The sequence below is a fragment of the Myodes glareolus genome, chromosome 2, assembly GCF_982192425.1.
Source record: "Myodes glareolus chromosome 2, mMyoGla1.1, whole genome shotgun sequence".
Taxonomy (NCBI): Eukaryota; Metazoa; Chordata; class Mammalia; order Rodentia; family Cricetidae; genus Myodes; species Myodes glareolus.
The window spans coordinates 13,028,303-13,100,391 of NC_142027.1; the positions used below are offsets into that span (position 1 = coordinate 13,028,303).

Consider the following 72,089-nt stretch of genomic DNA (forward strand, 5'->3'; position numbering starts at 1 on the left):
TCTCAGTGAGGCATTCTTATCCTGCATCCTCTGAGTCTGGCTGGTGACTGACTCTCTGTCTTTCCTTTTTTCAGAATTCTACTAGTCTGGTTGCCCCAGCTTCCTGCCTGGCTCCTAGCCTATCAGCATTTTATTTAACCAATATGAGTAAAAAACCTTTTCAGTTTTTCGAGAGCATTATCGCAAGAGTATACAAGCAAGGATGGTGTGGCATTTCGGTAGGAAAAGGAAGCTCAGTGGTTACATTTTTATTCACATAACCAGAAGCAGAGAGAGAACAGGAAGTGGGGTGGAGCTACAAACCTCACAGCCCATTCCCAGCCATGTACTTCTTCCAGTAAAGCTCTACCTCCTAAATGTCCCACAGCTTCCTGAAACAACAGTGCAAAAGACATGATGTTCTGGAATTTTCCCTACCAAAATATATATACTAGATTGATATATATATATATATACATATATATATATATGTATATATATATATATATATACTTTAAATTTAGCCTCAGGCAGGTTCTCAGGACACGAGAAGAACTCATGTAGATTGTCAAAATATCACACAAATGACCCCCAGTACCATCATTAGCAGAGACCTCTCTCCCCTTTGAAACTTCATGAGCCTGGCCTCTGCTTTCTGCATTACTCATAGCACCACCATCTTCTAGGCTTCTACTAAACTGATAAATGGGATTGATTGAAGCTGAAAAACTCTACATGGTGGTGAGGGAGACTGATCACTGGAATTAGAAACAGTACACAGACAGGAAATTGTCTTTTAAAGCTTTAAATAAGACAAGGTATTAATGGAGTCAGTTAGTGCTCTCCACGTAAGCCCGAAGACCTGAGTTCAGAACCCATAGAAAAACGAGCTACTGCAGCATCCTGTAGTTCCAGCAGTAGGGATGAAAAGACAAGAGAATCCCCATAGTTTGCTGGCCAGCTACTCTAGCCAAATTGATGGGCTCCAGGTCCAGTGAGACTTCCTTAAAAAACAATGTGGAGAACACCTGAGGAAGACAGCCAGTGTCAGCCTCTGCCCTCCATACCTACATGAGCACACATCCATGCCTCCGCACACATTGATATATATGCATATTCAACACTCAGCTGATACAGAGGAAGGGAGTTACAAAGAGTTAGCATACAACCCCCAATCACTCAATCAAAGAATTAATAGACTAAATAGAACACTCTCTAAGGAAATACAAACAAACAATAAATACTTTAAAAACTGAATACACACACACACACACACACATACACATATAAAATCATTAGCCATCAGGAAAATGCACAAACTATTTTGATATTCATTAAGAATCGCTATCATCAAGAAAACAAATGACAACAAACTGTCAGTGATTGTGTAGACAAAGAGCGACTCCTCCGTACCACTGGTGGGAATGCACTAAGGACATCAATGTGGAGACCCCTCAGAAAACACAAGGAAGTAGCACTGCTGACCAGCTACAGCACTCCTGGGAACTTACCTGAAGGACTCTCAGTCAGCCTATCTCAGAGATGCTTACACAGCCATGATTACTGCTGTAGGACAGTGTAGTGTACTAGTGTATAGTGTAGTGTAGTATTGCACTAGGAAGTGCAGCCAGCTTCCACATCCATCAGCAGGTGAATGGCTTAAAAAATGCAGACAGACACACAATGGAATTGTGTTCAACTGAAAGGAAAAATAAAATCATGATATTGGCAAGAGAATAGGCAGAACTGGAAACCATTATGTTATGTGCAAATATGCCAGGCAGAGAAAGACAAATCCCGTGTGTTGTTCCTCATAAGCAGAATCTAGATTTAAACTGTGTGTGTGCGTGAACATGCATGTGTGTGCATGCAAGCATGAGTGTGTGTGTGCTGTGTATGTGAGTGTGTGTGTGCAAGTATGTTTAGGGGTGCACAAGGGTGTGATAAAAGCATAAAGAGGGCTACGCATGGGGAGGAAGAGATCTCCAGGAGGTATTGAGTAGGCACTGGAATAAGTGTGACATGGAAGCACTGTTTGTAGGGAGAAAGAAGACCAGCAAGAGTGGGTGCACTGGAGAATGGAGGTGTAAAAAAAAAAAAACATGATTGTGTTTATATACTAAAATGTCGTGAGGAAACACCACCTTGTATGCTTACTTTAAAATAAAACAGTAAAGAGGAAGCTAAGTGTTCCTCTTAGTGTGACTGGCTCATCATTCTAACACTTAGGAGTCTGAGGCAGGATAGTATGTTTAATGCCTGGATGGGCTACAGGGTGAGTTCAAAGCCAGCCTGTGCAACTTACCTTCTCGAAAGAAAAGAAGAGGAGGGGGGCTAGAAATATCGTCAGTGGTAGAGCACTTTCCTACTTGCAGAAGGCGTGGGTCCAATCCCCACAGACTAATTAAGAATAAACCAGTCGTGAGGGTTTGGAGAGTAAAATTAAAACCTAAAGAACATTTAATCACATTATTCTTCGACATTCCATGTAGCTAGGCATAACTGTCCAACCTTCGTACCCCTAAGCGAAAGGACAAAGCGGACACATGGTCACGAGTGGTCCCAGTGAGCAGGGCCACTCTTGTTCATCTTCACGCTTCTCAAGTCTCCCCTCCCACTGCAAAGCCGCTTGCCTCATGCAACCACATAAAGGGGCACAGAGAACTCACAAAAGAGCCACTGTGTTATTTACTAGCTACGACTTGAACATGTTGACCCTTGGAACAAAAGAGCTGCAGTGTATGACAGAAATCTTGAGTCTCAAGTGAAGAGTTTGGCGCTGACTCTTCAAAGGGTGCCTAGAATGGCAAACACACACGACCACGGTTTCTCTGCTGGAGTCATTTAGCTCCAGCGTGCCACATGGATATCCAAATCAGCCCTACAGAAGGAATTTTGTTGGAATTTCAGCCAATTACTACACCTAGATCATCCTGTCCACACTTCACTGGCTTTCTCCTGGGATCCTGCCAGTGAGCCCATCCCACCAACTCCCTAAGACCACAACTCAATAGCTGTATGCTCACCCCTAGGTTCTAATAGAGTCCTGCTGTGGCACAATGGCCAGTAGCCAGGCAGGAAGTTTAAGTGGGGCGACCAGGTAGAAAGTAGAGGCAGAGCAACGAGAATTCAAAGAGGAAACAGTCAGTCTGCAGTCATGACCCAGCTGCAGAGGAAGCAAGATGTGACTGCCTCGCTGATAAAGGTCCCAATCCACATGGCTAACACAGATAAGAATTATAGGCTAATGTAAGTTATAAGAGTTAATAAGAAGCCTGAGCTAATAGGCCAAATAGTTTATAATTAATGTAGGCCTCAGTGTGTTTCTTTGGGACCGAATGACTGCAAGACCGGGTGAGACAGAAATATCAGCCAACAGAGTCCCTTGAACCTTTGCCCTTGTGAGTCACCATCTCATCACCTCACTCACTAGCAACATCCTCCACTGATACTAATTCCTTTTTTTTTTAGCCACCCTTTTTCCATAATTCAGATGTATCTCTTCCTAAATTTCATGAATCTAGACATGTTTGCAAGCCCATCTCTACTCCAGCCTACCATAGCTTTGGCTTGACCATAGTCAAGGACTCTCAGGGGTCTCCCCAATTCCACTCATGCATTGCCCAAGCCATTGTCCTCTAAATCGCCAAAAAAAAAAAATGCTCAGAAATTCAAAGCTTGTCATATCACACAGTTTAGAAGTTTCCCGCTACAATTAAAGAGATTCCAGAACCTACACAATAAAAAAGAGTTTCAAGAGGGATGCCCCTTCCTCAGTTCATGCACCCAACTCCTCCATTCTGAAACCATGAACATCTCCTCACAATCTGGCATACACAACACAACAAATAGATGTCTGCCAACAACCACAGCAAACATCTTTCACCCCCACGTTTGGTAAAACCATCTTGCCTCTCTCGGCATCTGCCTATGCCTTTGCGGAGGCTCTGAAAACCAGCCCCAACTTTCTCCTCAGCTCCCTGAATCCCACTTGCATGCATCCCCCTCAGTTCTAAACCTGAAAGTCAATCCCAGCTTCCTTCTTTCCCGGCTCCCTCACTCCCCAGAAGCCCCTGTGTAGAAACAGAATGTAGAAACAAGGAGTCCAGTTAGAAAGTTCTCAGGGCTCCGTGGGGAGATGGACAAGGCTCAGGGGAATCTTGGCATCATGTCGGGAGCCCTCAGGCAGAAGAAAGCTGTCTTGTAGTCGAGCCAACAGGCACTGTGGTGTACTGGAGATGAGAGAGGAAGTAATCCCAGAGATGACTCCAGGGCTCTGAGTCAGCAAAGGAATGAACCACTGGTACAATTTGCTAAAATGGGAATGACTCAAAGAAATGCAGGATTTACATCAGGAAATCACTTTTAAAAAGTCTGTCTTGGTTATCTTAAGTGATGTGATTATTGCACATCTAAGTGGAAAGATAGAAAAGGCAACTGGAGTTCAAAGTCTGGATGTCTTACACCTCAGACAACCATTCTGCCCCACTCCTAACTCCTAACTCCTACAACAACACGGTTAACTCGTCAATGCTCACAGACTCTGAATACCTGATGCTTCAGCTGGGAAGGCTAACATGGTGACCATGGTTAAAATTATCTGGTAGCTTTTACTGAAAGGCGAGGCTCTGAGTTTGCAGCCAGGCTCAGTGGGTATTGTCAGTGGGTGGGGTGCATACACATGGCCCTTCCACAAGGCTTTCTCACAGCGTGATGACCTCAAGACATCCCTGCTTGCTCATCATGACTCAAAGTTCCAAGAACAAGTATTCTGGAGCTGAACAAAAGCACTAATAGCCCTCTGTGCCATCTCTCCCACAGGACTGCACCCTACCGATCAAAGCGGTCATCAGACAGCCAGGCTATACAGGAGGGAAGGGCACCATTGCCTCTAAAAGAATCTCAGACATCAAGCTGGTGAGGTGCAGGCCAGAAGACCATGAGCTGAAGGCCAGCCTGGGCTACATGTGACCCTGTATCCTGCATGTGATAAAGAAAATGGAAAAGAATCCTGAGTTTAAGAGGCCTGCTTCATGGTAAACCTGGAGGTGTAGCTTACAACTCCAGCCACTTCGGATCCTGAGGCAGGAGGATCCCAAATTTGAACGTTGCTGGGCTACAGAGTGAGTTCAAGGCCAATCCAGTCCACTTAGTGAGATACTCTCTCCAAATAAAAACTAGAAGAAGGACTGGGGATAAAGTTCAGTAGAGTGTTTGCTTAGCAAGCAAAACTCAGAGTTCCATCCACAGTACTGCAAGAAATGAAAAGGGAAGGGCAGCAGAAAGAAGGGAGGCAGGGCAGGAAAGGGACGAGCAGCTCCATAGGAGAAAGATCAGGCAGGAGACACAACGCAGATTAACTCACAGTGGCCTCAGGCTAACAGCGCACACGGACACTGAAAACATTTGTTTATGCTACATACTTGGTCAGTAAGACCAACCAAATGCAGAAGATACAATGAGGTCATGTTTTTGTAGACAGTTAACTTCCTGACTCTTGGTGTGGGGGGGTGTGGCTGCAGCAAATCTCAAAACCCCAACTTTTAATACGAGTGTAAGGATAGTCTTATTTTCAATTGGTTAAAAACACAAAACAGGATGTTTAAAATCTGCGCAAGTTTTGGGAATTGGATCGCATCCCATGGAAACTCAACATTCCAGCTGCCTTTGAAACTCTATTATTTTTAACTTCAGCAGATATCAGGAGCCCAGCAACATATGGCACACCTGTTTTTCTGCCTTTGCGAACCTCATTCCCTTCTGCTTGGTCTCTGGACCCTGGGATCAGCCCAGGGACAGCGTGGGGTCATTTCTCTCTGTCCTGGCACCACACTCCCCTTCACCAGTCAGTCACATGGTCTTTCCTGCTGGTGATCTCTCCTACTGAGGCAAGCCATCAAATGACACCCTCTGCTGCAGCATGGAGAGGCATCTTCTAACCGACATCGGGCAATGGCCACTCCGCCCAGGCTCTTACCTGTACAAACACAGACTTTGTCCCTTGTCATTTAAGGCAGGTGCTTTATATGGCTTTGAACTGGCTGACCCATGAGGCACACTTACAGTTCACTTCTCTGTGGGCACCTCCAGAGTGCTATGCATGGCAATGCAGGCTGCTTCTCCACCTCCCTCCCCTCCACCTGTTCTCACAGGCAGCTCTGCCAGCCTCTCTGATATTACATTTCTCCAAGGAGATGCAGGATCTCTGGCTCGGTAGAGACCTGTGTCTCAAATTACATATCAGAGGCACTAGGGAGAAGGTTCAGCATGTTAAGAGTGCTTGCTTTACAAGCATGAGGATCTGAGTTCAAATCCCAAGCATTCACATAAAGTGCTAGGCGCAACTCTGCATGCCTGCGAGAGGAGGAAGGGTGGAGACAAGCAAATCCTGAAAGCTCATTGGCCAGACAACCAATCTGAATCCCTGCAGTTCCAGCTTAGCAAGAGATCCTGTCTCAAAGGAATAAGGTGGGGAGCCATGGGGTAGGCACCTTCTGTCCTTCCTTGGCCTCCACACAAGAGAGGAAGACTCTGTCCTCTTCTGCTCCTTGTTTATGCCTGCATGAGCATGTGTAAATGTGTGCAACACACAGACATGCACATGAGCCGACATGAACATATAGACACACACACACACACACACACACGGAATCACATATCAGCCTCACCCAAGGTTCACTCAAGTTCAAGGAGATCACACAAGTCTAACAAAGAGTAAGATGTCAGATTCCGCTGTCCCTAGACAAGGCTGTCTGTATAAGGGGCTCCCTGGAGGAGGCTCTACTATTACTCCATAATATTCTCTACTTCTAGGAACTAGGAACCCAGGTAAAACTCTCTCTTCCTCCTTCCCTCCCTCCCCTGCTCCTCTCCCCTCTCTCTCTCTCTCTCTCTCTCTCTCTCTCTCTCTCTCTCTCTCTCTCTCTCTCTGTGGATGTGTGTGTGTGTGTGCTCGCGCATGCCTGTCTGTCAGTCACTTCCCTTTCTGCCCTCTCCTTTCCTTTTTCTGTTTTAGGATAAGGTCTCACTCAGCAACCAAAGCTATTCTGAAAGTCTCTATATAGTCCAGTGTGCACTATGGACACCAGCGGAACTCAGCATAGTGACGACAGTGTTCTCAGGGTGACACCAGTGGAACTCAGCATAGTGACGACAGTGTTCTCAGTGTGCACTGTGCACACCAGCGGAACTCAGCATAGTGACGACAGTGTTCTCAGTGTGCACTGTGCACACCAGAGCCCTGTGAGCTCTTGAAAGGTAGCCAGCAACACTGAAAATTTACATCATGTTACCAATCTTAATTAATACATAATAGTCCCATGTTTATTCTTCTTAGGTAACTCTTATCATCCAATAGGTACATGTTTTATTCTTCAATTTGTTGTTCCTCTCAGTTGCAACATAAGCTAGACAAAGACACAGATTTTGTCTTTCTCTAAGGCAGTGCTTCTCAATCTCTCCAATGCTGCCGACCCCCAACCACAAAACTGTTTTCGTTGCTACTTCATAACTGTTATTTTGCTACTGTGTGAATAGTACTGTAAATATCTGAGGTGCAGGATATATGATATGTGACCCTTAAGGGGTTCACACCCACAGTTTGAAAATCACTGCTCTGTATTTTTGGAGCCCAAAGTGACTTTTGGGGGATAGACAGAGTGCTTCTGTGTGAATGAAAGAGTTATTCTCTAGATTAGGCAGGTACTCCAAGGAAGGAATGCCAAATCCTCTGAACCCTGGGTGGATCTATGAGCAAGACCTGAAGCCAACGTCAGAGGTAAAGCAATAAACAGAGGAAAAGGGGAGGTGCCAGTGTGTCAGCACACAGCTAAGGCAGCGTGAGATGGGCAGACCATGAAGCCCCTAATGCAGCAGCATTCAGTTTGAAGCTGCCTGTATTGCTGAGATGTAAACCCAGTACCGCCCACATTCTTCCTAAGTCTTATCAAATCACAGAATGACCTCTTTACTCACCTAATCTCCAAGCACGTGATGGAGAGGCAATGTTCCCACCAATGCTAAACATAGAATAAGACAACTGAGACTCTGAATGGGTTTGATGGAATCAGGAACCCAGACACTCAGGGCGACCATGCCACGCTAAGCCAGGCATAGTAATAACACCCGTACATGCCACAGAAATATCACCTGCCCTGCCACCAACACAGACAGAAAGCACGTAAGGAAACCGTGTCCTAGAAAAATGCATTTTCTTTGAGCCGTACAGCTGTCAAGCACCAGACCCAGGCTCCCGAACCCGGTGTCTCTTGAGGTCAGGACCAAGCCCTTTTATTCCTCACAGTCCCTTCAACGGGGACTTGGATTTAGGCCTGAGCCATTGCCTAAACCCTTGAGTTCTTATGCGCCTAACTTCACACTGACTCTATTTCAAGCATGCCACAGCTGTCCGCCCTATCCAACCCTGATGAACACAATCTCCTGAGTACTCTGGCTGGCCAGCATCTCCTACCTTGTTAGAGAACCGATGTGCTCCACTCCTTGTTCCTATAAAATCTGAAACTCCGTGTGCGGCTCCACCCTGAGCTCTACTCCCACATGTTACTCCTCAGCGAGGCTGAGACAGAGCAGTCTGAGCAGAGACTCCTGCACTCGAGGAAAGATGTCTTGCAGAGTAAACTTTTCCACCATTCCCTGAAAGACACCCCTCAAGTACTGAGAGCGCGTGTAGACACCAGATAAAAAAGAAAAAAAAAAAAAACCTCAAACAAGGCCCAAACAGGTTTTCCAAAAGTGCCCTTCTGCAGAAAACTTTGTGTTAAAGATACTAGTGGGTAACCCTGTGTCCACCATTTAAAGCTACTGGTTAAATCAACACAGATGAAGCCTTCTGCATTATTGCACCACAAAGCAAGATTCCAGCGGCATTTCCTTTTGCATGGTGAATATCACCATGCTACTGAGACAGCAACTAGAAAATTGTCTGGGTCCCAGTGTTCAGAAAGGAAATTAACTATTTAGGAGAGCACTGACTTTCTAAGAACAATTAAAAGTAAACAAAGCTGGAAACAGTAGACGCAGAAAGGATGGCCATGTTTAAATGATGAAGGAATGCACTCTGCTTGGTTCTCACCTTTTCATTTAGACCCGAAGAACAACATCCGTAATAGAGATGAGACAGACGGAGGTACTGTCTCAGAAGCGAATACTTCGATTTTAAACCTGGACCTGTGCCCCTTTCAGAAGATGGGAGGGCGAGTCCGGGGCTTTCATTGGGGTCTACCCCTCATGAGGGTACCTGCTGTTTCCCTCAAACTTCTCGAAGCTTCCCGATTCATGACTCCATGTAACATACCTCCCCCTGACCCTCAGTCTTCTGTACATTTCCCCTTAACCTCACTCCAGCCCTTGAGAGGTGGAGTGCCCTGGATAACTGATGAATAAGGGAAGAGAGCTGGCAGCTCTCATTTCTCTTCAGTAACTTCCCTCCTTGGAATAATGTTCCTCCCACCAGACGCGGTACAGGCCACGCTGCGTTGATGAGAGGAAACCTTCCCTCTGTAAAAAAGAATGCAGAGAAATTATTTCCATCCACCAAGAAGCAAACCACTATTTAATGTCTATTTGCCTAATTCTGGAGCCTGCCACTCGGCACCTCCTCGTTGCCAACCAGGTTTAATTTAGTCTTCCTTCTAACATCATTTTCTGTCTCTAACTTTAACTCCAGAGCAGGAATATGAAAGACATTTGAGACGCACTGCAGAGAGAAGGTGGGAGAAACAGGATCTGAAAAGAGAAACATGTATGACTACGATCTGTGAGCCATTGCGCGCTGTGCTAGCTCAGAGCAGGCGTGCACGTTGCTTTGGTAATGAAGTTGGGCTAGGTGCGCATTTTTAATCTGGAAGGTTGCCAAAGTGTAGTGTTTTAGCCAGCAAATGTGATTTCCTGTGGTAATTGCTTCCTGTCTTCCTTGGGCCTTAGAAAGGACCATTTAGAGACTTTTAAGCCTAAGCCACTGGAACCTCGGCAGAAATGTGGCCGTCACTCAGAGGAGAGTCCTTCAGGGGTTCCATCGTATTGGCCCAACACTAAGAGTCTAAAGTGACTTTTAACAATGATACACACACAAGGTGACCATAGCACTGTGCCACCTGTGGTGAAAACATGGAAGCATGCAGGAGCTAAGGGCAGGTATGCCAGGAAACGCGGTATTACCAGAATGCAGCACCAGGCAGACTCAGTACTCTGCAGAAGATACTCGGCATGCCTACAGAAGACAGTGTGCTTGAAGCAAGGAAAGTCAACAGGGAATGCCATTTTATCAGCCTTGCCCTGACTTCTGCCAGCCATTTTCTTCTCTGGGGAATCTATTACCTATGGTCTTTAAGCAATTAGTAGAAACCCTCCTCCATCTCCAACCCCGTGGACTCCAAGCCTTTGGAAAGAGTGCGCAATGCGACCCAAGTTAAAATGTGAGCAGCAGAAAAAAAAAAAAATGTGAGCAGCAGGCTTGTGGGAGTCCTCTCCAGCTCCAGCAGCTGTACAAGGCACAGCAACACCCCAGCAGCAAGCTTTGTGTGGGGGGAAGGCGCGTAGATGCTGCAGCTGCAGTCCTCAGTGAAAGAGCAATGCTCCAAGACTTCTTAGTGTAAAAGGGAAGAATGCGTACTAATTCTGCAGTACCCCCGGCAGCTGGGTTCCAACGCAGAGGACTCTTACAGGCTCTAGCTTTTGAGAGAGAATTTCAGGCCAGTGGAGCACACTAAACTTCCTATTAGTCAAGGAGTGAGCAACGGAGATTCCAGCCTTGGATACAAGGGGCTTCTCTTTAGTAAACTTTGTGTTGTTTAAACCTACTCAGAGACCAGCCAATCCAGGGCAGCCACTTTCTTAGGCCACATCCCAGCAGTACTGGCCTGATCACATCTGTGCTAAGGGAAATGGGCTCAAGCCTGAGAGAGCTTCCTCAGGCTCCCTCAGCCTGCAAACTGTCCTGCTGGAACACCAAGTGTAAATCTCGGTATCACACAATGTTGGCTCTGCCTCCCAGCATGCTTACAGTCAAAACCAAGCTGTATAAGCAGTCCTAACAGGGATTCTGAGCACAGGTCGTGAGTTCCAGAACAAATGCATCTCTCAGAAGTAGAAACCAAAACTTTTTTTTCCATATATCATTGGATTCTCTTATTACATGGGTGGTACTAGGTACTGAGTACAGGGGCTCTAGCTCTATCTGGGACAAGCGATTTACGGCTCGGGAATCAGCTTACTTCAAATAAATATGGCTGTAGAGCTACAGCTGTGATGTCATAACCCCTCATACTCTAAACCAGTGGTCCCCAACCTGTAGGTCATGACCCCTTTGGGGTCAAACAACCCTTTCATAGAGGTCACCTAAAACCACTGGAAAACATAGATATTTACATTACAGTTCATAACAGTAGCAAAATTATACTCATGGTGTCGCAATGGAATAATGTCATTGTTGGAGGACACAACATGAGGAACTGCATCTAAAGGGTCACAGCTGAGAACCACTGGTCACAACAGACACCCAGCCTTTGCCTTAACCCTTTCTAGGTTCTGGCAGGAGCTTTTACAGGGCAGCAAAGCTAAGGCTTCTATGAGAACCTCTACCCCATCCTAGGCAGGAACTGTCTGTCCCTGCTATCATTGAATAAAAATCCGGCAGGACATTTGGGATTCTATTTTTCTTAAAGTTTTTGAACTCTGAACTCAGGCGGGCACATTATTTCATTCCTCTAGACTTCAAATTTTAAACTCTGGATTTTAAGTTCCCAAGGGACTGACTAAAAGCTGAAGAGACTTTGGTTCATCTGCGGAGTATAGTCGCTGCACAGGCTTTCACGGGCATCGTTCTAACGGGCATCCTCCTGTGCCGGTATTTCACTTGCTCCCCACGCAGAATCTGATATGCCAGAGAGTGGCAGAGCTGGGAAAACACAAGGAATGTCTGGATTTATTTAGTTACCAGTGTGTTGCTGGATCCACTTCAGAGCCTTCTGAAGGACCAACTATCTACCACCCACAGCCCAGCACATGAGAGTCTGAAGCTGGAATCTGACAGAAGAGGCTTCCTCCTCCTGGGTATCAATGAGAATGCCCAGAAAGCAGCTGTGTCTGCAGACAGGCTGGCTAGTAGAAGCTGGAATGTTACAGGTTCAAATGCTAATCACCTTTCTCAAGCTAACTTCAGTCCCTCGGAAGGCCTCAACACCGGTAGCTGCTCAACGCTCAACTCAAGACCTTGTTGGAGCAACAGATTTGAGAATCTGTGTCTGTGTGTGTGTGTGTATGCACGTGCATGCCTGTATGTGTGGGTTTCGTAGATAACCTAGGATGTCATTCCTCAAGATACCACAGGGACTCTCACTGGCCTGGGATCCACTAGTAGGCCAGGTGGGTTGGAGAGCGCAGAGATCTACTAGATTGCCTCTCTTGATGTTGCCATCGTTAGACACACATGGGTCAATCACTCGTGGCTATGCCTGGCTTTTTTGTTTGTTTTTTGAGACAGGGTTTTTCTGTAGCTTTGGAGCCTGTCTCAGAACTAGCTCTTGTAGACCATGCTGGTCTTGAACTCACAGAGATCTGCCTGCCTGCACCACCATCGTCCAGCTATGCCTGGCATTTTTTAGATGGGTTCTGGGAATAGAACTCAGTCCCATGGCAAGCACTTTATCAACAAATCTCCTCAGACCCTTTGCATACCCCTAATTCACAGACTGAAATTGAGTAAATCAAATACAAGACTAAAACCTGTGTCTTCCAATACCAGGGTACCGGGAGTCTTCTTTCAGACATAAGATAATCAACCAGTCAAAACGTCTCCCTTACCAACACATAATCTGACCTCTGATGACTGATCAAAAGGTTAGCATTAGTAAGTTCACACGAGCAGGGAGACGTGGAAGGTACAACTCTGTTCATTTAAAGGCAGTATTAGAAACTTTATTGAACTGTTCATCTACCATCAGCATCTACTACTTATATCTGACACACAAACAAGCATGTTAGGAAGAAAATGTAAATTAAATACTATAAAGTGTACTTCTAATGAAACATGGGCTTAATAGGACATGAATATATAAGTTCAGTGGTTTTATTGCAGTTAGAAAAATTATATTATGAAAGATACAAAAAATCAATATTATTATTTGTTTATTTTACAATCAGTATGCCATCTTTTACCATTATGGCTTTAAATTTTCATTCTACCCAACAGGTGTCAAAGAATAGTTTAGTACATGCCTTAATAAAACAGTTAAAATATTTACAAATTCAAAATAGATGTTTTTGTAACCGAAAGGTTCACCTGAGAATTCACTGTGACATCACCGTCTGCGTCTCTTCTTTCCCAAGCTGTTAACGTGGATGCATGTCCTCATGCCATCTCCACTATCCCCGCATCATTTATGTTGAATTCCTAACTTAAAATTGGCTAAGCATCAAGCTACAGTAAATTGTTATAATGCCTGCAGGTGGACAACCAATGTTATATCCATATTTACTCTGAATATAAGAATTTAACAAATTATGTGCTTGCGGCTATAGGATTCAAATAAGGGGCAACGATTTAAGAGGACATAATTGTACTGAGTCAGACATGACAACTTAAATCACCAGGCATTGAGAAGGCTGGATCATACAACGAGGAGCAATGATTGTAGGGATATTCAAATAACAAATGAAAAACATCGTCCAAACTCTGCATGAAGGAAAAAGCATACGTGTACACATATGATCCTGTTATTTGTCTTCAGCAAAGCATACGTGTACACATATGATCCTAACATTTGTCTTCAGCATCCCCCCCAAATATTGCCTTAAAACAAATTTTCTTTAAAAAAAAAGTCTTTAAAAGTTCACGTTAAAACTGGCATAAATGTGTAATGCTATGCAATATACAGACAACTTACCCACGTCATGGCCAAAAGACAAAGGTAAAATCTTTCCGGTCCATCCAATACAACTCGAAAATCACACAGGAATGAGGTAGTGTAGTTACTTGTATTATATGCTGGCTGTTAAAAGTAATGCTAAATTTTAAGAACTATTACACTTGGCCAATTACCAAACACCATTAAAATTAACCCTTAATGCTAAACGTTCAAAGGTAGAAAGAAATTTAAACTGTCTTAAAAAGTATCTTTACCTTGAGGAGAGAACTGGGTCTTATCATAAAATGCTAAGTAACTTTTCAAAGCAAATATTTACAGTTACATTTAAAGCAAAAAAATTGGATGTGTGCACACTGATGGCAGACAGTCGAGTGTACAGTGAGGTAGGAAATCAAGGACTCCATTGGCTTGTAGAAGATTTTATACTTTGTAAACCAGAGACGTTTTCATATTATTTTACGTTGTTGAAATCTAAAATTACAAGTATCAAACAGCTGCGTGGGGACATATATATGTATATATACACAGCTCTTTGTAACATGGATGCTTTGTCACCGTGAGCATTCTCTTCCAGACAAACTGAGTGGACTTTTCAAAGTTTCTAGAAGATAATTCCAATTTCATTTTCTCTTCCGAAGATAAAATACACACTATCCTTCCTCCCTCCCTGCACCCAGGAGAGAAGGGCATCATGGCAACTAATCATACTGATGCTGGTCCCGTACCTTCTCATGGCAAGCACCAGCTAGGTACCTACTGACGTGATACCGCACGCAGGGTGGCTCTCTGGCATGCTCTCGCCCTCTCTTTCCCTCTCTAGACTCTTCACTGGACTCAGCATGCCGTGAAGATGAGTGTCTCGTCCAGCGACCTGACTTGGAGAGATGGCATCCTATCGACCGCTCCTTTAAGCGCAACTCTACAAACACTCCCAGGAGAGTCCTGAGAGACCCCTTATCACAGGTGTTTGCGACCACAGGTGCCTCACACTCCAGATTTTCCCCATTTCTACAGAATGTAGAAGCTTCTACAGTTAGCTCGAAGATAAGACCCTCCCCAAAGTCTTAATGAAGTTCCCATGTACCTTACACATGTATCCTAAAGAAGCTCTCAGAAGATTTTGAACATTTTCTTTTGCCTGTGGCCCACCTCATGAACTCAGGACTGGATTATCCCACATTTGCTATCAGCTAGGTACTCAGAACGTTTCCAATTTTAAGGCATTTCACATTCCTTGAATAGGGATATTGAACTTGTATATACGATGCTTTGTGTCTACTGCTGAGGTCTAGAGTGTGAGATTCCAGAACAACCAAGAATCACTGCAAAATGTTACGGGGTAGATGCTCAGATTATTATAAATTCATTTTCTACCAACATCAAAATAAGCACAAGATTGACTGGTCCGTGTCCAAGTCAAAGGGATGCATGTGCCTTTACACCATACCAAACCGGTGGGCGGGGATAACAGGGTTCAATCTGCTTCTCAAGTGCGAGCCCATAATGGTTTCAAAGGCCAGCAGAGCTGTGGCTCCACGCTTGCTCCAACAGGGCTCTTTACAGACCACAGCTCTTCCTCAGGATGCCAACGAGCTGCACCTCTGGTCAATGCAGACACCCCCCACATCCCAGCGCCCTCTTGGGCATTGGTGATCGGCAACAAGACTCGTGCAGTGTGGTCTCCAGATTCGTGGTAACTGTGGTTCTCTCCAGCTTGTGAACACTTAGGCCACTCAGCCTAACTCTCATTTCTTCCTCCAAGGGACAAGAAAGGAACAGGAAGTCTGTGACTGACCTAGACATGGCAGGAACTGCAGACGGGATCAAAGGAGAGAGCAGGGAAAATGACAACTACCTACTGTTTGTGCAGCCAGAAACTCTAGTCAATATTGAGGAGGGGAGACCTCCAGCTCAGGCCGCTGTGGCCCTTCACTAAGTCCTGCCGGGGCAGCCTCAGGTCACTGGGTCCAGTCCGGGCTGGACTTTGGTAGGAGCGTTAGAGTTCGAAGATGATTTCTTTTCCACATGACAGCTCTACACAAACACTCTCAGCGCTGACACGTCCCTTCTGGGTAGATGGCCACCGCACTGCTTGGGTAGAACTTTTCTTTTTGATCAGTATTCTGTCAAAAGGTAGATTACTGAGCTTCCGCAGGCCAGGAGGGCCGGGTGCAGATGCGAGCTGTTGGAGCAGACCCTGCTGTTTCCACTGTCTTAGTTATTTTGAACACTGGGAGATTATTACTCTACATTTTCACATGTGATTTTTCAGCATCCAAGAGGTAAATCCTGTGAAAATCAAGGAGAACTCAGGGTCACCTTAGAAGAGAAATTCCCTCTCCAGAAAGCTACCAGGGGAAGCAAGGTTACTGAAAGCAAGAAGAACACGGCCATGCGCGGCTCTCAAGACAACGCCAAAACTTCAGTAGGAAATCCACGACTGGAGGACGCTCGCGGTTCACTCAGTAGTGCACTTGTCAGTCATCTGCTGGCAGAAGTCTGAGATCCCGCCACTCTGCCGACAGGGTTCCAACAGTGTGGCCTGCTCCAGGGCAGCTGCGGTGGTTGGCGCGGCTGTCTGGGACTCCTGCCCCGGTTCCTGGCCTGCCTTGCTGCTTCCCGGTCCACAGCGGGGTGGGCCATCAGACACACTGAGAACTGAAGGAAAAGCAAGCTCACCATCGGGAGTACTTTTTCCTTTCTCCGAAATTAGAAAAGAAAGAGGGCAGTCTGAGGCCGAGTACTTGGCGAGGATCTGAATCTGCTCCTGACTCAGAGCGGCTTCCTTGCACACTTGCTGGCAAAGTCCCGTCAGGTTCTGCTTTGTTTCACCCAGCGTTGACAAAATGAGATCCCGTTCCTTCAGCAGGCTCTCCTTTTCACTTTGCTGTGCAGAGGGGAGAGAGAACACAAGGGCTCGTGTTTATTGGGTCCACCGACATTTCTAAGGCAATCAAACATTCTGCATCCTTCAGTAAGATCACATGGGATGCTTCCTCTCAATCAACTCAACCACACACGCGTGTCAGCTCACCACACAGACACTTGCACATCCGTGTGTCCCACAGCACTTTCACAACAGCTAAGTCACAGGACCAACCGAGGTGCCCGACCCAAGGAAGGGAGGATGTGGCATAAGCATGCCATGGTATGTTTCCCGCCGTAAAGGAAAATGAAGCCATGTGATTTGCAGGAAAATGGATGCAAACTGAAGTCTGCATTAAGCGAATTACACCAGTGTTCAAAACACAAATGTTCCCTCTCGTATGTAGGTCCTAGACTTTCAGATAAGACACATAAAAATCACATATGATAGGAAAGCAGAAACAAAACAAGTCTAGAGAAATGGGGGAAACTAAACAGGTAGGGCTGAGAAAGGGCAGTGAGAGGCATGTCCTCAATAAATAATATGTAGGGCTGAGAAAGGACAGGGAGGGGCATGTCCTCAATAGATAATGTGCACCTGTACAACAGCATCCTCAGGCTGTGGTGCTGCACTATGTACCAGGAATATGTAAAATTTAAAATTGAACACACACATGTTAAATATCAAAAGTTCATGATCCCTCATCCAAAAACTCCTAGAGACATACCTATGCTGGAACTCATAACTTTTCACACTATAGAAAAATAATACAGATGTACACACAATGCTCCATCATGTGCAGAGTTAGCACCATCGTTATACATCTTTATACTTTTAAAAAAAATACTAAAATATGAAATAAGACAGAAAGTGGGGGGAAACGACTTATAGCTGGTTATCAAATTTGGATGGGTTCTAGCCAAGATTCTAAGACAAACTCACTGCTCTGAGTGTCTGAATCTGAACTGTGGAAAAGTGTGGACAGGACCCTGTGTGGACACCAAGACGGTGTTCCTGGTTTAGCCCCCAAGACTTCCGCCACTGTAAGGTTCAGCTAATGCCTGCTTTCCTGAGATGCAGCTGGGAGCCCAAGACTATGGCCAATGTTTTAAATAATCCATACAGTACTAAGTAAACAGGAGGAAGACATTAGCACAGCACAGAAAGGATGGCTGGAAAGAGCTTCTACGGTAAGTATAAGGACTGAAGGGTTAGTCTGAGTTTATTGCTCTCACTAGTGTGATTTTTAAAATCCCTACAAGAACGTCTGCCACAAAACTTTTTCAGGTTTTCCTGGCTCTACTTCTACCCACATCAGGTACCATCACGAACAGCACATCACTTCCACCCATATTCTGCCTCCTCTTTCACACTCAACCATTTCACTTTCTAATCTGCGATGAGCCAGGCAACCTAATCATCAGGCTGCCTGTAAGGTGAAAGTGAGTGAATGGCAGAAGGCCAAAGGCTTCACCTGTGAAACCACAGGACCAGTGCCGCCTCTGCCTCCTGACTACCCACTGACAGGTGCTGGAGAATACTGAGAAGGGGACTCCACAGGGATCATTTCTAACTATAATAGTTTATGTCCCTTTGGGCACAAACATAGTTTGATATAGATATGAATAATTTTCATTGGTATGGATTTTAAGGTCAATTTTGTTTAAACAGAAAAAGGGGAAATGCAGGAGGGTCATATGTTCATGTGTTACTTTCATTGGTTAATAAAGAGACTGCCTTGGCCCTTTTGATAGACCAGCCCTTAGGTGGGTGGAGTAGACAGAACAGAATGCTGGGAAGAAGGCAATGAGGCAGTCGCCATGACTCTCCTCTCTGAGACAGACGCAGGTTAGAATCTTTCCGGTAAGCCACAACCTCGTGGTGACATATAGATTATCAGAAATGGGTTGAATCAATTATGTGAGAGCTAGCCAATAAGAGGCTACAGATAATGGGCCAGGCAGTGTTTAAATGAATACAGTTTCCGTGTAATGATTTCGGGTAAAGCTAGCCGGGTGGGCGGCGGGAAGAGGCCCGCTGTTCCTTCTACAATAGTTTCAAAGGTAGTAAGGGTTTTGCTACTATTACTGTTTTATATAAAAATATTTTTACAAAGTTATGCAAGAATTCAATTATTGGTAGTTTTTTTGAAATACTAAGATTATATAACTTTTAAAAAAGGAATTCCTTTATTATAAACACAATATAAATTTTTATATTGCAAAGTAATTCTCCAATTTGTTCAGATTTCTAGGTTTGCTTCATAATAAAAAAGCAGATCAAGAATGAAGGCACACATCGTGTGTGCACGCTAGGTCTGCATTCAGACATCTTCTCAGAAGCACATCTAATGGAAAGGAAACGAAGACCTAGGAAGAAGACGAGAGACCTCTTTACTCAGTTACAGCCATACTCATGTCTCGGTTCTTCTATCGAACATGAGATGAAGACGTTCTGAATAGCAATATACAAAATGCCAAGTGATGCTGGTCTTTGAAATTACAAAAGGTTAGCTTTAACAGTGGGCATTTGGGCTCCTCCCACAAATACAAATATCACATAATGTCTGTACCTTCATGTAAATATCTATCTATCTGACCCTCCATATTCACACTCCTCCTATCCCACTAAGAGATGACTCCATTCATTCAGAACATCCAAGAAGAGTCTGGGGAGATGGCTCAGTGGATCAAGAATGCTTGCTGCCCAAGTATAAGGGCATGAGTTTGAATCCCCAGAAACCTCACCAAAACTAAGTGTCGCCATACACTGCTCCCCAGTGCTAGGGAGAGAGGAAGGAGTCAGGAGGATTGTGGAGGTTTACTGGCCAGTCTAGAAAACAAAAGGCAAGCTGCAGGTCTGCTAAAGACCCCTATTGGAGTGGGAAGTCCTTCTGTATGTGCTGCTTTTATTGACTGGTGAATAAAGAAGCTGTTTAGGCCTGCGATAGGGCAGAATAGAGCCAGGCAGGGAAAACTAAACTGAATGCTAGGAGAAAAAGGGCAGAGTCAGTGAGAAGCCATGTTGCCCCACTGGAGACAGACCTGGGGATGGAACAGGCACAAGGTCTCAGGTTCAATACTGGGGGTGGGAGGCATGATGTCTCAGTACCCCAACCTCAAACGCAAGCTTAACTCCTTAAGATTATAGTCATGCATGATCCTCGACAGCAACATGTTCTAAGACATGTCTTATGAGGCAACTGGGCCACTGTACAAACATCTAAATGGTGCCACCTGCAACACACGTGGGCTGAGCTATCGCCTGTTAGCTCCTGGGCTACAAATGTGAACAGCGTGTTCCTTACTAAAGCCACAAGCAGCAACACACACTCCCAAGTGTTTGCATATCTGTGCTTATCTAAACACGAGACGGGCACAGTAAAGATATGGTTCAGAAGACTAAGAATGTGCACTTACACAGGCACGTGCGCAGTGGCGTTTCCAGGCCTGGACACTGCTCTGGGTGGGAAGGCAAGTAAGCGAAGGACCTGGGACAGTTCTGTGTACACCATGGCCCTTGCAACTGCATTTTCATGCTGTACTAAAGGTTTCAGCATGTTGGGGTTTTTATTCAGTAATCTACTTAGTTTATTATAAATTGTTTACATTATACCTTAAGTTTTTTTTAAAACTTTTGACTCTTGAAATAACACTTAGTTTACAACACAGAAAAAATAAAATAGTGAAAACAAAGAGTTCAGGCTTGTGCCTAAAATAAATACTAATACTGTGCAGCCGCAGCAAAGTTATTTTCTCCATCCTTAGCCTTTCTTGAATATTTTCCCCTTTCCTTTTTAAAGTGTTTCATTAAAAATTAGGACTCATCCACTGGCCCAGCCTGCAAAGGCCCAGCGACATCAGTGTCCCTGAAGACACCTGCACACTCTGCCCTTCTGGAGGGTCTTCGGCGGTGTAACACACATGGACCTGTCCCCTCTTGTAACAGTACCAGTTCTGCCGGATCTCCCCAAGGCTCGCCTTGCAGAAATGGGTGCAAGGCGGTGTGCTTGCTTTATGATCTCCATCATATCTGCAATGAGTGGATGACGAACACTCGCCTCTATTAGGGAAGCCTTCCAAGGTGGGAGCACTTTTTTCATTACATGTATTTACTTGGGGGGATGGGTCATGTGCCATGCCACATATGTGGAGATCAGAGAGCATTGTGAGAATTCTCCTGATCCACCACGTGAGTCTCATAGATTAAAGCCAGGCTGTCAGGCTTGGCACCAAGCTCTTTCCTCACCATGGCAGCTTGCTAACCTGGGAGCCAGTAGCAGCCACTGAACCCTCCAAACTTTCTCCTGCAGCTTCCCTTCCCCCACCTCATCTTCTGCCAGGTAACAGCAGCCCAGCAGCTTCTCCACTGCATGGAGGGTCAGCTTTGATGGAGCACTAACAAACCACTGTATTCTATGTGTCTGTACTTTAAGCATTATGTTTTGTTTCTTCCGGCAGTTTCCTTATTCTTATTTGCTAAGAAGCACACTTTCTGACCATCTTTTGTCTGAGAAGAACATCAGTGGCAGGGCAGACATTTATAGCATGCCCCTTGTCTCTGCAACTAGGGTTTGTGCAAATTATTAGACTGAGAGTGGTCAGGACTGAGTGGGGTGCAGGGACGGACACCCACAGCCCTGCACCACCACACACAAACCAACAGGACTCTTCAGGTTGGCTTTACGGATGAGGCCAGTGGCAGAACTGAGCTGTGGACACAGCAGCCCCATAGGCAACCTGCCTGGCCTGCTCCGAAAGGCAGGACTCTCAGCTCCCTGCTATGGTCTCTGTCCTCCAGTCATACACACGGACATCTGAGCCTCATAGGGCCGGTTCTCCTTGCTCCTCCTGGACATTTAGAGCTGACTATAAATGCTACCTGTCCTCTTGAATCCCTTCGGAGCTAGGGTTCCTGGAGACGTTCTAGTTTCTGGTTCCACGTCAGTCATGAGACCTGGCTCCTTTCTCTGGCCTCGACCACAGCAGATCATCCTGGCCACTCTGCAGAGGGTTCTGGATTTTGTAGCCAGAGTCCAAATCAATAAAACAGGTAAATAGGACACTTGCCAGTTTGGTGTCTGAGGAACTACCAGTCTTGCGCTGGAAAACAAGAATTCTTCTGTTGACCAGATGAAAGGAGCTCTTCTGGGCTGAGAGGAAAGGAGAGGAGGCCCTACCAGAGCTCACAGCTGCGCTGGGAAGTTTTTTGCCAGTTTGACACAAGCTAGGGTCATCCCAGAAGAAGGAACCTCAACTGAGAAAGTATTTCTGGCAGACTAGCTCATCGGCGAGCCTGTGAGGCACTTCCTTGATTAAAGATCACTGTGGAAGAACCCTGTCCATTGTGGGCGGTGCCACTCCTGGGCAACTGGTGCTGGACAGGTAGCTGAGCAAAGCCACGGAGAGTAAGTCAACAAGCAAGATGTCTTCCTCAATTCCTGCTTCCAGGTTCCCACCTTGTGAGTCTGCCCTGACGTCTCCTGCTAAAAGACTGTGGTGTGGAAGTGTGAGCCAATTAAACCCTTCCCTCGCCAGTTGCTGCTGGCTGTGGTGTTTATCACAGCAGCAGAAAGTGAACTAAGATGATGGTTGAAGACAGCAGGAAGGAAGCCAGCAGAGGCTAAGGAAACTAAGTATGAGTTAATGCTGATATGGCCGTAACAAGAAACACTAGCATTTATTGAGGGCTATACAGTGGGTACTTGTTGGGACTTCTGACCCATTAATCCAGTTGCTCTTCACGAGCGAGCATTGTAACTGAAAAGTGGTCAGTAACATTATCCCGCCCACACTGCCTATCGGCTGCATCTCCTGCCCTCCTCATCACCCTGGATATAAGCTCCTGCAACCCAGCTTCTGCATCAGTCTCCAAACACGGGACCTTAGAGCCAAGCAATGGCGAACTGTCAAGCTACTCTCAAACACGCAGCACAGTCCCTGTGTATAAAACAGAGTAAATCTTCATCAGTCTTGTTTATTCTTAGGAAAGTGAGAAAACTGGGTAATGCTACAGATGACTATAATTCTGGCCAGCTGAGGGGAGAGAGCAATGCGGGAAGCAGAAAAAGCACTCTAGTACAATCCTACGCCAGCTTCAAATAGCTCCCTGGAGCCCAAGCATCTAGCACAGCACCTAACAACGAGCAACACTCTACAAACTCATCCATCCAAAAGTGGCTGGGCACTAGAGCTGGCTAATACGAAAGATTACAGTTCATAAAGGGATACGTAGGCCTGGCTGGCTATGAGAATCTGTTGTGATCCCAGGAAATCTAGTTACTCTGCAATGTCATCCAATTTCTCCTTCATCTTTTTAGTTACACTATACCCTTTCCCTAAAGTATGTGCTCAGTATATATATAATAAAATTTTGCGTTTCAACTACTCTTAAAACCATCAAGACAACTTTTCCATTATACTGTTTCTAGTCTCACCCAGATCTACAATGTTCATGCCTGAAAATCAGTTGCAAACACAACTGGTCTTTTTTTCACCCATGATTAGCAAGGACACAAAAGTGAGTATTGAGGACTTTTTTTATTGCCTCTAGGCTGCTGCCCTGGTGGCCTGGCCCATATGGAGCCCTCAGCTGGTCTGGGACTGAAGCTTCCTCTCACACAATACCTCCACCAGCCACAAGAGAAAACTAGAAATTGGAGCAAATTAATATATCTTCCAATTAATTTATGTTGTGAAGTTGGAAGAGATAGGGCTGATAAGCAAGCACCCATCGCACGGAGGATCTTGCTGCATCTCATAAGTTTCTATTCAAACCACAACTTCACATCAGGATTTTTCCCTTGGCAGGGAGACACTGCTTGGTTTTGGTATCAACCCAAACAGGTAATTCAGGTCCACAGTTCTACTCAACTGGAAAACAAGTTTTTATAGACATCAAACATCATAAAGAACTGTATAATTACTTTAATCTTTATTCAACCACTAAAGATTAGCTAGAAGAGTCATTAAATTGGAAAATCATTTTAATAAACCAACCCAGAAATGGTTCCCCTCTACACATTTCCGTATCTCATGCTAAAAATGTACATAATCAAAGCAGTCAATGAAAACCTTGTTTCACATCTTCTGATCTTTCTGCACATTTTAATTTCTCTTAAAATGGTATTTGGACTCTGAACCTTCCTCAGAATTTAAATAACTATCTATAAAATGAAAGAGTGGGGCTTTAATAACATCAAGAAGTCCACCCACTTACCAGCTTCTCGATTTCTGATTCAAGGTTCTGAATACAGTCCAGTTTCCTCTTGCGACAGCGCTGCGCGGCAATTCTGTTCTTACTCCTCCTGCGGATGTCGTGGATACAGTCCAGCTGCTCTGGGGTCAGTTTGTGCATCTTCAACAAGGACTGGAAGTCATTCCGTGAGAGCGAGATTATTCGCTGAGCATTAAATGGCAGTTTTACCTGGGATGTGAAAGAAACATCAGGAACTATGATTATTGTGAAAGCACACACTGCACATCAGCTACAGACGAAGACACGCACTGCACATCAGCTACAGACGAAGACACGCATTGCACATCAGCTATAGATGAAGACACGCACTGCACATCAGCTATAGATGAAGACACGCACTGCACATCGGCTATAGATGAAGACACGCACTGCACATTAGCTATAGATGAAGACACACACTGCACATCAGCTACAGACGAAGACACGCACTGCACATCAGCTATAGATGAAGACACGCACTGCACATCAGCTATAGATGAAGACACGCACTGCACATTAGCTATAGATGAAGACACACACTGCACATCAGCTACAGACGAAGACACGCACTGCACATCAGCTATAGATGAAGACACGCACTGCACATCAGCTATAGATGAAGACACGCACTGCACATTAGCTATAGATGAAGACACACTGCACATTAACTACAGATGAAGACACGCACTGCACACTAACTACAGATGAAGACACGCACTGCACATTAGCTATAGATGAAGACACGCACTGCACATCGGCTGCAGATCACGCACTGCACATCAGCTACAGATGAAGACACGCACTGCACATTAGCTATAGATGAAGACACGCACTGCACATTAGCTACAGATGAAGACACGCACTGCACATCGGCTGCAGATCACGCACTGCACATCAGCTACAGATGAAGACACGCACTGCACATTAGCTACAGATGAAGACACGTACTGCACATTAGCTATAGATGAAGACACGTACTGCACATTAACTACAGATGAAGACACGCACTGCACATCAACTACAGATGAAGACACGCACTGCACATCAGCTACAGATGAAGACACGCACTGCACATCAGTTACAGATGAAGACACGCACTGCACATCAGCTACAGATGAAGACACGCACTGCACATCAGCTACAGATGAAGACACGCACTGCACATCAGCTACAGATGAAGACACGCACTGCACATTAGCTATAGATGAAGACACACTGCACATTAACTACAGATGAAGACACGCACTGCACACTAACTACAGATGAAGACACGCACTGCACATTAGCTATAGATAAAGACCCGCACTGCACATCGGCTGCAGATGAAGACACGCACTGCACACTAACTACAGATGAAGACATGCACTGTACATCGACTACAGATGAAGACACGCACTGCACATCAGCTACAGACGAAGACACGCACTGCACACTAACTACAGATGAAGACACGCACTGCACATCAGCTACAGATGAAGACACGCACTGCACATCAGCTACAGATGAAGACACACACTGCACACTAACTACAGATGAAGACACGCACTGCACACTAACTACAGATGAAGACACGCACTGCACACTAACTACAGATGAAGACACGCACTGCACATCAGCTACAGATGAAGACACACACTGCACATTTGTTACAGATGAAGACACGCACTGCACATCGGCTGCAGATGAAGACACGCGTCCCATTTCTCAGAGTTTAACGTGTTATGAAAAGACCTTGGGGTGGAGCGATCCAGAGCTTCAGAGGGCTCCCTGCCCTTGCAGAGGAGCTGAGTTCTATGCCAGGCAGCTGACTACTGCCTCTGACTCCAGCTCCAGGGGGACCCCACCCTCTGTTCTCTGCTGACTACTGGCTCTGACTCCAGCTCCGGGGGACCCCACCCTCTGCTCTCTGCAGGCACCAGCACACCTATGCACATGCCCACACAGCCAAACACATATGCACCTAAGTAAGATAAATCCTTAAAAATAGGCCGCTGTTTCCCAGTTTCTACAGACTCCACCCCAGTCAGAACGGGCAGTTCAGCTGACGACTCCTGGCCTGGGAGAGCACTCAGAAGTCAGACACATCAGCGAACCAGACACAGCCGTCACACAGCACTGCATTCAAACTGGAATTCGTCTACTACTACTACGTTAACAACTTTAAGAAGCTTCTCCCTAACGCATTTTTAATATGTAATAAAATCCACTTTATCTTTGACTATTACCACACAGCAATGGCACTGTGCAGTTCTGGAATAATTATGCCAGCCATCTCTATAGTACTTCAGAAAACTTCTCTGTCGAACACGTAGCTTCATACGACTTATTTAAAAAGCCATACATCTCACTTGCCAATGGAGACACGGTGACAACAAGTCAGGAATACTTTCCTAGACTATTTTCTCATCTGTTTTGGAGGCTCCAGCGACTGCACCCTGTGGCCTTGCAATCCACCTCCTCCCAAAGCCAGGGAAAGGCAGCCTCTTCAGACCAACACCCTCGACTTGCGGCAAAGCAAAAGACCACGATGAAGACTGGGGCATGGAAAATGGCCCTCTGTACACGGCTGGAGGCGATCAGCAAGCTGCTACAAAAGCCACCATCAAGTTCTCATGGAAATGAAAACTGTGTGCATGCCATGTGGCCCAGAGTCCCCGCCCAGGTATTTGTGCACGTGACCTGAAATCAGATCTCCAAGCGACATCTGTCTTTCTGCATTCACTGACAACGGCCAAGACAGACAGACTGAGCTGAGCGGACAAAGACAATGTGGCATACAGGCACACTGTGACCTATTATTACTCAGCCTTATAAGAAAAAAACACTATACTAAGTAAAATAAAGCAAATTCCGGAGAGCAAGCCCTACTTATCTCACCTAAAATGGCAAGGGCAGAACGGAGAGCCACAGGCTGGGAGGAGGGAAATGGGACAAAGGTTTTGGTGACTTTTCATTGCAAAAACAAGTTCCAGAGAAACGCTGTTAATATAGCAATGAATGCTAATACCATTCTGTGCTCTAGGACCCTTCCGAGGACACACCTCCTGCCACCACAGACTAAAGAGCAAGTAAGGCACTCACAAAAAGAAAAGTGTGATTAAGAACTACTTATGAAAGCAAGGTGAGAATGGCCACTGGAAAGAGAACACTGACTTTTGCAAACTAAAGAAACCTAATTTCTAATGCACAGGTCCCTACTTACTATTAATGAAGCAGAATATTACACAAATCAGGTATTAAGTAGTAAATATAAAGTTATACACACCGAATGCATGGGGTAAGCTTGATGTGGCTAATTAAAGTCAGTAGCTACATGTAACCAAGCTGAATTATTAAGATATTCATTAAACTAATAGCTAAAATGGCTAAATAAAAATAAAACAAAATAAGTAAAAGCAATATATATGAAAAATTAGGTCTAAGAAAACGTCCCTACATGCCAGAACCCTGCAGCTCCTCAGAGCCAACCATGGCTCACATACCACAGACTGTTGTCAGGTTTGATGAGCTGGGGCTATGAACATGATGTTTTCTTCCAAAAGTTACCATTAAACAAAGACAACATTGCTATCCTTTCTTCCTATTGGGGCATCTGATTACAAAAGTTACACGGCCCATGTGGGGTTCTCCCCCATGATTTATACACATACCAACGTGAAAACACGCACACTGCAGTCTTTCAAACTCCATACATCCGTCTCACCACGCCGCATCTGTCGCGTGGCCTCCCCCTCCCTCACTCCGCCAGGCACAGGTGCACCTCTTAAGGAAGGCCATCTGCGCAGTGAGCGTCTGCGCAGTGAGCGTCTGCGCAGTGAGAGCTCGCGCGTCCACTCACCTCACACTCCTGCTCCCGGGCAGAACAGGACTCACTGTCACCTTCTGTGTCGGTCTCAGAGTCATCGCCCAGGCTGATCACACAAGTGTAGGGACAAGGCTCCTGCGGCGGCTCCGTCACGTAATCGTAGTTTCCGATTTCCAAACTGCTCGAGCAGCCTTCGGAACTCAGAGTACTTATAAAGGGGCAGTTGACGGAACTGAGAGTTGTGAAAGTCCGCTGGCCTGGCTCTGGGCTCTCGCTGATCCTGATGCCCAACCAAGGACACTCGGACCGCCTTTGCGAGAAGCCCTGTTCTGAGCCCTCTTTGGCCGCAGCAGGTGACAACTGCATTTGGCAAGTGGAGTCCGTGCTGCAGATGTCACTCCAGAAGCCTTTGGCCAGGTGCTCGGCCACCTCCCTCTCCACGCTACTCCGATCACCAGAAGCAAGGCTGCTGCTGTCTTCTTTGGGGCCCGTCTCAGATTTCAGGTATAAATCCTGATTTTCACCGAACGGTTTCTCTTCCTGGGCATCTGGAGCTGACAAAGGCTTCTCTGCTTTCACTGTTTTGCTTTGCACTCCAGCAAAGGCCACGTCGCCCGACTGGTCGTACGCGTGTAAGAGTGGCAGGGAATAGAGCCCGTGAGGGTCTGAGGAACTGTGAGGGACAGGAGCCGCTTCTGTCTGTGCCACGGGACACTGAGGGGAGGGGTCTCTGCGCTTTGTCTCTTCACTCTCCATGGCTGGCTTCGCTCCTTCACATTTTAAAATCACTTGTAACTCTGCACAGCCTTGTGCCCCCCCTAAACACTCAAGTTCAGACGTCTCGTTCGGTTGGACAGAAGCAGCATTGACATCTTTGATGCCACATTCTAGAGTACGGATCTTGTCAGTTCCAAACGCTTTCTGGAATTTTCTGTACTTGGGACACAAAGATGGCAATGCCAGGGCTCCATCCTTCTCCAAGTACATGGCCTGGCACGTCTGACTGGCACTGTCTTGAAGGGAGGGCAATGCTTTCACATTGCCCTGACACCATTGGGGGTCACACTGAGGGGCCTGAATATTTTTCTTTTCCAAGTACTCCTCTGCTTCAACAATTTCTAGATCTTTCTGGTCTGAAAGTGAGATTTTAAAGTCTGCTTTCTGACAGTGGGGGGAGAAGCATTTTTTCCTTGCACATTCTTGCTGCTCCGCGGTAGAGTCCAGAAACTTAAACTTGAGAAAGTGGAAGCAGGACTCCTCGATATTGTGCACACTCAGGAACTCTGCACACCTGCACACATCATCAACGTTGTCTTTGCTTAGAATGAGCTTGGCAGTGTAGGCAAACTGAATCAGAGGTTCAAATCCTTTAACGGTCACCTGTTAACACGCAAGACAAAAATAAACGGGTCGTTCACAGCCGACTAGCAGGTCTAACAGTTGTCTAGCCAGGACAACAGGAGAAGAGCTACAGAGACATGCAAACTTACTTGTGGTGGCTGGATAGGTACTTTAATTTGTAAGAAAAGATAACCCTCTATGAAATGCAAAAGTAAGGAAGATGGGCAACGTAGGGTCCCACCCCTATTCAACAGGACTGAACCTCCACTTTAGGAATTCCACATCAATACAGTCTACTCCTTATGACAAAACCGTGATTCTGCACTTGGAAAGAGGTCATCTGTGAAATAAAGCAGGGCAGATCCACTCATAGGGGAAAACAGCAATGGCTTTGCCAGGTGCTGGTGCAGTTCCCAAAGGCCAAACAATACGAACTAATAAACTATAGAGTGGAATTTTTAAAAATGAGAAGTACTTATAAAATACTTATAGAAATATCTTAACTATCAAAACCAGCACAATAAGCCAAAGTATTGGCTGGAGAGAGGTCAGTGATCGTGGCTCTGGCTGCGCTTGCAGAGGAGCCTGAGTCTGGTTCTCTGCACCCACATGGGGAAGTCTCACAACTGCCTAGAACTCCAGCTCTGGGGATTGGATGCCTCTGCTGGCATCTGAATTCACACACACACACAAATAAAAATAAAACAAATCTTTTTTTTTTTTTAAAAAAAAAAGGTAAGTACCGCCTTGTGCCAAATATTTCTAATAATATTTTAATGATCCAGATGCAGAGGTTCTAATCCCTGCTTCTGAATGGCTTTAAAGCTCCGAACAGACCCCTGTGCCCTATGCATTTACCCCGAGGCTGTGTTTGCATGGCTGGGGTGGAAAGAGCCCACAAATGTGCACAGAGCGTTCACCCTGGGTTCAAAATACAAACTACACTTAGAACTCTGCATCACTACCAGACTGACCAAAGCACTTCGGCTCTCCTAAAACAGGCTACTTTTACAGCCCTTAGCTCGAAACTGCTAAAATAAACACCACCACATTCTTCAAGAACAGTGAAACTGAGTCATTCCCAATGCTGGTAGGGAGGTCAAGAGGACAGACACTTTTAAAAGTCACTAGGTAGTTTAATATTAAATATGCAAAACTACCTTAGGACCAGAAAAACATTCTGATTTTTTATCCCTAATTAATGAACTTATTTTCACAAAAGAACCTAAAGCGACTTTTATCTGTAACAGGTAAAAATCGAAACTAATCTCAGTTCCTTCAATGGGTAAAACGGAAAATTAAGACGTAACTATTATACAATATTTATCAGCAACACGGAATAAACTATTGGTACAAGAAGTTTGGATAATATCAAGGAGATTATCCTAAGTGTGAAAAGGGCAACCCAACACAGTCACATAGCACTGCATTGTCCCACTTCCATGGCTGTTTTGAAATGACAAAACTTCACAGAAAGTGGCTGCCAGCATCTAGAGACAGAAGAGGGGAAGGGAGAATGGGGCCCAAGCGCAAGAAAGAATTAGCGTAAGCAGCATGCAGGATCCTCAGGTTCCAGATTGTAACTACAAAGAATACAGGAACCTTTATAGAACTAACAGAAACTAATTAATGCACGTAACACTACAGCCATCCCATCAATATTCCTGTTGGAACATTATTAATTTTTCAGAACATTACTGATGGAACACTGAGCACTATTCCTTAAGACCGTACTAAATTTATAATAATCTGAATAAAAATTTCAATTAAACTTTTCCAAAATATGCTAAAACAACCAAATAATATATGCAATGTCTTCAATTGTCACTGTGATGGAACAGTTCAAATATTTGAAAACTTGTGATTTAGACGTCATCAGAATGAACATAAAACATACAAATATACACACTATACATATACTTGTGTATTAATACATACATCTTCTCTTAAAAATCCATTAAACATACTTTGTTCTACCCCTAAAGACACATTAAATAGCTTAAATATGAACTGTAGAAAGCATGCCACTATTGGGATTCAGGTTCTTTTGTAGGGTACCCTTGAGCCACCCCCCAATAATACAGACACAGACACAGACAAGATGCAGCACCAGCCACAGGCTCCACTAGGGGTTAGTTTTCAGATTATCCAATTACACCAACAGGGAACATCACACACTATGATACACAGTAAGTTCTACAGTCTCCTAGTCGCCTTAAAACCCTTTGGGTCCAATGTGAAAATATACTAAGAGCAATAACTGCCCAACCACAGGCCAATAAACAGAGCCAGGAGAATCAGTACAAGCTAGGAAGGTGGCAGAGACCCTAGTATTCACAAGCTGAAGTTACACAGACTAGGGATGGGAGGGTGTATGTAAACAGGGCTCTACCAGGAAGACACTAAACCATTTTGTTCTTTAATATTAACTTGTTTGTTTACTGGGTGGGGGATGGGGGAGGGTGTGCCAGCAAGCATGTGGAGGTCAGAGGATAACCTGCAGGCTTCTGGTCTCTCCTTCCACTATGTGAGTCGGGGAATTAAACTGAGGCCAACAAGATGCCTTTACCTGCTGAGCCATCTCACCGGCCAAAAAAAAAAAAAAATAAAACAGATCATTTCTTTCCTCCCAAAGAACAAAGATAATCTCAAGAAAAAAAAAAAAGAAACCAGGGAGAAATACACGTACAGAGTGCCTGCTTTTCATGGGAGATGTCTTGAGAGAGAACGCACACACCCTGAACCTGTCATGGCTGTCCCGCCATGGGACAGTCACACAGCCAGCACTCTCTAAGTGACATAATCTATTGGAGGGACTGGATCTACATATTCCACTGTCCAACAACTATGAACATCCAAAGGGAGAACCTTACACGTCAATATTGCTACAAGCCGGAGGAGGGCTGCTACAGAAAGGCTCCCCGAGACGCTCATCTCAGGGAGACTAGAGCTCGTTCCTGGTTCATAATCAGAAGGTAGCCAGGTAAGGGCTGGTTGTGACTGCCAGCGCTGTGGCCCCTCACCTCTTCAGGCAGTGTGATGGTGAGCCCAGCATCGGCCTGGCCTACGATTCTCGAGTGGAAGTAGCTGCTGCAGGCAGCCAGCACCGAGCGGTGGGCTCGGAACCGCTGGCCCTCCACCACGACAGTGACGTCGCACAGCACATCCTTCTTCCGCTGGTCATTGAGGCTGAGCAGGACGTTGGTGCTGTGCACGGAAGACTCATAGGCAAACACTGCGCTCTCGCTCACAGACATCCTGGGTGGCAGACGGGGTCAGGGAGAGCAGTGGAAAGCATGCTTCTAACTGTCACCGACCTGCAAACACACAGGGAAGATGTCACTTAACATATTCGGGGGGTGAGGGGTTTTAAACAACAAACTGTCAGCATGAAGTAAAACATGTACTTGTTACTAACACAAAAATGAAGGCAAAAGTCTCCGGAGGGACAATCTAGATTCATTCAACAAACTTCAAGCAAAGCAGGTTGATGACAGTAATTTTAACTTTAAGGCAAGGCTCTTAAAGAGTAAGAACTTCCTAAGCCCAGAACTTCCTAGATGTCTGAAAAATATTGAGATAAGAGCCAAGGGATGGCCAGAACTTTCAGTCTAAATCCCACCCTCTACTTGGAGACAGTTCATGGGTATGGCCAGGTCACACATTGGGATGGGCACCCCGTTCACCCACAATGAGGAGCAACGATTAGGCACATGCATAGCTTCTCATCCAGAGACTCCGATCAACACAAGGTCAAGTGTACTCCACAGCACAGGAAAAGAGGTCCCATGTGTCAGGACACATTTTAGAACTCACTTTCTACAAGCTGCGCTCTGGGAGGTCAAAGTCAGACAAAGCCACAGTTATCACCAAAAGTATGGTTTAGCCTGCACAGAAAGCCTTCCCCTCCTCAAATGTTACAATGTAAGACAAAGTATCACCATTTGAACATAAAGTGGTTTTCAAACATTTTTTTTTAGTATGTGCACAATACCGGCACTCAAAGAAAGGAGGTACCCCAAATACATGTATGCTTATTATATCTGGCATGACTATTCTGATATATACACCCTGAGACACACAAGAAACTACAATTAAGAGTCTAAGAGATAGCATTTTCCTACAGTCCCCATGGCCTGTGTGCACCCCCACTAGTGTGCACCCCACAGATGATACCCGTAAGCCCCTCTGCATCATTCATTTCTTCTGACACGCAATTCACTGTCTGACCCCCAGAGGGTTAGAAGGAGAACTGTCATACAAGACAAGGAAGGAGAAATCAGCACCACACAAGTTCATTCCTCCTCAAAGCCCTGGTGTTCTAGTTGCAAATACAAATCAATCCATAAATCCTTTTCTACTCTGTGTTTGCTGTCACACAGGTAAAAGGTAAGCTCCGCAGAAGTGTAGTATGTGGCTGCTCCGCCTTGGGTGAAGGACGCAGCCTTCCTTTAGCTCACCCAGCAGACCACACATCACTGTGACGTCAACACTAAACACGAACGTGAACGGAACTTTGGGATTGTACCCTTACAGAAGGAGCGGTCAGATTCTTCTTAAAATGGTTCTTCATGATTCCGTTAGCAACAAGGAATTACTAAGAACTGCTAGGCATAGTAGAGATTAGCTTCCCACAATCCTGTTGTCCCCTGTGGTGGGAGTTCAGGAGCCACAGGTGTCCTCCTTCAAGGCAGCTGCCCACACTGGCCTGCCAGCCAAGGCAAACGTCATAACTGCCACCCGCCCCAGGATGCTCTCACGCTTTCCAGCCACCCAGGTTAGAAACCTTCAAAGTGTGTCAGTCTTACGCTTAGCACAATCATTCTAGTGAACACCACACAGCCAAGTGAAATGTGAAAGCCGAGAGACTGATGCTGTCATCAGTGTGTGATGTCAGGAGCTCGACTCCACACCGCCCATCCAAGTTCTATGCGTGCCCTTGTCTCACCTCACAATGGCTTTCTGACTTGCCATGTTTCTTTTCTCCTTGGAAAGACAAATGGCACAGCAAAACCTAAAGGTTCTATGGATCCTAAGGTGACCCCATCAAAGCCACCCCCATCACTGGCCTCATGGCCCATTGCTTCTCTGAGATACAGTGGATCACAGCTTACTTCAGACTCGGAGAGAATCATATCTGGTTTATCACCCCTGCTCGGGCATCTTTCAGTCACAGATTACACATCACAGGTTCACATCCCTCAGGTGGGACATGAGCATTCACACAGGTAGGATGCCAGCCCCAAGTGCTAGCAATCACAGATTACACATCACGGGTTCACATCCCTCAGGTGGGACATGAACATTCACATAGGTAGGATGCCAGCCCCAAGTGCTAGCAATCACAGCTGAGAGCAGCAAGCATCAGGAGCTGGAATAAACATGAGGACCCACTAAGGCCAGGTTCTCTATGGGTGGAGTAAGCACAGCTCACATTAGGAATTTCACTGCTCCCGTGGAACTCCATGACCCACTCCTCACACCCCTCCCTGCCAGGCGCACATATACAATTCTATGCTGAGTCCTGGCGCCTCGGCCTTACCATTGAAGCCTATGCTTCTCTCTAGCTCTAATCAGAGCACTCAAGTCCTGTTTCTACAAATGCTTATCCTTCTACACACCTCCCAAGTTTAGATGTGTGCCAATGTAGTTACAAAAAATTAAAATATGAAAACCTTCATATATTAGCATTTAATCCTTACACCCATACAAAGTACTCTGAAATAATCTCAGGGCCTGGAGAAATGGTTCAGAGGTTAAGTTTGCTCTTACTATTTCTTGCAGAAGGCAAGACTTGAGATTCCACCATTCACTCTGGGCAGCTCACAACTGCCCGTAACTCCATCTTCAGGGTATACTGCCTTTTTCTGGCCTCTGAGATCACCTATACACTTACACAGATGCTCACACACACAAATGAAAATCTAAAAAAAACAAAAAACAACAACAAAAAAAAAAACCAGTTGTGATTGACTCAGTTTAAAGATTCCTGAATGAATGTCTTAGCACTAACAGCTTGGGACTGAGAATCTTAGAGTAACTGGGATCAAATCCCAGCTCTGCCACAGCTGCGTGGCGGCTTGGACAAGCTGATTACCCTGCTGTGGCTCAGCCCCTCCCTGAGAGGTCGTGATGTTTCTCTGGGATGATAAGGGAAAGGGACTGAGCACCAGGCCTGTCTCACAGCAAGCTTTTTATGAAGGGCTGACATTAACAAAGCTCACACCACTCAAGTGATTCTGTCTCTGCCTCATCCGCCTTGCTGAAACCCTTAGAAATCTTCAAGTTTTTAAAAGTCATACCCAGTTCCTTAGCATGTTCTTAAAAGTCACATGGCTGGTGGGCTCTGGGGCACTCGCCAGCCCTCTGCTCTCTCAGATCACTTCCCCCTGCCCATGCTACTCTCCAGCCACAGCCCTTCCCGCCTGCCGCTCACCCGCAGAGCCCAGAGCCTCCACTCTCCACATGCTGGCCACTTGGATGACTGCGGGCGGCTGACTCTTCACCTATTAGGCCTCAGCCTTAATGTCACAACTCTGTCTAGACTGCACTCTGCCACAATCCAAGTACAGAAGATGGCACTTTGTCCGGCTACAGGTACTCGCTGCTGAATGACTTGACATTTTTAATACAACCCAAACCCAGACCATGGATACCTTCTGAACGTTCCATCCGTGACTGGAGGTGCACTGATCAGACCTCACAGAATGAAGCACTTAGATGACTTTTCCAGAACCACAACAGGCCAAAAGGATCCCAGCTCAGGCCTCTGGGATCTACAACACTACACAAGTGGCCGAGTTAGAGGAAGGGCCACCGACTGTAAACACCCTCACTACAGTGACTGTCAGCAACGAAGCCACCTTGACCTCTGTCCTCCTTACAGCGGGACAGTACCCAGAGGTGTCCCGAACTAAGCAGTCAGAAATCCTTTCACCCAACACCTTAACTACGCAATGACTGTGCGTTCCTACTAACATTCACTAGGCACCGGCCAACACTTCTCAAACCTAAAGCAAACGACCACACTTCAGCCACTCACATCTCTAACTGTTATTAAACCAAGCTTGGACTCACTGCCCTTGAAGAGTTCTGCACTCCGGACAGGCACCTTTGTCTCTGTTGGAGCGAAGGTGTGCTGGCCTTGACAAACTGCTGACTCATTCCCTCAACTGACAAAGGATGAGCAAGCATTTCAGAGCTTCCTGGACTTCAGCTTGGAGATGTTCTGTTCTCTACCCATGATGGACGAGTTACACTGTAATACAGTTGCTGTTTGGCTGGTGTTTTCACTTTCAAAACAACAGCGAGACTAAGACAAAAGGCTGAGAGTCATCATCTCTTAATAAATCTTCAGATAATGTACAAACCAGAAAACTCAACCTGCCTAAAACGGCAGGGTCAGGTCTGCAAAGCCTCGTAGAGCACAGGTCTAGGGTGTGGCTTTATGGGGCCAGAAAGCTGCAAATGTACAAAGAACAGTTTGCCACAGCCTCACGACAATGATGTGTGTTAGGTCTCGGTACAGGGGGCACAGGAAACAAGACCGCCATCCAAACATTCGGACTTCACTGAACAATGACACAAGTTCTGTCTGTGATGGTCACCTGTGCCACTCTGTGCACGGGGTGCCACGAGAACACAAACGAAAGAAAGGCCCATTCAAGAGTGTGACTTAGGTGCTCAAAATGACCACGAGGACCAGGGTAAATAAGGCAGCAATTCAAGATACCCAAAGGTATTTATGGTAAGTACGGACAAAGGACATCAGAAATCATATTTAAAACCCTCATCATGGCTCTTCTTCATAAATGACACTCTGGGTCTGCAGCTGATCCAGTCTCCGGGATGTGTCTTCTTCTCCCCCTAGGGGCATCCCCTGCTGGGACTTCATGGCCACCTAATTGAAAGGCAGAGTGTTTGATGGCAAACTCCTGGACCTGGTATCTATCTTGACCTTTGATAAGCTTCTAACTCCCCAAGTTAGTTCCTGTATCCCACACCAAGCTACCCACAATGGGAGTGTCCTGAAATCTGGGAGTCGGCCTTATGTCCATCTTTCAAGGAGGTGACAGACAGCTGACAGACACACTATGGTATGGACACATTTAGTCCTTTGGCCTTGAGGGCTTTCTTTTTTCTTTAAAATGTTAAAAATTAAGGTGAGGCTGCCCGTAGAAAAGAATCCTCAAAAACTTGTTTTTATTATTACTTTTAAGTTTTCAAAAAAAACTTATTATCAAAAGCTTGGTGGAAATTTAATCCAGCACTGTCTTCCTGAGACTTGGCTCACAGGCCAGGAGAAAGCCAGAAGGAGGAATAAACCAGTAACAGAGAGGTGCTAGTTCCTTTAACCTCCTGGAGACTTAAATACCAGTCGCCCACACCTGATAGCACATCTCTGGGGTTAGCTCCCTTAGCCTTAAGGGAACCTAAAGTGGGACTGACAGGGAACACTGATAAAGTTATTTATTTATTTATTTATTTATTTATTTATTTATTTATTTAGATCAGAGGAAGAAGACTAAAGCAAAGGTGCCTGCCAACAGCACCATTCAAAGGGGCAAGTTTCAAAGGCTGGTGCTCAGGAAGACTCCGGAGAGCGGGATTCAAATATTCTGCAGTTAAAGAGGCAGGAACTTCTTAAAATTCAAATTTTAAGTCAGCATAGAAAGCAGCAGGTTTCAGCACACTGGTCCTCCTTGCCCCCTCTGTCCTCTCCCACACCTCTCCTCTCCCTACTTCCCCTCCCCTCCCCTGTAGTGTCTTCCTGCCCCCCTTCTGCTTTTGTAGCACATGGACTTTCTAAAAGTAGAAAACGTCACTAAGAACCTTGCACTGGGGTACAGCTTGATTCAGGCTGGGTCTCTCTTTTCCCAATCTCAACAGTTACAGATTTAAGTAATGGCCAGTCTTGTTGATTTTGTTTTCTTCGTTTTCGTTTTGTTTGAGTTGTTGGGTTTTTGAAACAGGGTCTCTATATATAGCCCTGACTGACCTGGAACTCACTCTGTAGACCAGGCTGGCCTTGAACTCAAGAGATCTCCTTGCCTCTGCCTCCCAGGTGCTGGGATCAAACGTGCGTGCCACCATGCCTGGCCTGTCATACATTTACTGGATTAAATGTTGTATATGAAATTTTAAGACAGAGTTGGGCTTAAAGGCGAGTAGCTGGAGAGCAGTTAGTCTGGAGAGAGAGTTAAGTCTCCCACCGGGACATCGGCAACAGAAGGGTTCTCACATCCCAAATCTGCAGATTCATCTTTGCCCACTCAGGGTCTTAAGTTCAGAAAAGCAGGGAAGACAGTTCAGGAAAGAAAACAACAAACTGAAGAAACAGAGGTCCAAGCTGCAGAACTGAAAACCAAAGACACCCTATCACTACCTGCTGCGTTCTTCTCTCAGAGAACTTAGGAAACAACCGGGTCTTTTGTTTGCCCAGCGCGCTGGCCAACTTCTTAAAGTTTTACAAGGACTGTTGCATCTTTTATGAAAATACGCACAAGCCGCTAGGACTGGTCCACAGCAACAAAGTATCCTTCCTGCATCCAGACTTTTCAGCAGGCATCAGTCACCGTTATCAAGCGTGGCCTTCACATTACACACGATGAGCTACCTGCGTCTGAGCTGCACACTTCAATGAGCTTTTATTTTGCTAAGATGTGTTTGTTAGGACACAGCTCATTAGGTAGTCAGGCTAGCCTCAAACTATAGTTCTTCTGCCTCGGCACTCCAAGTTTCAACAGGCTTTGAAAACTGTATATACACAAGACCAGCAACGAGGCGTATGGGTTTCTGTGGCCCTCGAATCCACGGCTCTCCCAGTCGTCTCCCCCATGCGCCTGGCTATGGGAAGCCGCTGGCCCGGGGCCTGTCACCATCACTGTACACAAGGCTCCCTTTCGACGTGCAAATGGATTCTGTCCTGTGCTCTTTTTCAAGTGTTTTCACTCAGCGGAGTGCTTTCCGCACACACGGATGCTAAGGACATCTGATGTTTCTTTCTGTTGCTGCTGTTGGCAAATATTCCATTATGCAAATATTCCACCATTTGTTCACCCACTTAACTGGTAACAGAGAGAGATAAGTGACCTGGTCTCAGCTGGGGATGAGACTAAACTTTTAATAAAACTGCGTGTGCCTGGACACACGCTCGCCCCGCATTCCCAGGGCACGGCCTAGAAGACAAGAGCTGAGTGACCGGGAGGAGGATGCTCCGTAGCAGTCACACAATAGTCCCCTGATGGACTAATCGCTGCCAGCGGTGAGCGGCAGTTCCAGCGGCTCACACCAGCACGACCCCTTCGCGGTGCCGTCCTCTGGATCTCAGCTACTGTGGTGTGTGCAGAGTATTTCACTGCGGTTTTTGTTTGTGTTCCTGGTGGCTAATGATGCTGGGTACCCTTGCATGTGCTTGTGCTGGCCATTTTTTATATTCTTGCATGAAACAGGTTTAATTCTTCCTAGACTTTTTTTTTTATTATCTTTGAGTCAGAAGAGCTAGTAGAATTATGATTAGGGTTGCAATAAAACTATTTACTTAGAGAGAACAGTTAACAAATCGAGCTCTCCAGCTTAGAAATAGGGCTTCCCTCTCCACATTCCAAGGACTTCTTTAATATTTCTTAATGTTATAATGATGACGTCTGGAGCAAAGGAGGTTTGTGCATCTTCTGCTAAATTTATTCCTATTCATTTTGTGGTTTCTGTAGCACTGTAAATAAATTTGAGCTCTTATACTTTATTTTCTAGGTTTTCTATGTAATTGCAAATGTATTTCTGAGACATGAACCAAAATTCAACAACCTGAGCTAATTCATTAATTCTGGCGGCTTCTTTGTAATTCTTTACTTGTTTTTCTGTGCACAATCACGCCATCTGAAAACAAGCGATTTCACTTCTTCCCCTTTCTTATGCCTCCTCCTTTTGTTTCCTCATGGCAATGACCACGAGTGGTGACAGGAGTGTCCTGACTCACACATCTATTAGGAAGTGTGCACTGCCCAATGGGGTAGCTATAGATTTCTTTTTTAGATGAATAGCAAGTAATGGACAGAAAATGACCACCCCAGTTAATTTAAGCCTCCCACAAAAAGCTCAAGAGGGGGGAACCGAAAATCACCCAAATTGTGAAATTCTGGGTCACTTTGCCTCCCCAAAGCCTGTATCATGTCTAAGTACACACTTCAGACATCCCAAGATCCACAACCAGATGCCACTAAAGAGAAGGCAAGAGAATTCCTAGAATGGAGTAAGGACTCTATCAGAGTCTCAGATGTGAGGCAGCGGCCACTTGAGGGACAAAGTAGCACTTGGTGTCTTCCCAGCCAGCTGAGCACATTACTTCCTGTCTCTTTCTCGTAGAAACAGAAGAAGTTATTTTTCTCAGGAAAAAGAGATGGTATACATAATATGTTTAGGATAATTACTGACATATGATTTGATTTTTATGCCATGAATGTGTGTTGTTGTTCTTTAATCTCAGGTTCACACCGAAACAATGAGAAAAGAAATGCATTACCACATAGTTTAGTTCACACCCAATGCAACACAGTTAAAATCATAAAAAACACTGTTAACTGGTTCTCATAGAATGGCATTAGTCCACACCCAATACTAACACAGGTAAAATAATACAAATACTATTAACTGGTTCTCCTAGAATAGCATCACGCTAGAGGACAGAATGAAAACATTACCGGCCTTGACAAAACTGCAGGCGAGGGGACAGAATCCAAGAGCGCAGAGAGTAGTAGGATGTCTATATAACGCAAGGTTCAGCTTAAATTAATGAGACCAAGAAAACAATAAAAAGAGAAAACATTCAGAGTTGAGTGGGACAGGCTCTCAATAGCAGAAACAAAACTAACAAGATAAGGAGGGGGAGGGGCACAGGAAATGAACACAAAGTGTCAGGTTGGCACATAAACATCTTTCAGACACAGAAGTGGTCACCAAAAAGTTCAACACCAGAAGTGAGTAGATACTGCATCTCAGCAGAATCACAACACTGCAAACCAGGCTGTTCCCTCTAACTTTTTAATACTTCAAACAACATTGTATCAATTTCACTAAAAACAAACTTGAAAGGTTTTCACAGAAATAGTAGCAAAACCAAGTCAGGTTCAGTTAAACAGAAATTGCTGGTAAATTGGCTGTAAGAACGGATAAAATGTCTAAAGATTTTTCAAATAGGAAAGGTGTCTAAAAGAGAAATCAATCTTAAACAACGAATTTAGATTTTAACAAAAAGGAGGAGTAAGAGAAAGTGGTGAGATACAGTAAGGGGATGAATGTCAGGATCCTCTCGAAATTTCTTGATGTCCCCATTCCCTTTGTGACAGCTAACTTGGACAACCTGGCAAGATCTGGAATCACCTGAGGCAAGCCTCTTCACTCTTGGGAAGGCTCTTCTCGATCAGACGGCCTGTAATGGGACTATCCATTTGTGTAGGAGGTCCTTCTGTCTATGTGTTGCTTTCATTGGTTAATAAAGAAACTGCCTTGACCTGTTGATAGGGCAGAACAGAGCTAGGCGGGGAAACTGGACTGAATGCTGGGAGGAAGAAGCCATGGAGTCACAGGAGACAGACACTGGGAATTTTACCCGGAAGCCACAGCCATGTGGCGATATACAGATTAACAGAAATGGGTTAAATTAATATAAAAGTTAGCCAATAAGAAGTTAGAGCTAATGGGCCAAGCAGTGTTTTAATGAATACAATTTCTGTGTGGTTATTTCAGGGCTAGGCTAGTCGGGTGGCCAGGACGAACAAGCGGGCCCTCCTCCTACACTCCATCTCAGTGGGGGCAGCGCCATCCAGCAGCAGCCAAATCTATGGAAGCCCAATGGGAATGGTTTTCCACTCTTTGCCTGTCTTACTAGTTGCTGCTGCCACAGTCACTGTCTCTCCACTGCAGCCATCCCATGAAGATAGCAGAACTCAGATTTTCAGCCTTCCCACACGGGATGAAAACCAGCAGCTCTCAAGGAATCCCCCAGGCCTGCAGGAAAAGATGAGGACTGCTGAGGCGTCTGGCCTGGTGTACTGAGTAGCTCTGGTTCTCAGCGCCACCTTCCCTCACTCGGAGTGCAAAGGTCACTGTGGGGCCACCCAGGCGATATCATGTGAGCCAATCTAACTAACCCTCTTTTAATATACAGCAAATCTAGTGGTTGTTCCTCCAGGGAACCCCGGCTAATACACACTTGGGGTTCTCTACTTTTCTTTCCCAGGAAGGGCAATCCACAATCACACTGTCTCTACTCCCTCTCTGTGCAATCTCATGTGAGTCCACCAAGGGCAAATTATCAGTTTTGTGCACAGCTACCTCAGCAATACTCAACACCTTTTCCACCTTCTCCCTACAGTCCTTAGGCTTCCAGGACCCCACAGTTCATGGACTTTCAACCAGCCTCTCTGGCACACTGCTGCCAGTTTTCTTTGGGGATTTCTGTTGATGACTAGTATTAATTATCAACTTGACAGAATCTAGAATCATCTGGTGGGGGGCAGGGTCAGCCTCTGGGCATGCCTCTGAGGGTGTGTCCCGAATGATTGTGGAAGACCTATCATTACTGAGAACAGGACCATTCCCTGGGCTCCCTGGGCAGAGGATCCAGTGTGGGGAAACTGAGCTAGCACTCTGGGCGCATTCATCTCTAACTGTGGATGTGATGTAATTAGCTCTTAACCTCGACGTCCCCGGCAGAACGTGGGGATATTTTATCTATGCTAAAACAAATAAAGCTTGTCTGAAGATCAGAGTACAGTGCTAAGCTATTAGTTAGCCATAGAGGTTAGGCAGCACTGGAGAGACAGAGGCAGACAGATCTCTGTGAGTTCAAAGATACCCTGGGCTACATAAGATTGAATCTGTCTAAAAGACAAACAACTCACACAAAGGTGATCTCAGAGTTTGGGATCCCACGCCTTTAATCCCAGCACTAGGTAGGTGGAGACAGGAGTGGGTGGGTGGAGAGAGGAATATAAGAGGGGAGGGGTCAGGCACTCAGAGTCTGAGGATTTATAGAAATGGATGCAGTCTGAGGTGCAGTCTGGGATGCAGTTTAGAATGCGGTCTGAGGGCTCATAGGGACAGAATCGCCCCTTTGGTCTAGACACTGGCAGAAGAAAGAACTCTAGAAACTGGCCGCCCTGCTTCTCTGACCCTTGAGCTTTCACCCACGATAGCTGACTCTGAGCTTTTCTTATCAGGACCAGTTAGAATCCACGCCATAGACCTGAACTGCGGTCCAGGACAAACCCTTTCTCCCGTTAGCTGATTGTCAGAGTGTTTTATCACGGAGACAGGAAAAAAATTAAGACAGTCCTCCTCTCCCTGAAAGCCCCCAGCTCTAGAGGGCCAGGCTGAGTCCTCGCACCTCATCTGGGTCTCCCCACCACATTCAAGGGCTTATCTAAGGCCACAGCAGGAACATAAACTCAAGATCACACCAGACTTCAGTCTTCAACTTCAGATACACGTGTCCAGATGTATACTCAAATTATTTTATGCATGTCAAACAGGCGTGGCATGTTTACATGGTATGGGTGCCATCCGTCACCACAGTCATTAGGATATTCATCCAACTATTGAGGTGAGTGTTTTTCTTTTACTTCCTTCGGTTTTGGCATTCAAATTCCCTACTAGAAGCACATATTACCCTATAAATATGAGGCAATTGCTATAAGCATAAAAGTAGGCCCTAGTTTAAAATGCTGCTCGCGTTTATTTTAAATGTCGATTAGATTAAAGGACCAGTAACATTTCCATCTTCACAATGGGATTTTCTGTGCTCACCAACAAAGATGCAATCAACAGTGGAAAACCCACCACTGACTTTAAGACACAGACACCCACGGCTATGGCCTCACAGTGACTACCAAAATACATAGCTTCATTTTAGTGTGTGGCTTGGGGACTAGGGCGGTGGCCCACGCTAAGTGCTCACTCTGCAAGCATGAGGATCAGAGTTTGGATCCCTGGCAACATAGTGGCAGCTCGCACTCCGGTGCTCAGCATCGGTGTGGGAAGCACAGGAGGCAAACACATCTCTGGGCTGTACTGACCAATGAGCCAGCCCAATCAACAAGGTCCAGACTCAGTGAGAGACCTTTTGACACAAGAGAAAACAAAACCCCAAGGGGTGGGAGTAACAGAGGAAGACATCTAGCTACCACACGCGCAGAGGCATTCCCCATTAAAGGCAATCAGAGGTTCCATTCATTTCCCTTGACACTGACATCTCCATGGAAACACTGGCTTGGAGGACCACTGACATAAAGGAGAGAGAGGGGAGCAGCATCTGTCAGGCTTGTGGGAAAGTTTCCCACACTGATAAAAAGCACCCCATGGTGGGGGGGTGGGGGGTATCTGTCTCCTTGCAGAAAACTTAGTCCTTGGGATAAATAAGTTTGTGGCAGCTATCTTGCCACCCAAAGTGAACAGACGCTGCTGGTATCTCCAACCTCGATCCCCAAGCTAAACTTCTGCAGAATGTCTGACTTGCCAACGCAAACAGTATCCTCCACCCAACCACATCGTCATCTTAGCTCCTAGGCTCTTCTGACTTCCCCAAATGGAAGCTTCTCACAATCTGTGATCGCCTAGCATATCTTACTGCAACTGGCCATACTTCTATAAAGTCCTGCCAATGCCTAGAGAGGCTCCGGACATAGAAAGCCGTAAGTTTACATTGCATGCAAACCCAGTATCTGGCAAGCTCCGATGTCACAAACGTTGAGGTAAATTTAGCAAGCCACCCTACTATCTACCCAGACTTATCAGATGTGCCCGTGTGTAACAGTGCGAAGAGCCACAGAATGCATGAGGAGACAAAGAACAACGCATCATTAAACCCAAACATGTATCACCCCCACCCTGACCATCACCAGGTCAGAGCGGCTGCAGTGACCAGCAGAGGGCTTTGGGGGGAGGGAGGGCGCTCCTATGTGAGCTCTTCAGCCAACAACAACTCTTCATGTCAGCCCATTGTCGGGACGGGTGCCCCAGATGCTGGAGGCCTGAACCCAACTACAGCAGGGATGAAAGTCCTCAGACACAAAACACGCTTCACAGAAACTCAAAGACCTGGAGCTTGATGAGCACTTGGGGAGTCCTTTGCCACAAAGACATAAAATTGAGTCCAGTGGCCACAGACTCAGCATCAACTGGGATTTCCTTCGGTTTCCCTCCCTGACAGCTACAATTGAAGGCGCAAGGATGACTCCTCGGCAGGGTGGCAAGCTTTCCACCATTAAAGGTCTTGCTAACCAGACACACCTATGACCCTCTCCTGGAGGGCTGTCCTGCCTAGGAACAAAGTCTTTTACTAGAATGAAGAAACTATTCTTAAGAGAGCCATAAACTAGTTTGCTGAATCTTGACATTTAAGAGACGGTTCATACACAGTGGGAAATGGTGTGCTGTGCCGAAAAAGACACCTCAGGAAACTACAGGACATACACATCAGTACCTAGGGAGTGACACCTGAGCCAATACACAATAACAACTTCTCATTTCAAAATGAGGAGTTAAACGCAAAATATACACTAATATAATTACTGTTCTCACTGAAAACCACTTACTCTGGAATTTCAACCTAATAAATGTATTAAAAATATTAACAAATGTTTATAGCTAAGTATTTTACAGTCAACTCTTTGAGCTGGTTGAGCTGACTGGTAAAAGATGCTAGCATCCTCAGCAGACGGAGAAGACATTACACACAGAAGGACACCAGCAAGCGGGGAAGTCGGTGGGTCGGTGGGTGGGTGGGTCTCCCTACTTCTTCAAGTGGACACTGAAGACTTTGCCTTCTCAGTCTAGAGCGCCTTCCTAGGGCATCCGGGAGGTACAAGTCAATTAACCAGATTAATGGAGAGGAGTGAAGGAGGGCAGAGACCTCACTCTCTAATCTCCAGCCTAGGAAATGGCCCGCCACTAACAGCCAAGCTACAAAAGGCCAACCACCAAAAAAGGCTCAGCTCTAGAAATCTTCTGAGCGGAATTCAAGCTTACAGAAAAATGAGAACGCAGAGAGCATCTGTCCGATGTCACTGACCCCACCTAAAATATGGCCAAAAGTGGTGGGGATTTTTTAGAGGGCGGAGGGGCTGCTTTCTTTTGTTTTTGTTTTTCAATAAAAGAACTTTATCAGATAGTTTGGTGGTTTGAAGAAGAATTTCCCCCCATAGGCTCACAGGTTTGGAGGCTTAGTCATTAGGGAGTAGCACTACTTGAGAGGGATTGGGAAGTGTGGCCTTGTGGGAGGAGGTGTGTCACTATGGGTGGGCCTTGGGCTTTCAAAAGCCGAAGCCAGTCCCAATGCCTCTCTCTTCCTACCGTCTGTGGATTTAGACGTACAACTCTCGACTACTGCTTCTCCAGCACCGTGTCTGCCTATGTGCTGCCATTCTCTCTGCCCTGATGAAAACGCGTCAGACCTCGGAAACTGTAAGCCAGCCCCAAATCAATGCTGTCTTTTATCGGAGCTGCTGCGATCATGGTGTCTCTGCACAGCAATGAAACACTGACTACGGCAGACAGAAAACAGGAATAATTCCTTTTACAAAACTATTCTTTTAAACAAAGAATAGCCTAAGGATTTTTAAAAATGCATTTAAACGTCCTTTTAACAGAATATAATTTGCACACAACTTCAGCGTATTATGAACATTTTCAAGCTCTCCCTACACTGAGAAGGGAGCCTGCGGCTGGCCTGCTTCAGGGCAGTCTGCAGTGTCCTGACAGCAGCTGATTACTGGACAGCCCCTGTTGCTTTGTTCCCCAGGTTTGCCTTGGGGCAGGTTTAATACCAGGCAAATGCACCCAAAACTGAGGTTCTGAGTAGAACTAAGAAAGATCTAAGGAAGGATGATTTGAATGGAGGTGTGAGGTATACAAGATAGCTAACATCTCCACAACCCAAATTATATTTGCTCACTCTAAGGCAACTACAGGTTAAAAAATAAATCCTGAGATCAGTTAGTTTCCTTTGTATCTCAAGAGGCAAAATTAAACTGAGGAGTCGATTCCAGTCACCTTCTCGGTAATCACAATGCCTGACAGCAGAAACTCCAAATCTAAGTGTCTCAACAGCCAACAAGGACATACAACACCCTCTCCTCCAAGCTGCTAAAACACGGCCAAGTTTCAAAACTCACGGAACCAGAACTAGCCCATATTGGATAACTCTGAGGCAGTCAGCAGACCGCTTGGTAAGCCAACACAGCCAAGGCACACTGAAAGACAGCTGTTCACCAGCAGGAAACTCACACCGGGATGAAAGCAAATCCAAGTGTCTGACGCACCTTCCTAACTATCACAGGTACAACGACAGCTAAAAACACACCCAACCCACTGTACAGCTAAAAACACACCCAACCCACTGTCCCTGGGTCCCTACCATGAATGACTTCTCTCCAGGTTTAAAGAAAACACAGGACTTGCAAGCTGCGACCGGAAGGTAAATGTACATATTACACAAGCTCCCCATGGATGGACAGAGCCCAGGAAACAAAACTGAGAGGCCATCTCCAGTCCAGCACTAATAAGCACAGGGGGAGTGGCCAGGCTGCTACATCTGATGGGTCTGAGCATCCTCAGCTAGGATGCCAAGGAGGAGCCCGACAGAGAATTCTAACTCCTTTTTGTTTCTTCAAAAACCAGTGACATTTAACTGGCGTGACAGCACAGAGTGCTCCAGCGCTTTCCAAGGCTGAGAGCCCAGAAGCACCAACCTGAAAACCTGCTACCGACTTACCGCTAGTGTTCACCTGAGCTGTATGTCTAGCAGCAATAACTAACCCATGGCACGCAGCCAGCTCACCGTGGTGGTGGCTGCTAGTTCACCTCCCAGAAGCTACCGAACAAGGCCATGTAAGTCAGAGTACAACCTGCCTCGTTCTAGACACCAGAAAGCAGGACCTACCAATTTATGTCCTGACCACTTGGTTGACAGTGACACACAAGATCCTCAAAGTAATCTGTGATGGACTATCACCATCATCATCATCATCATCACTGTCATTATCACTACCATCTTCATCACCACCATCATCATCATCACCACCACTTTTCAAGCACAAGTAAGTTAAAAGCTAGCTAGCCTCAAGGCCTAAAAGATGACCACTTAGCCAGACCTGATCTTTAGCAGTACAGGTCTACATCTCCCACCCAGAGTTTATGGCTTCTCTATCAACTGTACAGGTACCCCAGCGTCAGATCTGCTAATGCCATACTAAGGCAGAAGCCGGGGGTCCAGGGTGATGCGAAGTAGTAATTTATCTGCTGTTCTGAAATGTTTACCTTCTGCAAAGGGCCTGGATTTAGCAAACAGCAGTCAGATTACCCAAACTTTTGGACAACAGTTGGGTCTCTCACTTGGCATGTCTTTCTAAAATCAAAAGAAGGTCATAGATTATCCATCCCACCACCTAAAACAATCCCTTCATTTTGCTGACTCTTCCAAAGCAATGGGGTTCAATGTTCAAGCAAGTGTCCCACTAACAGAAAGTTAAAAACCTGAAGGGGCTGGTTGTTTAAAACCTCATCCGTGGACAAAGCAAGCCACACTGTGAAGAGTCCTCGCCATTTGGGTGGTTTCAACAAGTTTTGTAACTGTTGTTGGGAGAGTTACCGGCACAGTACAGAGGTACAAAGGCACAGGTCTTGAGGTGGAACTTGATGGTAAATAGTAGCCACACCTCCCGGGCCAGTGGGTCAATTCAGTGGGTAAGGACACCTGCTGCCAGGCCTCAGGACTGGAGTTTGATGCCCAGAGCCACATAGCGGAGGGAGAGAACCTATTCCTACAGGCTGTCCCTCAGACCTACATGGTACCTGTGCACCCACACACATAAACAGAGAGAAGAGAATAAATTAAAACAAAAAATGTAAAACAAAAATTAGTAACCACTCCTAAGAGGTTGACATTTTAAGAAATAGAATACCACTTCACAAGGGATTATCTAAATGCACAGTTTTAATAATTCCCACAAGACTATAAAAAAGGGTGAAAACTATAGGCTCTCAAAGGGTAAGAGAACACTATAATTTTAAAGACTGTATTATAAACAATACACTCGGTGTGTAAATTATCACGCAGTATTCCTGCAGTACTTCTACTGCTCTGCAGATCACACGCATCCACCCACTCACCCACTAATCTCACCTCCAAATTCAATATCTAATCTAACTGTACCATTTCTTATTTCTATCACTAACTTCAACAATTTAGCAAGAAAATACCATTTTCTATTCCTCCTCCCCCTTGGTTTTTCCAGACAGGGTTTCACTGCGCAGCTTTGGAGCCTGTCCTGGAACTAGCTCTTATAGCCCAGACTGGCCTCAAACTCAGAGATCCTCCTGTCTCTCTTTCCTGAGTGCTGGGATTAAAGGCGTGCACCACCACCACCTGGCCCATCTTCTAGTCTTTCCAATGTAAAATCTACTATGAAGTGAAAATTAAATACTAAGAATATTTTTTTAAATAACTACATCTCTCGGGAAGCGATCGGAAATTAAAAACAAAACAAAACGAAAACAACCCTGTTACAGTTTCAGAGTAGCAGTGGTAAGTGAAATTTGTATTCCTCAAAAGAAAACAAGATGAAGTGCATTACTTAATACACAAGCAATGATGTCACTCTGCTTCTTTAACTTTTTGTCTTTTATTTTTAAAAGCAAAATTTGGATATTTTCATGTCAGAAAAATAATTTTGTACAGTACCTGAAAGCTCCTAATACCTAAAAGATACATGATTAATAACCCCTAAATCCCTAAAGCAACAAAGTAACTGCTTTCCTACAACAAATGTTTTAAAGGAACTGACCATCAGTAATAAAGAATTCATAGTCACTCTTGGAACCCACAAAATGGTTGATGGGTAAAGGCACTTGCCACCAAGCTAGATGACCTAAGTTCGAGCCCCAGAAAGCACAGAGTGGAAGGAAAGAACCACACTGCAAGCCGTCCTCTGACCACTACACAAATAAATGTAGAAAACAAAAATTAAATCAATAATTGTAAAGAAAATTTACAGGAGAAAAAACTTCATTCTTTCAGTCAAGGGGAGAAGTCAGCTCTCCCCCGCCTCACACACATTTCCATCTCTAACTTTGCACTGAGGAGTGACTGGTATGTGTACGTACTCATTTTTCAAGCAAAAGCAATCACACTAGATTAAGACAGACACATGCTGTCTTCCCACAGACCCCTTGTACTAGGCTTGATCCAAGAAAACCTAATGACTCTATCCTTTACCAACTCTCTGACCCTAGAAACAAACTAGTTATGCAGGAAAACTTAAAAGCCCTGAAAGGAAATCCCCTTTGTGACCTCATCAAAAACAAACTTTTATAAGGAATAACTTAAGCATGTATTCATCACTCAGCATCAACAGTAAAAGCGAAACGATTAATTTAAGGCACCAAGTGAAGGAAACGTTTCGTTCCAACACTGTTCAATGCCTCACTTTTATCTGAAATTTCTCCAGCACAAATTGATTACCCCGCAGTAGGCCACGAGGCTGCTGTTTAAACACCACCTCGGTGTTATACTTGGCCACGTCCTAAGCGTGCTCTCCACGTCACTCACTGATTACCTGTATCAAAACACACAGCCCGCAGCTGGGCCCCCTCCGGCCTCCTGAAGCAACCTCTGGTGTGTGCTGCTCAGCCTTTTATAGTGGAGGCATGTGATGCGCGTATCTGCACCAGCTGTTCCTAATTACCTCTCAGACTGGGGGGAATGACTCAGCAACACAAACTCTTTTAAAGAGTCACCCTACCTTGTTATCCAACCAACGGAGCGAACAAAGGGAAGCCACTTGACAGATCCGTCGGTTAAACAACAATACAAGAGGCGATCGCTCCTCCAAAGCCAACGAACTCCAAGATGACTCACTAAGAGTCTTTTTCCCCCCACACTACCTTACGACGTCTAAAGCCAGAAGTGGCGAGCACCTTCAAGCTCAGTCCAGAGCCTGCACCACTTCCACAAGAGCAGGAAGAACAGGCCAACCCATACCTCTTCCCACTTCTCTGAACGTGTGTAGCGCCCAAAGGCTCGGCCACTAACAAATCTAGAGTGTCCATCCTTAAATCTTTCCGAACTGGCTTCCACGCAAACCCAGTGGGCTGAAAGGAGCACTGAAATACCTAAACAAAGACCCAGCAAGGGCAGCCTCCTTAGCGAGCAGTCACAACTCTATACAATTCTCCAAAAAAGAGCAGCATCCTGCAAAAACAGCCTTTGTTCTTCCAAGCCTGTCGCTGGAGCTGGATTTTTCCCACACACGTTCTTTTAGAATTACTACAGCGTCTGCCCTGACTCAACCCTATGCTGAACGTAGAGAGCTCACTACATAAAAGCCATCGGCGCAATTCCACTAAATGACACCAAAGTGCCAGAGAAGAACGAGAACGCGTTGGCCCTGGCACTACCTGACACGAACACAAAGCGGGTGTCGTTATCACCGAGACCCACTGTGCCCAGGCAGTGTGAGCCTAAATTACAAACGTGCGTAAAGCTGTAACAAAGGGAAGCCCAGACCGCGGGGAGGTCCTGACGTCCGGGCTGGCTCGGCCTTGCCCCCGCACGCAGGCAGATCGGGAGCTCGGTGCAGGGCGGCGCCGGCTCGGCCGGCCCGAGAGTCCGAGCAGCGCGTAAACAGCGCGCAGCCCGCCGCCCCTTCCAGGCCCGCGCGGCCGCCGACCGCGAGCCCGGATGACCCCCGGGAAGGACGGAAGGACGACAGCCCCGTACCGCCCGAGCCACTCACCGGAGCCGAGGCGCGGCGCGGCCCGACTGCAGGCAGCAAGCGGCGGTCAGGTGACTCACTCCCTCGGCGCTGCCGGCCGCTCGCCCGTCCCCTCCCCTGCGCTCCGCTCCACTCCGCCACGGCCGCCAGCGCCTCCCGGCGCTAAAGCCCCGCCCCGCTCCAGGCCCCGCCCCCTGGCTGGAGCCCCGCCAAACTCCAGGCCACGCCCGCGTTGGAGCCACGCCCCGTTCCAGGCCACGCCCTCTACTGGTAAGATCCATCCCCCGTCCTGCCTGGAGCCCGGTACCGTGTCGCGTTCCGGAGTTTGGAGCTGAGAGCCCGGTGTCCAACTTCGTCTTCCTACCTCTGCCTTCGGTGGCAGGGTGACAAACTACCGAGGACCACCTTCTCATCTGCTGATACCTCCACACACCCAAGGGTTGCTGCATCGCTCCGGACACACACCCCCAACCCCCGCCCCCAGCAGATCAGATAAGGATCTTCTTCTGTCTCACCCCCCCGCCCCCCTGCCCCCCCCCCCAACCCCCGGCCCCAAACCATGGAAGCTGGGTTCAGCCAAGCTCCTGGGCTGCTTTCCAGAGGGGGCGCGAGAGCTTGGTGTTTGAACTTGCCGAAAGGGGTGTGTCAAGAACTTCTATCTGGGGCTGGGCAGGACTTTCAGGAGCAGGTTTGAGAGAAGGAGGCTGTCCCGCCATGGTCACTTACTTCCCTTCAAGTTGTTTGTCTCAGATGAGTCCCTTCCTTGAAAACCACAAGGCATGTGACCTAGAGCATACTTTGCTCATTATAACCCACTAATATGCATGATTCCCTGATCAAATCCCTTTGCTGCTTGCATCGGGCACAGACTGCTCTGACTGAGAATTATCCCTGTGCCCTTCATACTTGCCTGTGTAATCTGCACACTTTTTTTTTCTTTTTCCTTTTGTTTTGTTTTGTTTATGTTCTTCAAAACTGAGTTTCTCCGTGTAACCCTGGCTGTCCTGGAACTCACTATGTAGATCAGGCTGGCCTCAAACTGGGCTATACACCTGCCTCTGCCATCCAAGGACTAGGATTATAAACCCGCGCTTCCAGTCTGTTCGCTGCATTCACCAAGGAGCTAACACGTTGTGCTGGGCTTCCTATCCGGAATATCGAGCAAAGTGTCTGGCAGCCTACTTCGGACTGTCTGTGCTGTAGCTACCAGGAAACATGGACCCAGTTTCATTGGCTGGCAGTGCCAGCAGCCATCTCCAGCAAGCGCTGTGCATGCTCTTATCCTCAGCGGCTTATTCAGGTATCTACCCAGTTGTTCGTTTTTATTTTTTATTGTGTTCACTGTTGTTCAAAGCCACGTCTTTCCACAAGGCTGCACGCACACGTGGCAAAGCATATCAGTCTGCAGAAAGAGTGGGCTTTCCTGGCCAACCTGATTAGACATAAGGAAGGAATCTCCACTCCTAAGGTCTGTAGCCCCTGAGACCTGTAGCCCTGGGAGGGTTTGTGGAAAGGGATAATATTGCTGGATTTTGAGTTAACATGGAAAGGTGGGGAAAAATGGGTTTCTAAGCACCAGCAACCCCAAAATGTATTTACCCCTTAAACACAAACAGACAACCGAGGGATTCCAAGAGAGGGGTGGCTACCAAAGAGTCATATCATTTACCTGATTTCATCTGTTCGATCCATAAGCTCTTGTGGACTTAAGGACACTCAGTTACCTCCAAAATATGTAAGGACGTGGAGTAAGTGGCATGAGATAACAATGTAAGTGTTGAAGTGATGGCTTCGTGAGGAAGGAACAGCAGAGCAAAAACCAGGGCTTAGTTGAGATGAATGTGGTCCAGCAGGCAATGGCGAGGTTCAGAGATGGAGGTGGGAGGCATTTTCAAATGCCTGAGTTCATGATGCAGGTATTTGTTTCATGAGAAAGGCGGGAAGACACTTAGAGAGAGACCATGCGAGAAGGATGAGGGCTGTGACAGACACTGGAGAGTGCCGAGGCTTCACTCACTCTCCTTCCATTCTGAGCAAAGGGAGCTGTCATCTGCTTTCTTTCCACACCTCTAATGTGCATTGCTTCGCTAAACTGCCTTCTGCTGTGTGGTATTAGCTCACCCAGCAGCTCCCTACAAACCTGCTTATCCTGGCATGTCCTCCAAGAACACCTCTCTTAGTATGAGCTACTCCATCACCGACTCTGTGACAAGGAAGAAAGAAATAGCAAAGAAGACCAAAAGTGAAAACATTGTGCCTTTGGGAACAACTAGAAAGTGAGCCACTTCCAACAGAGGTTACCATTGCTTCTTCTGTGATATTACAAGGTCTACTGCAGAATTAGTCTACAGAATAGTCCTTCTGAACACTGTGAAGACGTGTTGCTCTCATTGGTAATAAAAACCTGATTGACCAATGGCTAGGTAGGATTTTCAGAGCAGGGGAAGCAGATGGAGTCAGAAGAAACGTGCAGAGCGAGCAAGATGGGAAGAAGTACAGACATGAGGGAAAGGAGCCTCGGGGCAGCACATAGATTAATAGAAACTGATTAATTTAAGGTATAAGAGCTAGCTAAAAACAAGCTTAAGCTATTGACTGAGCATTTATAATTAATAATAAGTCTATGTGTGGTTATTGGAGTGTGCCTGGCAGGACAGAACTGATCAGCAGTCTAAACAGAAAACACTATCTACAAGTGGCCCCCACCATCATGCAACACAGATCCACATAAAACCTAAAGAAGCTTTAAAAGGCGTTTCAAACATACAAAACCAGCCAAGCATGGCTTCCTAGTGTCACAGTTTCATGCCAGTGACAGTGGAGAGACGTGTCTTCTGGCAGCTGCCTGCTGGATGGAACCAGCCACCAACCACCATGCACTACTGCCATGCACCAAGCTGAGTAGTGCAGGCAGCTGACATAGCAGTTTAAGATTTGTCTCACATGATCAGAAAGTAATATAGATGATCGGTAAAGACAGGTCCAGGCAGAAAAACCTCTAATGGGTTACAGTGTGTTTGTCTTGGGAGAGAAGAGAAAAGATATATATAGTCATAGAAAAAATAGTTTAAAAACAATAAAGTCCTTAAAAAGAAATAAAGAATAAAACTATAATAAGCCATGTAAAGATGGAAAATACACAGAGTCTGGATTCTGTATGTTATTGTGTTGTCTTTAAATTTTTTGACCGTTGATGAACAAGTGGCAGCTGCTAAAATACATTGGATTATGAAGACTGCTGTGTTAAACCGACCTATGTATTTTGAAAATGTCTTGGACACCCAATACCACTCCCCCACCTACCTCAGCCCCAGTGACCAGGCAGGAGCATCTGCCTTGCCCCCTCAACCATCCCCCACTGCCTCAGTGACCACCAGAGCGACAGATCCCACCTGCACCTAGAGGAAGAAGTGAGTGTCTGAGCTCCTGGCTGGACAGTCCTGCACCTGGGTTCACATCCTGTAACCCTCCCACTCCTACCGCAGCCCCAGTGACTAGGAAGCAGCATCCTTCCCAACCTCTAACCATCCACCACCACATCAGCAACCACCAGAGCCACAGGCCCCACCTGCACCTGGAGAAAGAGCAACCACTGAAGCCACAGGCCCCACCTGCACCGACTACAGGAAGAGATGGGTAGACAGCAGTGGGAGACACATTCAACAGCAGAAAGACCAATATGGCAGCACCAGAAGCTAGTGGTCCTGCAACAGCTCTTAAAGAGGAAATGAAAAATTCCCTTAAAGAAATGGAGGAAAACACAAACAAAAAATTGGAAGAAATCAACAAATTCCTTAAAGAAAGTCAAGAAAAACAAGTCAAACAAGTAAAAATAAAATAAACAAACAAAAATAAAAACAAAACAAAAAAACTTCTACAACTGATGAACACCATCAGTACTGTAGCAGGACACAAGATTAAATCAAAAAAACCAAAAACAATAGCCCTCCTATATACAGATGATAGATGGGCTGAGAAAGAAATCAGAGAATCATCACCCTTTACAATAGCCACAAATAATATAAAATATCTTGGGGTAACTCTAACCAAACAAGTGAAAGACCCATATGACAAGAACTTTAAGTCTTTGAAGAAAGCAATTGAAAAAGCTATCAGAAAATGGAAAGATCTCTAATGCTCTTGGATAGGTAAGATCAAAATTGTAAAAATGTTAATCTTACCAAAAGCAATCCACAGATTCAATGCAATCCCCATCAAAATCCCAACACAGTCCTTTACAGACCTCAAAAGAGCAATACTTATCTTCATATGGAAAAACAAAAAAAACTGGAATAGCCAAAACAATCCTGTACAATAAAGGAACTTCTGGAAGCATCACCGTTCCTGACTTCAAGCTCTATTATAGAACTATAGTAATGAAAACAGCTTAGTATTGGCATAAAAACAGACATGTGGGCCAATGGAATTGAACTGAAGACCCTGATATTAATCCACACACCTATGAACACCTGATTTTTGACAAAGAAGCCAAAATTATACAATGGAAAAAAGAAAGCATCTTCAATAAATAGCTGGTGTAACTGGTTGTCAACATCTAGACGAATGCAAATAGAGTCATATCTATCCCCATGCACAAAGCTTAAGTCCAGATGAATCAAAGACGTCAACATAAATCCAGTTACACTAAACTTGGTAGAAGAGAAAGTGGGAAGTAGCCTTGAATGCATGGGCACAGGAGGCCACTTCCTAAATATAACACCTAAATACAGACACTGAGAGCAACAATAAATAAATGGGACCTTCTGAAACTGAGGAGAGCCTCTGCAAGGCAAAGGACATAGTCAATAAGACAGAACAGCAACATACAGAACGGGAAAAGATCTTCACCAACCCCACATCTGACAGAAGGCTGATCTCCAAAATATATAAGGGACTCAAAAATCTAGACACCAAAATACTAAATAATCCAATTTAAAAATGGATCTGGGGTACATATCTGCTTTGGGATAATGCTCTTATACACGGTAAAAATTTGTCACTTTATTAGTTTAATAAAATGACGATTGCCCAGTAGTCAGGCAGAAAATATAGGCTGGGTGACCAGACTAGGAGAATTCTGGAAAGAGAAAAGTCAGAGACACAGTCACTAATCAGACGCAGAGGCTGCAAGATGAGAATTTCTTCCTGAGAGAAGGTACCAAGCAACATGGCTAAACATGGATAAGAATTATGGGTTAATTAAGTAATAATTTAATTATTACTAACTAGTTGTAAGAACTAGTTAGTAATAAGCCTGAGCAATAGGTCAAACAGTTTATAATTAATATAGGCCTCTGTGTGTTTATTTGGGACCGAGTGGCTGTGGGACCAGGAAGGATAGAAACTTCCATCTACACAGATCTTAACAGAAAATTTTCAAGAGAAGAAACTCAAATGGCTAATAGACACTTAAGGAATTATTCAAAATTCTTAGCTATCAGAGAAATGCAAATCAAAATGACTCTGATACACCATCTTACATCTGTCAGGATGGTTAAGATAAAAAACATTGACAAAATCTTATACTGGAGAGAATGTAAAGCAAGGGGAACACTCCTCCATTGCTGGTGGAAATGCAAACTTGTACAGCCATTTTGGAAATCAGTATGGTGGTTTCTTAGAAATTTGGGTATCAGTCTACTTTAAGACCAGCAATACCACTCTTGGGCATATACACAAAGTGTGCTCAATCATACCACAAGGACATTTGCTCAAATACGTGTATAGCAGCATTATTTGTAATATACAGAACCTGAAAACAACATAGATGTCCCTCAATTGAAGGATGGATAAAGGAAACATGGTACATTTACACAATGGAGTATTACTCAGTGGGGAAAAAATGGTATCTTGAAATTTGCACGCAAATGGATAGAATTAGAAAAAAGCATACTGAGTGAGGTAACCCAGACCCAGAAGGATGAACATGGTATGTACTCACTCATAAGTGGATATTAGATGTAAAGCAAAGAATAACCAGCCTATAGTCCACAACCCCAGAGAAGCCAGGTTAAAAGGATGATCCTAAGAGGGACACACATCCATGGCCTCAGGAAGGGGAAATAGTTAGGATCTCCTGGGTAAACTGGGAGGGGCTAGGGGTAGAAAGGAGAATGGAGGATGGGTACATGAAGGTTCAAAATGGCTAAGTTGGAGGAGGGACAGAAAGGGAGAACAATGAAAAAGATATCTTGATAGAGGAAGCCATTATGGGTTTAGGGAGAAACTGGGTGCTAGGAAAATTGCCAGGAATCCACCAGGATGACCTCAGCTAAGATTCCTAGCAATAGTGGAGAGAGTGCCTGAACTGTCCTTCCTTTGTAATCAGATTAGTGACTACCAAAATTGTCATCATAAAACCTACATCCAGTAACTGACAGAAGCAGATGTAGTGATCTATAGCCAAGCACTAGACTGAGCTCCTGGAGTTCGGTTGAAGAGAGAGAAGAGAGATTATATGAGCAAGGAGGGTCAAGATCATGATAGGGAAAGCCACACAAAGACATTTTACCTGAGCTGTGGGTGGCAGTTATGAGGCTTGATCTGTTGGAGGGAGGGGCTGTCAGAGATTCCAGAAATTATCCTGGGTGCATGAACTGGAGTTTTGGAGCCTTTCCCTATGGTGGGATACTTAGCTCAGCCTTTTGGGGGAGGAGTGGGGTTGGTCCTGCCTCAATTTGGTATGGCAGACTTTGTTGACTCCCCTCAAGAGGTCTTACCCCCTTTGAGGAGTGGAGGTAGAATGGAAAGAGAAGGGGATGGAGGGGAAACTGGGGTTGGTATGTAAATTGAAAAAAAATTAAATAAAAATTTTAAAAAATGTCTGGACTTCAAAGTGGAAGTCAAAAGACATATTGCTTTGTGGAAGAAGTATGCTTTTATTCCCACAGAAAATGGAAGGCTTTGAATTCCTTCAAGGTAAGATGATCAGATTTGATCAGGAAGACCACCTGAAAATTCTGACTATAGACATAAAGAAATAAACCTAGAAGAACTAGAAGACATATGATCTATCTTTTGCCTCCTCAAATGTAAAACAAAAAAATCATCTTTGGATAATTTGTATATAATGCACAGTCTATACTTGTATTAATACAGATATGTATGTTAACCTTTAAAAATGTGTGTATTTTCGGAGCAAAGAGACAAGACACCAATAAATATGGATGGTACAGTTGTTTCAGCATCCAGAATAGTTTCAAGGTTGCTGGTCATGATGATCTAGCCTCACAGAATACTCTAGCCAAAACTTAAAAATTATCCTGATTTTCTCAACATTCTCCCAAAGTTACCAACACCCCCAGACAACAGGAAACAATCAAGAAAAAAAACAGTGACCCAAAATATGGGTTATGGGTATTTGTTATCATTTAAGGGGTATTGGTTACAAGTGGTTGTCTGTCATAGTCAGAGAAAAAGTGAGACGAAGGAGTTAAATTCAAAGGTCTCTTCTAAAGAAAAACTGGGGATATGATAAAGAAATGATGAGATTAAAAGGTAGACTATTGAATCTACTTTAATTCAAAAAACAACTATTAGTCTCAAAAATATTTTACATTGGTATGGATATTGGTTTATTGATATAAATTTAAAGTTAATTTTGTTATACTGTATGATACCAAATGAAGATGGGCATTATAAAATAACCCCACACTAGCTCAGAATTGAGTATAATAAAGGGTTCTTTATTCAGGGATAGACTCACAGATCACCGTTCCCTGAACAAATGGGGAACAGGAACCAAATCCAGCAGCAAAGAGAGAGTGCACACAAGCTTTAGGGCTGCATTTATAGTATAAGAGACCACGCCCAAGTAGGCTGGTATCTTAAAGGCTATTGGCTGAAAGAGTTCCCACAGCACATTGTATGTATGTTTCTACTCGTGTTTGGGGAATTGTGCTTACGCAGCTCATTTATGAATATAATGTATAGTTAAAAATACAGGTTCAGTAGTTAGTCATCTATAATAAACTTGTAGTCATGTTAGGTATGTTTTCAAGGTTAAACAGATGTATTTAGATAGATAGATAGATAGATAGATAGATAGATAGATAGATAGATAGTCTTCAAACCCTTCAAAGGCCTACAGAATATTGCATTAACTATGCTTAATGACTGAAGGCTTTTTTATGAAAATGAGACAATACCAGTCTATTCAAAAGAGGATTATGGGAATCAAAGAACCTCTGTATGGTGTTTGCTTTCTTTATGTCAAAAGCTAGCCATGTGAGTAGAAACTGTCCTTGCCTCAATTGCTGACAGTATGTTGTCCAAACTGGACCAGCAGGATTCAAAAGAAAGTAATTGCCAAAGTTTGCCAAGACAAGGTAGGACAGTCCTTCATAATTCCCTCCTTCTCAGAAGTGTCTGCCAGATAATACTAGGCCTTAGGCCAAAGTTGGATGCCCCAGCATTAACAGAAGAACTTTGGGTGACTGTGCAGGCAGTTAGATGTCCCCGTTGTTAAGTAACATTACAGCCTTCTGGGGTATTTCATGGAGTCAAAAAATAAATAATTAAACTTAAGGTTTTTCTTAGTTATGATAAAAGGTAAATTAGATATAAAACTTTAGACTCACAAAGATAAGATAAATAATAGAATATTTTCTCTAATTTTACCAAATATAAATAGAATGGATATTGTAGATGTAATTCTTATTTGATAATTATTTTTGTTACTTATAATCTTACTTATGTTAAAGTTAAAACCTACCTTTTTAATTAAACAAAAAGGGAGACATGCTATGGAATAATCCTTCTGTACACTGTGAAGATGAGTTATTCTCATTGTTAATAAAAAGCTGATTGACTGATGGCTGCACAGGATTTGGGGGCAGAGAAAATGCTGGGGAGAAGAAGGGTGGAGTCGGAAGAGATGCCATGAGACACAAAGCAAGCAGGATGGGAAGTATTACATAAGGTAAACGAGCCTCAGGGCCGCACATAGCTTTATAGAAACAGGTTAATTTAAGGTATAAGAGCTAACCAAAAACAAGCTTAAGTTATCTGTCAATCATTTATACTTAAGAATAAGTCTCTGTGTGGTTATTAAGGGAGTAGCTGTTGGCACAGAGCTGATTGCCTCTCTCGACAAGAAACTCTGCTTACAGTCTACAGCGGAAAAAGAAATCAAGAGTTCCCCAACCTATTTCTGTTGGATGTTATGTGTACCTAATTTTATGATCTATTATTCTGTCCATCTACTCTTTTCTATTTATTCTTTTACTTTGGCTTCTGTATACTGAATAAATTCACTCATTCTAAACCAAAAATATGGCTATTATTGATGATTCTCCAGACCACAGTCTTTCTCTGGCAGGTTTGCATATTCTTCTCTCCTCTAGACAACATTTTCTCATCCAATAGTGATCGCCTATATTCTGATCAATCACATGGAACTTCCCTACAAAGGCATACCAAGATGTTGAGACTTTTGGGACTGTGAGGAGCAACTCAAATGTCAGTAAGAATATCTACAGGACATTGAAATGCTGACTTCTGGCCCTGCCTCCTTGACACTCTAATTCCATAGGACCCAGTGAAAGATCAGCATTTGTAATATTAATTCAAGTGGGCTTCAGGTAACCATTGAGAAACCCGAACAAAGAATGAAAGATGCTTCAGAAAAAAAATCACACCAATGAGAAGGACCATGCACTGTGCCGAGAGCTGAACTTCATCCCTAGACCGACGAGAAATCCTTAAATTGTGAATTAGTTAAATTAATTCTAAAGTTGAGAGGACTAAAAAGGGAACAAGTGTTGGCTGGATAAAAGAAAGGATGATAATTTTTAAGATGCATTGCTTTGAACCAAAACCATGTTTTTTTATTTTGTTTTGTTTTAAAAAAAAGAAAAAAAGAAATCATCTTTTAAAGCCTGGCTATTAGTACAGAGATTCACAAATGGCTGTGTGGTCTGAGTCCACCCTCTGGGCTTCCTGGATTAGCATAGCGTGTTAGCTGCTGAGCCAACAAAATCTGGGCATTTTCCTCCGCTGCAGGTTCACCGTGCTCCAGTTTTCCTCCCACCCTCTGAACATGTTTACAAATTAAAGTACGCAATGTTCTGTGCTCTTATGAGAAAGAGTCTGTTTCATCACTTTGGGTCAATTTTTAAAGATACCAGTCTCGGGATCTTTTGTGTTACACATTCGCTAAATGTTAATTTTAAAATTGCTCAAAATTATCTTTGGTTCTAAGGAGATTTGGTGCTTCTTTCCAATTTTATTGGAAAAAAAATATTTAACATTATGGGGAGGCAGCTAGGGAGATAGCTCAGTGATTAAAGTGTTTGCCTTGCAAGTGTGAAGACTTGAGTTCAAATCCAGTACACACCTGTAATCCCAACACTAAAAAGATGGAGACAGTGGATCCCTGGAGCTCTATAACCAGGCAGCCTAGCCACATCATTAAGATTCAGGTTCAGAGGGGAAGAATTATCACAGAAGACAGCAGGGTTTACCACCAGCTTCCATATGCATATGCACACATATATATGTATACAGGCACATGAACATACACACATATGTCCCCCTACATACACACATATATTCCCCTACATACACACACATGCATGCACATGTGCATTCATGCATACACACACACATAGATTGTAGGAAGAAAGTTTGATTGTTTTCAACTAATGTTGACCATCAGTTGAGAAAATCACCCTGGTGCACAACATAAAGATTCTATGCTGCTGGTTCACAGTGACTTAACAGTTGGTGATTCTTTGCTCCATAGTTATGGCGTCCTAGCCCCTAGGAAGATCTCCCTCTAAAGCAGAGACATCTTAGCCTGTTGGCCACTTCTGCCCCTCAGTTAGCAAAATGATGACAAACTCGTCTGTGTGAGCGGCTTCGGTCCTTACAGCATCCTTCTCCATAGCATCACACATATGCATTATCACACTTATCCCAAGAATAATACTCTCTTTGCAAGCACTTCTCATCTTTATTCTCTTTGGGGACATTATACTGGCTTTGTCACAAAAACAAAATTGTGACATTAACAATGAAAGGCACTTAAATAACTCCAAGGCACAAGCCAAGAAGAAAATTTTCAAAGAAATCTAAACATACCCACCAACATTTTCTCTTCCAGGGACAGATTGCCTTGCACAGCTCTCAAAAATGAAAAATCTAAATCCTACTAGGAAGCAGCACGTGTTGACCGTAAAAGGGAGAACATGACACAATATTTGGATGAGACATGATCCCATATCACATGATATATCCCATATCACGTGACAATTGGGCTCCTCCATTTCCCCATTCTAACATCAGGGAAAACTGCACAGGGACATTCAGTACTCAACCCGCTCAGCTCTGTGCCTTACTTCCTAGGACAGCTCTACACATCCTCTAACCCTGGCCCAGCACATCACTCACGTAATCATGAAGCTGAATTCAGTCTGGCCTCTGTAGTAGTAGGCTTCCCCAGCAATAGTTTTCCAAACACCTAGATAGCAGGCAAAGGAAGGGAGTGCTGGAGCCGGAGGGTTCCCTGTGACATGGACCAAATCCATGAACAAGATGATACAGAGACGGATTTATTCACCACCAAAGTGGATTGTAACATGAGGGCTGGCTTGTTGGGGTTTCTGTCCCGCCCAGTACCCCAACAAGCCTGCCCAACATGTTACAGATGGCCAGGCTTGTTGGGGTTTCCGTCCCGCCCGGTACCCCACAACCGTCATGCCCCAAAGAGAAAATCAATCACACAGAGATCTCTGTAAGTTATAATGCTGATTGGTCCATTAGGTCAGGCTACTTATTAGTTCTTATGACTTATCTTAACCCATTGTTCTGATCTATGTTAGCCATATGGCTTGGTACCTTTTTCAGCGGTCAGCTTACATGTTGTTTCTTCAGTGGTCTGGACAGGAATGGCGGAGGGAGCTTCTCCTCCCTAGCCTTCTCCTATTCTCATTGCCCCGCCTCCACTTCCTGTCTGGTTGACCCGCCTATACTTCCTGCCCGGCCAATCAGCGTTTTATTAAAATACATGATTGACAGAATACAGACAATTATCCCGTAGCAGTGGATCAAACACAATAAACATCTGCACTTCTAAACTCCAGCAGCAGGCTGTCGCAGGCTAAAGATGGCCACAAAATTTGTCCTCCTCCCTGTTGTCTCAAACTTGGTGCTGTTCTGAGGAAAGCAAGGCTGGATCTAATCTTTCAATGGCTTGGCAGCTATGTCCTCTTCTGAAATGCTCTCCCTTAGAATGTCCTGCTGAAAACCAAGCCACTCTGCTGTTAGAAGGTCATCATGGACCATATACCGCTTCTCCCTTCTAGCTCCAGAAAAGTCATCAGCATCAAATCCCAGCCATGTGAGTGAGCCTCTGCTGTGGAGTGCTGTCCTCCGGGCATGAAAAACCATCACCAACTTTATCAGAGCAGAAGTGACTACCCCCAAAGAGACCTTCAAGATGGGGCCTACTGATGTTCCCTCATAGAAGAAGGGGAAGGGGTTCATTAGCTCCTCCTCTGAGGTTTCCAGAACTTCCTTCCTGCCAGCTGCGTGTAATTTCACCCTAGGTGCATGTTGTCTTTGGAGATGATAAACTAAAGCATAGACCATTCACTGAAGGCTCGGACTCCATCCGTGCCGCTATGGAGAAGTAGTCATGCATGCCAGGTTGATATCTTTCAGTTGTACAGCTGTTCTAGGGTTTCCCAGCCTCTGGTAAATAACCCCACACTCATGATTCTAGAAGTCATCCCCAAACTTATTGATTCACCAAGACAGGCAGAAAGAATCATTACTCTGATCGATCATCAGTACCCTATCTGGAATGAAACTAGGAATATATATCCTTGACAAACTGAGGTCCAAGTCAAAAAGGACTTGAGCTTTGGAATAAGATGGCCACAGGCAGAGTGAGAAGTCCTGAAATCCCAGAAAAGGAAAGAGTCATAATCATAGACACCTATCACAACAGCCTGTGTCCTAGACTGGAATGCCATGGGTAAGAGATACTTCGAGTAAACCAAAAAGTACCTCTGAGATTTAAAATCTATAAGTAAGATCCGTGATATAAGAGGAGAGATGTCTAGACTATGGAGACATGGAGAATTTAATTAATTGGAAATGGCTAGTTTGCACCACTAGCTATTTCAGATTGCTCCTTCCACTTCTCCATCTTGCCCTGCGATCTCACAAACACGTCCCTTAGGATGCAGGGTTTCCCTGATCAGCTGCCTATCAATAAAAGCAGGAGACATTAGCAGCTTAATCGCTTCCCCGCCTCACCATGGATTGGTTGTGTCCATATTCCTTTCTTGAAAACCTCAACTTCTCCCAGGCAACTCTCAACTATAGTTATAGTCAGAAACAACACACTTCAGGGGTGGTGATACCTCCATCTTGCTTTTATCATCTACCACGTAGAAAGCTTCACCCTCTGCAGTATTTTCTGTCCTCAACCCTGGAAGTGGTCTCATCTGGTTCTTGCCAGTTTCCTCACTAACCATCAGGAGTTGGGTGAAAGTGCAGTGAATATATTAACACATCTAAACAAGAAACGGAGCTGTAGGGTAGAGAAAGTTAACCCCTGAAGCCAAGAAAAGAAAGTCTAAGGTACAGCAGCAATCCTGTACATGGCCTAGGCGTGCGGATGTGTGGCCAGAGACATAGCATTTGATCCCAGGCACTCCTACCTGAGATGGCAGGAATGCAGACTGCTGTGGACCCTAGCCATCAAAATCATTCCACCCACATTCCTCTTTGATTCTTCCTAATGACACCTGGCTTTGCAGGTAGCACACATTTGCCTACAGAGATAGAATTGTGATAAATAATGCTATTTGACATACATGTTAGTAACAGTCTCGTTGTGAATTACCCACCTTTCCAGTGTTCTCTCTGAGTCTGCAGCTTTGTGAGCACGCCTTTGAAAGCTGAGTCATCACCGATGTTTGCAGGTCAACGGTCAGAATCAGCAAGTTCAGAGTCATGGTGAGTTTGATAAGGTAAACCCAGAGTCATGGTGAGTTTGATAAGGCAAACCCAGAGTCCTATGACCTGGTCAAGGTAGTCCCTACTCCACAGAAACATCTTGTGTAATTCATCGCTGGTTTCTACATGACTCACCTCATTCTCTGCTCACTTTACCTTTCTCTGGTTCCCTCTATGTTAGACACTATTGGGTGCCTGCTCAGTATCAGCTTCTCCTTCCTCCTCTCTAATGTAATTCTGATGATGTGTGCCATAGACCACTCAACACCTTCCCCGACTCCTCCATCACACACCTAGTTCTGTTCAGCAGGAACTCTGTGGGATTTTCAGGAACCCTCTCACTTTCCTGAAGCCAAAAGACCATGTCAATTGGCATACAATTTTGACCTTGGCCTTTCCTCCACAGAATGACCAGTGGAGGAGTCACTTCAGTAGAAAAGTCACAGTCTCGGGCCAGCGTAACAGGACATGTTAGCTGCAGCTCTGGTCCTCGACTGCTGCCTTGCCCAGGTGATCCATTGTGCTTTCTTATTCAAAGAAAGAAATCCTCAGTCTCTTGAGCTTCTACATGCGAGTTTTCATTGCAACCAGCTAGAGAGTGTGGTCCTGTAATCTCTGGACTTAATCTCAAGCCCCCCATAGTTTTCTGGTACATTCCAGGATAAGTAGGGGTAAGTAGACTATTTTAAAAAATGGATCAAACTGAATTTTCAGCACAGCAAGATTCATTTGTTGAATTCTACCCCCACCTTATGATAATAAGAGGACGTGGGATCTTCAGAAGACTGGAAGGTGACAAGGATGGCGCCCCTGTGACTAGGGTTAGTGCCCTTGTAAAAGGTTCCTGAGGACTTCCCTCACTCTTCTCACCATAGCAGGGCAGAGAAAGAAGACAATCAGCTGGAGGGCAGAAGAGAGCTCTCATCAGAACCCAGATCTGAGAACTCCCTCCTCTGCGACAGCGAGAAATAAATGTTTAGCCACCACAGAGTCTGGCGTTGTGTAACGGATGGAAGTGCTTGAGCACGCAGCCCGTGTGTGTGATCAGGAAGCTGGCAGGTGAACAGCAGAATGGTAATGATGACACCAGGAAAGGAGCAGGGAAGTGGATCTGACTGTGAAGTTATGGAGACTGTCATCATTGACTTCCTGATTGCTGCTTCCTCTTGGGTCTAAGTAGATCACCAAGAGGACTGCAGAGATGTCAGTAAAAATACCCAAAGTTTCAGGAAACGGCTCTTTTGAGACACGGGACAGCTGCCAGAGAGGGAAAAGGGGAAGTTACCATCCTTCAAAACAAGCTCACAAATTTAAGCTCTGTGTAAACACTGGGAGAGCTTAAGAAATTATACGCAATTATCCTGGCACTTCAAACTCTTACCCCATTTTGATGCATTATAGAACAGAATAACTAATGAAAAGCATCGTGACCGACAGATTATGTCAACTGCGAAGTGGGCAAAACTTTAAAAATAGGACACACGTTAAATCCTTAAGGTGGAAATGAGCCCACAGAAAGAGGAGACGCTGAAACTCATTAAGTTAAAGGAAATATCTTTATATACTAAAAACATGACATTTTTATAAAAGTCAAGGAACATCTACAAATTTGCATTAATCTTAATAATTCTGAAATCATCAAGTTGAATTAATTAGAACACCAGAAAATGGTTCATTGGCTAAACAGAAATTTAGAGAAATATTGGATGCCGAATAGAAGAACGAGGACAGAAAAAGCTCACAGTTGCTGCTATGCTAACACAGACGCTTTGGAAGAAATGTCACCACGCCACGAAATTCTTATTAAATACCTATTTTTAAGTTAGATGCTGAAAATAAGAACACATGAATAGATGACGATGAGAAAGGACAAGGAGGGCCGTTCTGAGGACAGTGCACACAGCAGGAGGGTGTAGGTAGAGTTTTAGCCCATCTAACGTTCTGAATGTGTCTCTTTCACACCGGCTGCTTTACAGTCCCTCTCCATAGATTTATTCAGTGGATATGCCACCTTCTAACACTGCTTTCAAAGCACACAGCAGGTGCCACATCATTCTTTAAGCTCATTGGCCAGGAGCCCTTTCTTGCACCAGAGACCTTCTCCGGGGATCCTGTAAATTAGCGTGGATAAGCGAACTCCGCCAGTTTAAGTGTTATCTGTGGTAACATGATGTTATGATCTTGGGCTCTTTGGGAGATCACCACTCAGTCCCCAAATGAGTCACACATGGAGTCTTTATTTGTAAACGTCCAGCCTTAGCTTGGCTTGTTTCCTGCCTGTTTTCTTAATTTATATTATCCGGTCTACCCTTTGGCCTCTGTGTTTTTTCCATTTTCTTACTTCTTTAAATCTTACTCTTACCCCGTGTATTGCTGTGTAACTGGGTGGCCGGCCCGTGACGTCCTCCTCTTTTTCAGCCTACTACTCCAGACCAAACCCCTCCTCCCAGTTTTTTCCTTCTATATATTCTCTCTGCCTGCAGCCTCGCCTGTCCTTTCTCCTCTCTCGCTATTGGCCATTCAGATCTTTGTTAGACCATCAGACGAGACAGGCGATGTATCACGGCTTCACAGGGTTAAAAGATGCAACATAAACAAAAATAACGCACAATAAAATAATATTCCCAACAGTTGTCCCTTACACTAATTGATAGGTATGGCTGAGAGCTTTACTGTGTGTGCCCTGTGATGATGTGGCCGTCACTTCCAAAGTTGCACCAAGTCCTTATCAAAGAGGGTTTTCTATGAATTTTACTGAGATGTTCTAGAATGACAAACCCCTGACCTCTGGGGAGTGCAACCTGGAGGTCATCTCAAGCAATCTAGGGATGGTACAGAAATGGAGACGGGAAGGCGTGAAGTTGAACTTTCTACTACTGACTCACCAAGATCAGAGAGCAAGAAAGTGTCCAGCAGCATCAAGTACTTAGTAGGCCCATTCAGGGTGGCTGAATGTCACTCGCTGATGAGAAGGCAGAGAGAGCGCACACATCAATGCAGGCTGCTTTTAGAGGGACTTTGTCCCCACAGAGAGCCAGCCAGCTCAGAATAATCATGGCAAGAGTGGACTTGAGAGCCAGGAGGCTTGAGTGCCGGCTCTACTACTTACCACTTGTGCATATTTCTTTGGCCACCAAAGCAGTAATGGTTATCCTGGTTATCACTGGAGCAGAGTGACCGCAGACACTGGCTCAGACAACGCAGAGAGCACTTAGAACAACACGCAATGGTAGCTTTATAATAACGGGAACCAAGAAGGTTTTAGACAAATTAAAAACAAAGGGATTATCAGAGACCAGGCCCGTGAGACCCACATTTTCTGACTCCGAGGTAGAATAAGAGAACATGAAGAAGATGCTAGCACAGAGTTGAGTGGTGTTGATGTCATGTGACTAATAGAAAACCCACTGGGAGATCTTCCTGTGTCTCACATTTTAGTCATAAACAAGTTGGATGATAGCTTTCAAGATAGCGAATAAAAATGCACGCTTTGGCACCTGCTGTATTTTAAAGGACGATCTACAGAAGCTGCCCCCCCCCCCGCTTTCCTGCACGTGCCAAACTAGAAATGCCTGAGACTTTAGCACCTCTCCGAAGGCGCTTTGCTGATAGAGGTCAGAACATAAACATCAAGTTCCCTTATCTACTTCTCTGCAGTACAGCATAGTTTTCAAGTTCCCGTTGTGATCCAACGGGCCTGCCTCCTGCAGAACGCTTGCCTGAGACTGCCCTTTGATCTGGGCATTAGCTGCTGGCAAGAAGCAACTTAAAGGAGGAAAGCTTATTGAGACTTAGTTAAGACTTCTTATTGTTCAGCAAGACTTATTGTCGACCAAGGCAGACCACGGCCTCTTGACCTTGAATTTCCAAGCCTCTATAACTTAGAGTCAAATCAATTTTATTTCTTTAGAAATTTACCCAGTCTGGGTTATTCTACTAGAGAATTTATACATAGACTAAGATACAGGTCTCAGTACAACCCGAATTTGTCAGAACCTTGACTTCCCAGCCTCCAGAAATTCTGGTGGTTATAAGCCACTTATGGGACTTTTTAAAAGCAGTCTGAGCAGTTTAAGACACTGAAATGTCCCATTTTATTACAAATTAATGGTGATGAATGTACATTCTTGGGCCAGAAGAGCTGAGTTCAAATCTTACCTTGTCATTTATTAATACTAAAGAATATGAGGCTGCCTCTCACCTGTGAATATTTCTATTTCAATAACTTTCATTTCTTCTTAATGCAGTCAAAAATTGCCTTATATTTTGAGCCACCTAAAACAATTGCTGAATACTTGGTACAGATATAGGTGATCTCAATGCATTACTTTACAATAATGAAAACCATGTGTATGTCTAGCCCCGTTTCATGTTGAGAATTCTGAGGATCAGAGACATGAAATAACTTGTTCAAAATCACTCATAATAAGTATTCACATGTCTGGAATTGAATGTAAAATGACAAAAAAAAATCACAAAAGGCAAAAGCTCTATTATGTATAACAAGAGCATGAAGGATATTTTGCATGGTCATCAGCAACTGAGAGTGCCAGGATTATGTGAATCCAACTTCATTGAGCATCCTCCTAATTAGTATACATTCACAGTTCCAAGGACAGGAACGTGAGAAGGGACATTGAACAAAGCCAAAAGGAACTTCTGGAGTTCAGGGCAGTTTCTAAGGAGAACAGAGTTAGAACTGGGAAAACTTTTTGCCCTTATGATCAGCAGTCACTGGGGTAAACGGCTGTAGAATATTATTTTAAGATGTGTTACATTTGTTGATGCTGTGGGTCATTTGTTGTAAGGCTGCAAAGATGTGTTGTATTCTTTTATGTTGTATTTGTTTCGCTCTGTGAAGCTGTGATTCTTTGCCTGTCAAAACACTGATTGGTCTAATAAAGAGCTGACTGGCCAATAGCAAGGCAGGAGGAAAGGATAGGTAGGACTGGAAGACAGAGAGACTAAACAGAAGAAAAGGAGACGGAGAGGAGGGCATCAGGGGCCAGTCACCCAGCTACAAAGCAAGCCATGGAGTGAGAAGGAAAGAAAGTTATCCAGATAGAGACCGATAAAAGCCCAGAGGCAAAAGAGAGACAGGACAATTTAGGAAAAGCTGCCTAGAGACAAGCCAAGTTGAAGTTGAGCATTCACAAGGAAGAATAAGACTCTGTGTGTGATTTATTTGGGAGCTGGGTGACCTCCCCCCCCACAAAAAAAAGCCAAAAGAGTAAAACAACCAACTACATTTTGGGATTCCAACGTGTGGCTAGAGTAACAGAAAATCCAACTACACAACTGAACCAGAACACAGGGATATTATTATATTATTAGGTTCTTCAAAAGACAAATATCAAGATGAGATTAAACATTCAAGGATCCGGTCAGAGGAAATGAATGAGAGAAATACAGGTCTGTATGAAATGAAGTAGAGAAAAAGCCAGAGATGGCTGGCAACGACTTAAGGTTCTGGCAAGTCTTATGCAGGAGACAAGGACTGTTCAGTCTAAATAAAGCTCATTAGACTCATAGACACCATAGAAAACTCCGTGAGCCTAAGTCAGCACCAACAGACTGTCAATGACTCCATGAACAGGGTTTCCTGGGAGTCCCTGCACTCCACTACCCAGCAGGAGCCGCCTGACTGGCTGTGCCCTCAAGCAAAGTTATTTGTGTATTTTCAAGATTAGTTGGTAGCGCTGATCAACAGCCATGCTCTTCTATCACTGGGTGCATTCTCATGGCTCCTTTGTCTCACTCCCAAAATGTCTCTGTTGGAACATCCCCTTGGTTCTCAATGTTTAGCAGAAAGAAAAAAAAAAGTCAATTGGTCACCTTTTTTCTTTTGAGACAAGGTCTCATACATCCCAGGCAGCCTCAAATTCACTATGTAGCATGTTTGATCTTGAACACCGGATCCTCCTGCCCCTACCCCTTATCAGCTGCTGGGATAGCAGGTGTGTGCCACCAGGACCAATAAGAATCAAACTCAGCAATGGTGGTGAACGCCTTTAATCCCAGCACTTGAGAGGCAGAGGCAGGCGGATCTCTGTGAGTTCGAGGCCAGGCTAGTCTACAAGAGCTAGTTCCAGGACAGGCTCCAAAGCAACACGGAGAAACCCTGTCTCAAAACAAAAAACAAAAACAAAGCAAAACAAAAATCAAGCCAGAGCTTCCTACACACGGTGCAGACACTGCCACTCTAATACCTGAGCTACCACCCCCAGCCCATCGGTTAGCTT

General features: G+C 44.9%; 1 protein-coding gene across 1 annotated transcript; it reads right to left on the bottom strand.

Moving 5' to 3' along the window:
• Positions 1–12,890: 12,890 nt before the first annotated feature.
• On the bottom strand, positions 12,891–52,034 carry Bach1 (BTB domain and CNC homolog 1). Its single transcript, XM_085685729.2, has 5 exons — positions 51,901–52,034; positions 32,134–32,427; positions 27,803–29,149; positions 23,947–24,153; positions 12,891–16,749 (listed from the first exon to the last, which is right to left on the bottom strand). The coding sequence occupies exons 2-5, from the start codon at positions 32,365–32,367 to the stop codon at positions 16,321–16,323; spliced, it is 2,217 nt and encodes a 738-aa protein (XP_085541855.1). The 5' UTR covers positions 32,368–32,427; positions 51,901–52,034; the 3' UTR covers positions 12,891–16,320.
• Positions 52,035–72,089: the final 20,055 nt, after the last annotated feature.

What these genes read in the sequence shown, in the direction of transcription:
- Bach1 (XM_085685729.2), bottom strand. Translation starts at nt 32,367, where the DNA reads ATGTCTGTGAGCGAGAGCGCAGTGTTTGCCTATGAGTCTTCCGTGCAC. An exon ending in CCCGGGAGCAGGAGTGTGAG is followed by an intron (nt 24,154 to 27,802) that starts GTGAGTGGACGC and finishes TTCACATCCCAG; the next exon opens with GTAAAACTGCCATTTAATGC. An exon ending in AATCAGAAATCGAGAAGCTG is followed by an intron (nt 16,750 to 23,946) that starts GTAAGTGGGTGG and finishes CCCTCTGCACAG; the next exon opens with CAAAGTGAAAAGGAGAGCCT.